Below are 69,051 nucleotides of genomic sequence, written 5' to 3'. Positions count from 1 at the left end.
CAAACAATAAATAGTTCTAGAACTAAGAGAAAATAGAATACATACTGGCTTGACAAAATGGTTGAATTTGTAAGCTGTTCATCACGAGAGTTGCTGTCAAAAGCTGGAGAATTAGCAGTCCCAGCAGCATAGCATGCATGAGATGAGGTATGAATATTGCTCAACCCAACCTGCAGAAAGCAGGTGCCCCTCGCACTCACATCATCAATTAAACTGCTCCGAGAGATTAGATAATTATTGGATGGTTGTTTCCTTCTCAAACTCACACGAGCTTTCTGGAAACTCCTATGACTTCTATAGTTGAACACTCCCACGGGTGTTGCAAGCTCTAATGCATTTCCACGGTTTGTGACTAAATCATTGACATAGACATCTCCAAAAACAGATTTAGTACCATAAGCAGCCATAGATTTTCTTTTGGAAATGAATCTTGGTGAAAAGTGCAAGGTATTTGATTTCAGAAACGTAGAATCTGGCAAGGAATGAGACAACCTGCAATCCTTAGTCAATAATTCCTCTCGTCCAAGCAGCAAATTATTTATATAGCACAGTCCACTTCGCTGTCCAGCAATTGCTTTCTGAACACCAAAGTGTATGGTAGTATTAAGCCTCAAAAATGATCCTGTTTGCATCTTAATCCCTTTTGGACAATGCGTTTGATTCTGAAACACTCTCAAACAATGTAGAACCTAGAGTACCATACAGGTTATAAAGTTTCATCACTCTCAATTCATCTACAACCAATTAAAGCTACAAACTTCTCGTCTGGAAATTTATCCGCAGAATTCAGCTCAAACAATCCTGATATGGACAGAAAAATCAATTAGCTACACCAAAGCATATCCGCTGCAGGTTAGATGGAGTGTAGTGAGCTATGCAATACGGTAAATATTTGTAGGCTGACTGTCAACGCAGCCTCAAGAATCTGTCCAAGATAAATTAATCCAATTCTAATGCAGTATCAGCATTGCCAGAAAAAGATAGTAATTGTCCCTCGGTGTCAAACTCATTGGGATGCATATTATGTTCTTTTTTCATGTTTAACGCCATAATTTTCAATTCGCTTGATTAGACAACCAATCGAAACCATCCTACTTCCGAAATACAAAGGCTAATTATAACAGTTAACATTTAAACAATAAGATATTTCAACTGTGATCATCTCCTAGGAATCTCTCGACCATAGCACACCATTTCAAGATAATGCATCAGCTGACAACATGAAACTTGGAGCGAACACAGTAAATCTACCAGTTTCCGGAAACAATCGATTCAGAAAGCGAGTTAAAGATTCGAGATAATATGATAAGCGGGGCGAAGTTGGAGGAAACTGAACCTGCTCGAGATGGGCAAAGAAGTAGCGGCTAATCAAGGAAAATCCATGGCCTGAGAAAGATGTATGCAAGTAATTGGACGAAGATAAACCCTAGGAAGTGAGACATGCGCCAAATCAGCTCCGAAATGAACGTCCAGCGCCAATTCAAAACCTCCTCCAGTTTTCTATGTAGGGTTCACAAATTTTCAAAAAATAAAAAGAAAATAATAAACTAACTAACTAACTAAAACGTGGAGCTAAAAATTGCACTCTTTGGTAAGCTACCATTTTTTATTTTTTATTTTTCATTTCAAATTTTATTAATAAAGTTAAGCTCGACAACTACTTGTATCGCTTTGTTTCTTTCTTTAGAAATACCCTCAAAATCTTATAAATAATGAAAATAATTTTTTTATTTTTTTTTGTTACCGTTTCCAATTTATTTCAAAATATAAATAAAAACATTATTTTATTATTATTGAATTTATGGGTGTTAAAGAGCATGCAATTCTATTTTTTTAAATTATTTTAAATGATAAAACAACAAAAAAAGAAACCCAAACATTATCCAATGGCTCTATAATGTTCGTCTCATTTTAAAATTAAATACAAATATAATGTTCTTTAAACAAAAATAAAATAAAATATTATTTTGGTATTCGCAATTTCAATTTTAGTTTATTTTGGCCCTAATATTTTTAAATAGTTCATTGTAGTTTATTTTCGAACCTAATATTTTTAAATAGTTCATTTTAGTTCTTGTACTCTCAAATTTTGTCTATTTTAGTCTCTGTACTTTTGAAACGTTTTGATTCATATACTTTTAAAAAATAATCATTTTGATAAATTCATTTTATTTTCTCTCTTTTTTTATCACAATTTCAATATGACACTATATTGTATAGACATTTTGAAATGTAGTAGTAACTTTATATTAAAGGGATTTTATTGTATATAGAATTAGTGTTAAATTTTTTCACACTTTTTAAAAGCCAAAACATAACATTTTAAAATTGTAGTGATTCAAATAAATCACTAAATATTATTTTAACTTACAAAAATAATTTTAATTGTAGCCTTTTTTGATTTACTAAAACATGGGGGAATTTTGAATGAATACTTCATTTCATCAAAGCGAGCGTAGCTTAGTAGTAATTGACATACCTCTCCAACCAAAAGGCTGTGAGTTCAATCCTCACCCTGTATCTTGTACTGGAAAAAAGAATACTTCATTTCCATAATTGCAAATGTACATTTTTTATATGTGTCCTTTTTTTTTCTATACATATTATTTAGTACAACATTTGGAAGTGACAAATCGAACTTATTTGACATACATGTCAATTATCATTGAACTATATAAAAATTGATTAATCCGTAATTTTTTTATCATTTGAAAAGAGATTAATTCGTAACTTTATTAATTTTTTTTTTTTTTGAAATTGCAATTGTATTAATTAAGCCACAGGGGCATTCATTTATAAAGAAGGGAGTTCCCCCTTTAGGCCTTTACACAATCCAACCACGACGATGGAAAATTAGAAAACCAAGAAACTGTATATGAAAGAAAAACCCCCCTTTTTGCCAAAACATGTGCTGGGTTGTTACAGAGACGATGAACATGCCCGAAGGAGATCCCCGCAAACGAAGAAGCAAGAGAGCGCACTTCTAACAACCAGTTTAATTCGTCGCCAAGGGTAGGGATTTCATCTTTAATCATCCGAATCGCCATAAGGGAGTCAGATTCCACAGCAATATGATTACGGTTCACGGTTCGAGCGAACTTCATACCTTCCAGAATTCCTTTAATTTCAGCGAGAATAGGAGGTAATGGGTAAGAGAGAAACATAGATTTGGCCGCCACCACAACTCCATCAAAACCACCCAGAAGAAAACCCAGACTTGTAGACGAATCGCGACATGCAGCATCCGAATTTAGCTTCAAAAAACCCTCTCTCGGGGATACCAAGACTGGTTATTGTAAGTTCGTCCACCTACTTGCACTGGGGAAGAAAGAGCAGTCCGAGCTTGCGAATAACTTTGAAAATATTCTCTAACCCAATCACATTTCATTTCAGGGGAAGAGATCTGCTTGCCGTGAACCATCGAATTCCTATCGCACCAGATGGCCATTAATTTCATTTATCAGTTCAAACCAAAATTCAAAAAAACTTAAGTTCGAATTGGCAAGGTACTTAGGTAGAGTGTGGAAGATAATTTTCCAAATCTGTTGGCCTCAACTACACTGGAATAGTGCATGGAAAACACTTTCCGGCTTGGTAGAGCAAAGAGGACAAAAGGGTATCATATCTATACCTTTAGAATGCAAATTAAAAGCTGTTGGAAGATGATTCTTTGCGGCCTTCCATAGAAATAGTTTATTTTTTAGGGAACTGCTAGCTTCCAAATCTGATTCCACTTGGTTGTTCCTGAGTTCTACTGGTTGATGCTGTATTGCATAAGATGCATATAAAGTTTGTATCCACTTTTGACGCTGTAGGATCCTCGTTTATCATAGTGTCATATCCAGGAATCATGAAGATTGCAAGGACTTATAGGCAAAGCTAGGATTAAGTCTCTGTCTTCCTCACAAAAAATATTTGAGATGATAGTTTCATCCCATCCCCCTGCTTGGTCCATTAAATCAGCAACTTTTAGGTTCTGGTGACCAATTCCACCTAAAATGGGAAGGAAATTAAGGGTCTAGGGATCCAAGGATCTGAAAACACTCCAATAGTGGAACCATTGCCTACGCGAAGGCGAAGACCTTTAGTAAGAAGATCTTTACCCCACACGAAACCTTTTCAAAAGTAGGATGACTGATTGGAAATCTCAGCATTGATCACCGATGAGTCTTGAAAGTATTTGGCCCTTAAAACTTTCGAAACTAAAAGGTTTGGGTTGTGGAGGACCCTCCAAACCTATTTCCTCCAAGTCACGAAAGTTTAAGCCTCCCAATTCTTTTGGATAGCACATTTTCTCCCATGACATCCAATGGAGTTTTCGAGTGTCATTTGTTGAGCTCCACCAAAAACGAGCAAGCATGCGAGATATATCATCACAGAAACCCTTTGGATGGTGAAACACACTCATAGCATAGGAGTCAACACTTTTAATGAGGACTTCTTTTCACCCACAGAGAAAAAAGATCTCTTCCACCCTTGCATTACTCCTCAAATCCTATCTTTTAGATAGTTCCAATCTAAGTCTTTTCTTCTAGTGAAAGTTGAAGGTAATCTGAGATAATTTCCAAAATCAGCAACCAAGTTAACATTTAGGATAGATTGGAGATAAGCCTGTCTCTCAGGGTGCACATTGGGAGAGAAAATAACCGCAGATTTCGAGAAGTTAATACACTGACCAGAAGCTCTCCCGTAAGATCCCGGGATTCTTTTAAGCGTAAGGCATTCAGATTCTGATGACTTGAGGAAAATCAAACTATCATCTACAAAAAGGAGACGGGAGATTCTAGGACCTTGAGTAGTAAAATTTAGACTAGTGAGAGAGCCCAACCTATTTGCATTATCAATAATCACTGAGAGCCCCTCTGCCCATAAAAGAAACATATATGGGGACAGTGAATCGCCTTGTCTGATGCCTCTCGATGGAGTGCTAGTGCCCCTTGGGGAGCCATTAAAAAGAATGGAAAAAGTTACAGTGGAGAGACAACGCATAATTTGAGAAATCCAGTGATCATGAAACCCCAACTTCTTCATCACACATCGTAGGTATGACCATTCGACCCGGTCAAAAGCCTTGCTAAGGTCAAGCTTTAGGGCACCCATACCATTCAAACCTGTCTTTGTGCCTCTTATAGAGTGAAGGCACTCATGGCCAATTATAATATTGTCTGTGATAGCTCGATGAGGAACAAAAGCTGACTGGACCTCAGAAACGGCATAACCAATAATTTTCTTAAGTCGATTTGCAAGGGATTTGGAGATAATTTTGTAAGACACGTTACAAAGGCTAATGAGTCTATAGTCCGACACGAACCTAGGATGCTTCACCTTTGGAATGAGAGCAATGTTGGTATGGTTCCAATTCCCGACATCAGCATTATTGTTAAGAATGTTTAGACAAGCTTCCACAGTTTTTGGCCCCACAATATACCAATAATTCTGGTAGAAAAGAGTAGGAAAGCCATCCGCGCCAGGTGACAGGGAACATTTGCCTTACCGCGGCTTCGATTTCCTCTAATCCAAAAGGAGCCAAAAGACAAGAATTCATCTCATGGGTGATTTTCGGTGGTAAAAGATTCAAAACAGCCTCCAAATCCGAAGAAGAAGGGTTGGAAGATGTGAAAATTGATTGAAAATACTGGATGAAAGTACTTTCCACATCCTCCAAATCCTCTGTCCAGCCACCATTGTCCCGATGGATGCCTCTAATGGTATTGCATGCCCTCCGTAGAGATGCCTTTTTGTGGAACCACTTGGTATTGTTGTCCCCCCATTTGAGCCAATTTTCCCGGGAGCGTTGCTTCCAGTAAATTTCTTCCAATTCAAGAAGACCAGCCAGGTCATCTTCAAGAAAGTGAATGAGTGTGAAATCCAGAGGCAAAGGTTGGTTATAAGCTTCTGCAAGAGCCGCTTTTTGAGTTATAATCTGTTTGAATAGGTTCCGAATATTCGTCCTTCCCCAATTTCGAAGGGCCAAAGCTGAGGCATGAAGACTACCTACAAAAGAGAAAGAAGAGTCAGAGGTGGACCATTGTCCATCTCGTGATATAATCTGCTCACAAACTTGATCTTGAGTCCAACATTCTTCGAAATGGAAAGGCTTTGAAGAGGTCCTTGGACGAAGAATTGTTGAAGTGTAAATGTTCAAAGCTATGGCACGGTGATCTGATTTAGACCACTAAAGATGATTAACATTGGCATCAGGTAAAAGAGAGGAGAAAGCCGCATTGCAAAGGAAACGGTCAAGGCATTTCCACAGTTGGTTTCCAGCAAAACGAGTATTGCACCACGTATATTTACTTCCAATGTACCCCACATCCGACAAAGAACAAAAATCCAACACTTGTCTCAAGTTTGAAATATGCGGTGTGTCATAATGGGACACTTGAGAGGCTTCATGGCTCCGCAGAATGGCATTGAAATATCCCCCAATTAATCAAGGGGAAGTGTCCATATTATAAAGTCTTCGGAGTAACTCCCAAGTGATATGACGCTTGCGACCAACCGGGTGACCATAGAAACCAGTACAACGTCAGGATAAGTCCTCGAAAATGATTGAACAGTCAATATGATTCGAGGAGTAAGAGCGAATAGTGACATCAATATTATTCTTCCAAAACAAACAAAGACCCCCACTGAGGCCTGTACCGCAACTGTAAAACAGCCATGAAATTTGAGCGTGAGTTTTAATTTATTGGTCATAGGCTCATTACACTTTGTTTCCATAAGAAAAAGAACATGAGGGTTTTCGTGATATAAAAAATCACAGATAACACGGAAAGTGCGAGGGTCCCCCAACTCCCGAATATTCCAACATATGATTTTCATGGCGCTCGACGAGGTTGCTTAGTAACTTTATTAAATTTGATGTGTCATGACATATTGCGCACTTGAATAATCTTTTTTTTTCCTCAAAAAAAAATTATATATATTTTGCCCATATGAACGCAAATCATGTTACGTTCAAAATATTTATTGAATTAAAGAAAACGAGATAATTTTTTCTAAACAAGGGAATGGCGAGAGAGAATGAAAAGAAAAATCAAACGGTGGACTGAGCATAATTCAATTGAACAATCGAAAAATTCTACTTTGAAACAGATCCAATTTCATAGCTTCAATTTTCTATTAATATAGAAGAGTGAAGAATTGCCGCCATTTCAACAGCCCGGCAAGATCAGCCGCCGCCGCCGCCGGCCGCGGCGCAATTACAAACTCCCCTGTTGTGCGGAAGAAGAGGAAGACGAAAGACCAAGGCCACGAAACACCGATGTGCTCGCCGCCGCAGCACCTATTTGAGCGGCCTTCTGCAGGAGCCCTGTGGCGGACATGGCCGGCTGCGGCGGCGGCGCATATGGGCGGCGCTCTTGGATTCCGGTCCCGAAAAGCGACGACCCATTGTGGGTCGATAGGCAAAGAGACAGAGGTTCAAAAACTAGCGGCGCCGCAATTTCGGCCGGACGATCGGGGCGCGTCATGGCTCGTAATAAGTCGCTAAACGCCGGCGGCTGCGGCGGCTGTAAGCTCAGCGATGCGGCGGAGGAAGCAAACAAGCTAGCCAATACTGTAGCATTGGTGCTGCCGATTGTGGTGGTACTACCGCCGGAGCTGCCAGAAAGGGCAATTCTGATCGGTGGCTCGCCTAACTGCGGCGGGCGATTTTCCGGCGAATCCATGGCTGACAAAGAAGGTAAAAGAGTTGAAACCAAACGTGAACATTAAAATTAAAATAATAAGAAGAAGAATAAATTTTAACATTTTTATCATTTTTTTAATAAGTTTTACTTTTAAATATTTATTATATAAAATCTTATTTTAGTCTTAATTATTAAATTTGTATTAACCATTTAACAAAAATTTAAAATGATTTAAAAAATTGATGGACTATTTCCTACGTATAACTTAAAGAAAAGTTTACACCAATAGCATTAAAATAAATAATAAATATTGAAAAATGTTTACAATTTTACAAAAATAACATTAAAAATCCAAATCAAAGTATAACAACTCAACAAAAATCAAACTTATACTATATTTAAAAAAAAAGTTGCAACATTTTTTAAAATTAGATTAGGAATTTATATGATGTGAAACATCTTACGAGTAAATGATATGTTAATGTCATGTTTATTTTAATAATTTATTGAAAGTCTTTTTTAGTACAAATTTATTAGAATACCTACGACTATTGGCTACAATTTATTGTATCTAAAGTTAAATGTGTTTTAACAGTACTTTATAATTGAAAAAATGCTTTATTTATAAGTTCTTTAACAAAAAGTTTATAATAATAACAAATAAAGTTTATTTATTTATTTATTTTTGTTGGTACTTTTAACTCCGAAGTACTGTTTTCTCACAAACATACCCTAAAACATGTAAGTCAGAAATACTTGAATTATGATTAATGGTCTTTAATCCAATTATTTAAACGTAATTGTGTTACCCTTCAAAAAAAGGAAAAAAAAAAAAGTAAAAGTAATTGTACTGTTTTAATAAAAGAAAAAGAAAACCTAATAGTATTTACCTTTATTCTGAATTGATGATATCGCGTCAGTTGATGGAGGAGGGACTATCGGGGCGGCGGCGGGAGGAGGAGGAGGAGCAGAAGGTGGTGGAGATGAACTACCCGGTGGCTGAACTTTGGGATCGGACTCCAAATTAGGATTCTCCGCCGCCGCCGGCGATGGACTTCCGGCGGCGGTCTCCTTCGTCAACACATCGCAGAAGGCTCTGTGAGTGATGAAGCTATCTCTTCTACAGAAGTGAAAAAATTCCAAACCAATTTCAAAACCCAATAAAAAAAAACAAAAAAATGACAACAAACAAGCAAACCCAGAAACCAATTTTGGAAATTAGACCTTGAAAACACAGTTTCGCAGTCACATTTGTACTCTCTGGTGCCACAAATCTTGAAATGGGCCTTCCAATCGGACTTGACTGCGTATTTCTTCGAACACTTGTCGCATTTCCACTTCTTCTCGCCGTGCTTCCGGCAGAAGTGCTTCTTTATTCCGGTGAGATCGCCGAGCGCCCTCGTCGGGTGGTGGTGAACGCACGACGGCTCCGGGCAGACGTACACCTTCTTCTTCACCTCCTTCCCCGTCCGCTGCCGGAGTTTCCACGGCAGATTGTGACCTCGCCGGTGGAGTTGCAGATTCTGATCCCTTTGAAACCCTTTGTTGCAAATTTCACACACAAATCGATTTGTGGCCAAAAGGGCCTTCGGAGACAGAGCAATCACCTCTGCATCCGGATCTGTTTCACAAAAAAAAATAATAATAATAATAATAATAATAATAAATGAAAAAAATTGAAAATATTTTGAAAAGTCTGCCAAAATTAATTCGGGGGAGTTTCAATTCTTACCTGGCATTCCGGGTAAATTGCGCTTCTTCTTGGCGTTGGATTTGGGCGGCGGAGGTTGGTTCCCGGAGGAGGAGATACTGGCTTCGCCGGAAGCGGTGGAGGAATTATCCAACTCCATAGGCATCTAGTGTCGGAAAATCGATTAGAGTTCTGAGAAGCCTTTCGCCGGCGTCGGCGTCGGCGGCTGGATTGTTTTTCTAGGTTTTTATTTCTTCTTTTTTCCTCATCTACCAGTCAAATCTCATTTATTTCATACCCAAAAGTTGAGAGAACAAACCCATTTAAATGAAGTGGGGGAAGGATCAAATCTAATGGAGAACCAGGAAAACGGAAGCCAGCTTTTGGGGGTCAATAAAATACAGTTTTGTGATCATATAACTTACGAAAACAGAGCAAAAAACCAGAAGATTGGAGATGGAGGACGATAAAGAAGAGAGGATGTTTTGTTGTACTGAGAATTCTGTTCGATTAAAGAAGATGAAGTCTCGAATTGAAGTTCCTTTTGTTGACTTTTCAGGAAAAAGAGATAATAATAACAAAGGACCAATTTTCGAAGAAATAAAAAAGAGGAATTTTGTAATTAATTAATGGTGATTTAAAAGGATGATGTTGGAACTTGGATTGGAACTGAATGTTAGCTATGAGAATACGACACTGAGGTTGAGGAATTACCGTATAGTTGTCGCCTTAATTTATTAGAAGTTCTTCGTTAGGCCTTTTAAAAAGAATTTGTGTATTAGTATTTAGAAAAAACACTGTCACTCAGCTTAAGAATAATTCATATCCTTGCTTACTAAAGTTAAAAGAGGTAATGAATTTCAATCTCCCACTTCAATTTATCTATTAAAAAAAATACTCTAATTTGTTAGTAAAATTTTACTTATTTTGGAGAAAGTAAATTTTACTTATTCATTAATAACTAGACTTTTTTAAATAGTATTTTCATGATTAAGGTTGAATGAACCTCATCGAACTTCTGCATTATCGTTTCCTCTCAATTTATAACGATTTTCATTGGTTAGACTTTGTGCAATTATCAAACCCCACAAGTGAGTAGTGGTACTGAGATATCCATATCCATCAGTTTGAGTTTTTTGGTTGAGTGGTAATTTATTGATTCTTAACATTCACACGTTTAAATATGAACAAATAATAATTTAATGCCATAATTTTTTTCGTACGAAATAATTGAAAATTGAAAATTTTAAAATGCAAACGACCAAATTAAATATAATTAATCATGATCATTTTATATATTTATTTAATGATATATTTATGTGGTCATGATATAGCTATCTTAAAATATTTATTGAATAAAAATTTAAAATATTTATACTCTTAATAAAGATATAGGTTACCAGAACGAGCATAGCTCAGCGATAATTGACATATACCTCCAACCAAGAGGTTGTAAGTTTGAAATCCCTCCCCAACATATTGTTCTCAAAATATATAGCTTTAAAATTGAGTATAAAATTACCAACTATATTATTTCCACTCCTCTAATAATTTTTTAAAAGGTTAAAAAGATAAATTTTTTATCTTAATTTTTTTAGTTCAATAATACAATAGAGTGATAGGTTGACAAAAATATATTTAATTACTTTTGTCGTTTAGTGCCTTGTCGGGATTTGGTTTTGGAATTGCCAAACGGACAGCTCACCGGTTTGGGGGCTTGGAGTTCGGACCGGAAGCTACTTTAAAAGTCAAACAACTTTTGTATTGACTTGAGGACTTTCCCATTCCCTACCCCACCATTTTTCCCCCTTAATTTTTTAACCCTTGTTTATTTCTTCCCTTTTAACTCAAAAGTCCGCTCTTTACCATTATAATAATTAGTCTAATTCAAACATATGTTACACGTATGATATATTTGGTCACATCTTCGATCTTATGTTATGAATTATGTACTCAAAATCTTATAATAATACAACAGTTTTCATCGAGACGATACCACGATACTAAATCTTCAGTGTCACTTGTATTATGTGACTTTCAATATTCTAAAGAGGTTTTGAAGATTTAAATAGATTAAGGAAGATAGATTAAAGGTGAAAACTTTTTCCGTTTTCTTACAGTATTTGGTCTGTGTGGTTAAAAGTGCATTTAAAAATTCTAAAAACAATTAGAAGTTAGAACGGTGGTATTATTACTTTATATAATCATAAACAATACTGGCATGGACTAAAAATACTATTTAGGACTTTTTATAGTGTTATTGGTTTTAAGAACTTATTAAAAATCAGTTATAAATATAATTTTAGAATGAAACTCAAAACTGGTTGCAGAAAAAAAAAATTACTTCAAAGTGCTTGTAACGTAGAGGAAATGTGTGTAGACAAAATTTAGTGAGAGAGTATGTAAAGAAAAGCTAGCAATATAAAATATATGTAGAAAGTAGTTAGGTGATTAAAATTGTGGAAATATATTAGGAGAATGGAATTTCTAAAATAATAAATATAAATATTTAATTCAATTAAATAACAACAAAATATAAAGATAAGAAAAGTCTGGAAATTTTTAGATTGTAAATCCTGTTTATAGGAAGATGTACCCACTGCACTGAGTTATTTGGTATTCTACTCCATAATCATTTAAAAGACCTTGTGTAACAGCTAAAGGAGGGAATGGAATGATCCGAGGATAGGTAGACCCCCCGAGGGGATTGAGGGAGACGGATACAGAAAGGAAGTAGCAATGGTGAGAGATCGGATCGTGAAACCTCGCCTTTGGGCTCCTCTGAAATCCTATGTTCATGTCTTTATCCTAAGGGCTATAGAACTATCTCTGGCAAGCATTAAGCCGTTCAATATCTCAGCTGCTCAAGAAGTTGGAGGCAGAGACCCAACCATACGAAGTTTAAACACGTAAACCATGGGTCCCCCGAATATCCATCATGAGCCGGATATGTGTACTAAAAAGTTTCAAACTTCTTAATGCTATGATTCAATTTTTTCTATGAAGATACGAAAGGGCGAACAAGGGTCCCGTCGGGATTTCCCTTTTTTTTTCTGATTGCAGCAAATATTGAAAAGCTTTCGCTCTACCTGCGCTATCGAGTCACGTTCCTAACTTCCAAAGAATGATTCTATGAATATGGTAGAGGAGCGAAAGTGGCCGGCGGCGGTGTAGAGCTAGTTGGAGCGAAGCTCACACACACCGGCTGATGGAGGGCGGGATCACATTCACTTGCTTGTCGCCCGGCTCCATAGTAACAAAGTGGAAAGTAGGCCCGCCCCCATAACCACACGAGAGGGTAACGAGATTCAACTGGATGGTCACACTTCTTCGATAACGGTTTTTCCCTCAATTTGAAAGCAGGTTCCGTCAGTCCAAAGACGCCTAAGGCAAGCCCAAAATAAGATTTTCCTCTTCCTCACATCGATGTTCTGTTGGACATGGGATGCTGTCCAGTCACATGCAGTGCCTCGGAAAGCACGGACGAGTCACATGCAGGGAAACTTGCACGTGTGGTTATGGTCGGGGACCCCGGTATACTGTACGAATATGTGTAGGTCCCCGTAATTTGAGTGAGATTGTCATGTGGCACATTTTTTTCAATACCTCGTTGAGGAGGGTAAGAAAAAACGTCGATGGGAATTCAGGAGCGGTAAAATGCGTAGAGATCGAAAAGAACACCAACAGCAAAAGCACTCTGCTGGGCTGACACTAACACTAAGACCCTCTTGGCTGCGCTGTGCTTGGATGCACTTGTATTCCACACGCCAGCGATGACATGAAAATAGCCGGAGAAAGCCAGGTGCCGGAGGTAAGCTCTATTCGGCCCGGAGCATTGATTCCATCTTACGAATACCAAATTGCTTGTATGTTCACAATCATAAAATTCAAAACTAAACTCTTTGTTTTTAATGAAAAACTATTTGTGATAAATTCTACTAGAACACACTTTGAGAAGACTGTCATATGCTACCTAAACACCTCCTATTGTTATACCGTCTAAGTTTAACAAGTTCTAGTCATTTCCTCTTGTTTATTATTAAGAATGATTGGTCAAGTTAAAGGAGTAAAATAACATCATAAAATAAAATAGTAAATGTAAAATCTTTAAAAATTCCAACAAAAAAATTACTTTCTTCTGAAAGGATGATGAGTTGGCAAATTGATATAATTGATCTTGGAAAAATTAAAAACCATTTAAAAATTATTTTGAAAGTCCTGATTTCGGGGTAATTTTGATAGGGTGATTAACCGGCGACACATAGGATAAAAATGATAGTGATATGACTCGTGAACTTGCTGGTTAAAAGAAACAGACTTCCAAATTAAAATTAATTGTATTAATTTATTTATAAAAAAACTAATTGTATTAATTAAAATAATACTAGAATTGTTCATATGTTTAATGGCCTTCAAACAAAATTCATATGTTTCTTCAGTTTCCTCTTATGCTCCACCCAGATAAATAGCATGGGAAAAGAATATAAAAAACTTTGGGAAGATAAAAATGTGTAATCAAATTTTTTAAAAATTAATAAAAATAATTTTGTTAGTAAAAAATATATTTTATTCGATAGAATTCATAAACCATATGTCTGAAGAGAAGAAGTTTCAATTACCGCTTAACTATATTTATGTTAGCCTAGGTTCTTTTTTAATACGCATAAGATATTCGTTATTTTGCTTCTGATTTATAAGCAATTATTTATTTATCATGATATTTATTATTTTTTCAAATTCAATGTATCTTTTATGATTTAATATTTAAGCATGATATTTATTTTTGTTTTAGTTCGTATTAATATTTTGAATTATTATATATTTTTTAAATAACATTTCAAATTCTTTTTTTGCGTTGTTTTTAAATTTAAATGGTTTATAAATCAAGGCATTACGTTGCATGGTTCATTTTTATCCATATATGTCCTATCTTTTTAATTATATTCGTCTAATGAACAGTGTTAACTAATTTTTCAAATACAACTCCAATTTTACTAATTTATTGATCCTAATATCACTTTAAAATCAAACATTAATCATTCATAATCACATTTAATTAAAAATCACTCTCACAAAATCACTTATAATTAAATATCTTTTTTTAAAACCACTTATTTTACAATCATTCTCAAACATGTTTGAAGTATATCGATCAATACAACTCATTTGAAAATCACTTTTTAACTTTTTTTTTTTTTGAGAAAGTACTTGTTTACGATACTCCCAACCATAACTTCAATGAATCTAATGAACAAAAGTATTCCTAAAGGAAAATTCAAATCTCTCATGCTAAAAATTATAAAGTAAATCCTTCTAATTGTAGATAAGTATCTCCTTGTTGGACTCTTTGGCCCCTATCCCTATCAGATGGTCTTTTCACCTAAAGAGGGCAAGAATCAATAGACTTTTTGTTGAGTGAAGTACAGCTACATTCATCTTAAGCCCTACTTTGCAAAGATGGGATAAGGATAAGAAAGTCCAAAGGCAAAGATGTTCCTTAAAATCAAATAAATTGCATTGAATTTTGAAAATGACACAAGAAGAAGAGGAAAGTACCCTTTCATTTGGGTCTTCCACTTCCCTTCAATAATTTAAACAACAAGAATCTTCGTACTTATCATCGCCAAAAATCTAACAACTATTTATTTTTTAGAAAAAATGAAAAAATACTATATTTTGTCTTATTTTGTGTTTGTCAAAAAATTAATAGTGATCAACAATTATTCTTTACCGATTAGTAACTAAGAATTGTTCTAATCTAAAATTAAGATAAATAAGTGTTCGATCATAGTTCTAAATATCCGTCGACATTTTCATTGACATGTCCATGTTTCCATGGGTTCGACATCGACATGAGGAGTAAATCGATATTTCCATTATAGTACAAAAAATTCGACAAAATATGAAAAATATCAACAAAATGTCACTAATATATGCATAATATTAATATTAATTATTTTTTAACTTATTTAGAAATATGAAAATGTTTAGTTGTTAATTTAGATATTTTTTACGATTTTTTAATTTCTATAACTTTTACAAAAATATCCATTGACATCAACATTTTATCGATATTTCCATGAAATTGAGACTTCGACATTTTCCTCGACATCGACATTTAAAACCTTATGTTCAACGCAAGATTCGACACTTTTTTGGTGTTTATTTAGTCAATCAATAGATGTCTTCATAGATAGGTGTTTTTTTTTTAGTTCAAATTTTAATTCATAGATTAGTGTTTGGGGGCTAAAAACAAAACATTTGAAAGTTAAACAGACGTATATATATTTTTCCGTAGGGTACTAAATGAAACAAGTATGGACCATTTGCTAACAATTTCATTTTTGTTTTTTATTTTTAGAAAAATATGTTTGTTTTTTTCACATTTTTTAGAAATACGTTTGATTTATTAGTCAAATTAAAAAATATATATATAAAAACAAGTTTTCAAACAAAAATTTTATCTAGTTTCCAAAATTTAGCTTATACTGCGTAAACGTTTTTAAAAAGTAGATAAAATAAATACGAGTGCACCTAGAAGCTGTATTTATAAGCTCAAATTTTAAAAACATAATAAAATGATGAAATAGTTATTGAAGGGAGCCATAGAGATGAATATACAATTTTCAATTTAATTATATTCCTTATAGTTTGTTTCACAAGAGTGAAAATTCTAAAAGAATATATAGTTTTATGTTTTAAGTGTTTTTTAGATTTTAAATTCGAAATTTTAAAATGTAAAATCACATAAGAAAAAATATATAAAAACTTTGATAGATATGTTTATTTCATTTTACAAACTCATTTATTTATTTTTTGTTAGAATTAAAACCTATCAAATATAATATATTATAAATTATATAATATTGTAAAATAATATTTCTTGAAAATTTATAACAAAAATGCTAATATATTAATTAATGTTATTATAGATTGAACTAAATATTTAATTGTAACTACCACTAGTTTACAAATATATTATTAAACGCATAAAAAACTTTTAAATTTATATTTAATTTATAAAGGTCTGTTTCTGAATGATTTTAGAATAAGTGATTTTAACAAAAGAGATTAATGATAATTGATTTTATAAAAAATATTTTTATATAATTATTTTAATGTTTGGTTGCACACTTTTTTTAAACGATTTTTATAGCGTGTTGGAATGATTAAAATATGGAATCTAGAGAGACAATTTGCCAAAAGTGTTAGATAGAGAAAAGTTAGTGAGGACCAAAAAAATTTAGAGAGAAAACAAAAATTCTAGAGAAACAATTGGGAAGAATAAACAGAATTAGGGAGTGATTTTATAAATGAAAAAAAAATTTCAAATTTTAAAGTGAAAATAAGTTGAACTTGAGGTGAAATTTGAAATTTAAAATAATAACTATTTAGAAAACTAATTTCTTATTTTTTATCGAATACTAAAAATCACTTGGGAATCACCTCCTAAGTGATTGACGAGAATCACTTAGAGTGATTTTAAATTTTTCTAAAATAATTTGAGAATGATTGCGAAACATGTCATTTTTAAATAATAGTGATTTTGACATTAGTTAAGTGATTCTAACGCTGCTATAATCATTCACAAACGTGCCCAACATCTGGTACAAAACACATCCAAAAGAGATGAAACGACAAATAAGTATCAAGATTCATGAGGTTCCATCTCATCAATCTTAGCTCGAATTTTATTTATGGATGAATGCTAGTTTGAATTTGTTTGACTCTAATATCATATTAAGATTCATGGGGTTCATCTCAAAACAAGTAACATACGCATGTTATAAAACTTTGTTTGGTCTTTTCTCTTTTCAATTGTGGGATTCTTAGCAATATGAAAACCTTACCAAATGGGTCATTCGATGTATTATTCAACTTTTTTTTTTAATGCAACACCATCACGTGGAGGTGAAGAATCAAATTCGATCTTTTAATCAAAGACATGTGTCTTAACCGACTTGAGCAGACTCTTACTCAGCTTTTATATTTACACATGCTAAACTTTTTATTTATATATATTTTTTATCAAGAATAATTTAGCAAACAAACTAAAAACTTCTTCATACCTTTATAAGTATAAATTACACCCAATTTATATCCTGAAAAAACAAATTTAAATAAACCGATTCAGACATATATTACTTAGGGTCGAATCTCTAAGTACTTAATGTTGAAAAAAAATTTATTTAAAACGAAACCATTACTTTTTACATAAAATTAAACTAATTTATGCATTGAAAAAAGGCATGCAATAATTAAAATAGCAAAAGGATAGGAAAAGTCTAAGGTATCGTACCAAAATATTAAAAGTAGCAAGATATTGGACCACTATAATTTAACATAATGAACTTGAATTCAAATTTTTTAAAAAATATATTTAAAACTAATTTTTTTTAAAGGTTAATACTTAGAAATTTGACATTTTGTTTGTTTGTTTTTTTTAATGATATCTGGGACATAGGGTAGACTGTAGAGCCAGGACCTAGGACTAGGAGCACGGGGTGACTTGAAAACAAAGGTGCATTTTTGTCATTTAAGGCAAATGTCTATTTAGTCTATTAGAAGATTATCGTTAACTAACTAATAATAAGATGATGTGGCAGTTAAAACGACGATTGTATTTTTACTTATTTAACAAAATATATTAATTTATATACATGATTGAATTGATCTCATTATTTATTTATTGAATCCATCAGGAAGTTCACCCCCTCCTGCTATCGCCTACCTCTGATAATCTTCATTGGCCATGATGAGAAAACAAAGGAGAGATGGAGAGCTCCCTAACTCTTCCAATCCATATATGGAATGAGGGAGGAGCTCGAACGAGTATTTCATGCCACATATGTGTTTAGAGTGTTTGCCGCATATGTGTTTAGAGTGTTTTAAATCGATTGTCGAATAAAAGAGCTTCTTCCTTCACTTGAAATCACAAATTGAGAGTTAAAAGTTAATTAAGTAGCGTTGTGATTTTAAAATTTTCAGCATACTAACCTTATCATATATAAAATAATACTAATTCTCATTAAATAAACTAAAAGAAAAGAAAACGAAAATGAAGACTATAGTTTAAAAAACGTATGGATTAAAAAAAATAAAACATTTTAAGAGTCGAAGCACCAAATGAAATAAACATAAAATGTAGGGACTAAAATGAAATTAAAATGAAAGTTATTGGGGCGGCAGAAGAACTAGTTATTCTTCTACGCCGGAGGCAGTTGCTACGAGTTAAGTTAACCTGGTTAAATTCACATTAGAAGATAAAACCTTACTTCTTGATCGGCTCTTTGGAGTCAGAGAACTTCGCCGGTTGCAGAAGCTGGTCACCGGTCATTCACCAACACAGCACGCCCTAAACCCTTCAGGATGGACCTGGACGACCTAGACGAACCGAGCCAGGTACCATCACGAACCTCCAGATTCGCACCGAAGACCTCTAAATTCAAGCCGAAGCCGAAATCGGAAGTAGTTCCGAAGCCGGAGCCCCAACAGCCGCCGACGAAACCGGAACCTGAACCTCCCGCTTCGAAGCCGGAACCAGAACTTGTGGAGCCGGATGCTGCAACTGGGGAGAAAAAGGAAGAAGGAGAAGAAGTTGAAGTGAAACCAAAAGTTGAATCCTCGCTTCCTAATGGCGTTGATAAAATGGACGTTGAAACTAAGTCTGAAGCTGAAGAGGAGACAATGGTGGATGATCCGATGGAAGAAGATGTTTCTGAAGATATGGTGGTTCGCGAAATCGACGTTCTGTTCACTCCTTCAGCTGACATCAATTCGAAGGTTAGTATTCCTTGTATTTGTACTGTAATCTCTGTACCTTTCGTTTCGTTCTTTGCATTTTGTCCGTTTTGAAATTTGAACGTGATTTTCATCTGTTTTCAGTTGTATGTATTGCAATATCCGCTGAGACCATGCTGGAGGCCCTATGAATTTGAGGGGCGATGTGAGGAGGTGAGTATTTTCTTAATTTCATTTTTTTCTGGAAGAATGTGAACTATACTCTTCTAGCTTTAACAGGTGAGAGTTAAACCTAGCAGTGGAGAAGTGGAAGTTGATCTGAATGTTGATATTGAATCCAATAACTATGACAGTAAAGCTGAGGGCAGTTTGCAAATGAAGAAGCAGGTATCTTCTCTTATGGTTCTATTGGTCGAGAGTCTTTAAATTGCCGTTTAAGTTTACGTGGTATGGGCGGAACAGGAAAACAATCAGAATTTTGGTATTTGGGAATTTATTAGTTTACTGGTAGTTCATTTGTATGATTAACCTTGCAGATTGCATTGGATTTAACTTGAAAAACGCGTTGCATTCGTTACGATTTTTCCAAAGATAAAAAAGGTGCTAGTTTTATTAGAGACTGAATTCGTTAAAGCTTCTAGTTGTGTGCACCTAAATATCCTTCTTTTTTCCCGTCGCATTAGTCTTGAATTTTTTCTCGCTTGGTGAACTATATTTCATCTGGTAAAGAGTAATTTATTTCATGTACTTCAAGTGAGGATTGAGTTATTGGTGCTTTATTTTAGTGGATACCAACAACAGCTTGTTTTTGGTTCAGACTTTGACATCTTCGTGGCAACCACCTCTAGCAACTACCTATGCTGTTGGGCTGCTTATGGGTAATAAGGTTGCTTATATATTTCACATCTTCTGAACTTCACTCTTCACTATCTTTTTGACATTGAATCTACTGTAGTTGATTGACTCTTTGTTTGTTTGTTGTTCTAGTACTTGGTCTATTCTCATTGACACAGTTCAATTATCTCTTTATCTATTCCATTATCCATGACATCAGGAGAAATGTATCATTTGTTTTGTTTGTTTATGTTTTTGAGTTTACACTCTTACAGAGAAACACAATTTTTCATTGATATTTGAAAAGTTTCAAAGCGTTAACTCCATCTTGGTTGCAAACTAAAGCCCCCAAAACAAGAAAATTAATTACAAACACCATACTCCCCACGCTGAAGCCAAACCCTACAAAAATGCTTTCCTATAAGAATTAATATCAAAAGAGGAACAATTACAAAACACATCAAACATTGCATAACACACCAAGAAACCACATTTAGCTTAACAGTATCGCATCTATCCACCTAAGGACTAAGGAGCTTGTTTGCCTTCAAATAAATGTTGATTCCTTTCCAATTAAATACCCCTACAAAATTGACTTGGCTATATATATCCATGGAATTTTTGCGTTCTTCTAAAGCTCTGACTGCAACGAAGTTGGAAAATATTTTTTTCAACCTTCCAATCGAACACCCACAAACATCCAAAGACTTGCAGCAACCATTCCAAAATATTCCTACAATAGGAGCAATGAGAAAACAAATTCTGAAGATCCTCCCCCGCATTTAGGCACAACATGCAGCAGCTCGGATCTAAAGACCAAAATGGACATCTTATAATTTTATCTACCATATTTAGAATTTCCAAGAAGACCAACTAAGATAGATATTTACCTTTCTTGGACTCTTTGATTTTCATGAAGCGTAGGAAGGGAAGGTGCCTGCTACTAACTAGCTGTCTGACAAGTGATTTTATTGAGAATATTCCCGACTTACCCAATTTCTAGCTTCTCTTTAGCTTTAATGCTGCACTTCACATGTTAGGTAATTTACACTTCAATTGTAGATGGAGATTGCAAGGTGCCTAAAAGAAATGCTTTCATTTGGAGGAATTAATTTAAGCTCATTTAGATTCAACCACTGTTTAAATAACTATTAGGGACCTCAGGAAGATATTAACAGAATCTCATTTGTGCATTTGGAACGTAGAATGAGGTTAGTTAATTTTGTAATTTGAAGTCTTCTGTAGTTTATCATTGATACTTCAAGGTACCTAAGCTCTCAGATAAGCCCTTGTCTGACATTAATCTTTGTATCACCTGCCAGATTTGTGACAAATTTTGGAGAGAATATTTAGGATGACACCGTGGTAACCTAATTACTTCGTGGCTTCTTCCATTGTTGTTTTTTGATGAACATCTCTTCTTCTCTTTGAGTCAAATGTTGTGTTCAAGAATGAAAAGTTATGTTTGCATGTGACTTGGCTCTATTTATGTAAAAGTATACTTTTGGTAGAGTACACAAAATAAATTTGTATTTTGTATGGTTGAATTAAGAATATTGAATCTGTTAGGCCTCATATAGTGATGACCTACAGTAGGAAGGGGAAGGGTAAAAAGGGACATTAGGACCGTAACGGTCAGGAGAGAGAAGAATAATAATACCTAGCCATGTGGTTAAATAGGGAGGAGGATTGGTTAGGAGGGGTGTCTAGAATTCAGTGCATTGTGCATAGAAGGAGGATAGGAGAGATTCCCCACCCTCTCGAATAGGTGGGTTAGTGCTGTACTAGCCTACGGGCTTTCTTATTTTCAATCGCACAGTAGAATTCCAAAGTGAGGGATACCTCACAGCATCCTACACGATCTTATACTATTGCACCTGTAATTGATTGCATGGGAAACCTTGATTTTGTACTTTGTGAAGTTGGTTTTTTCTTCTTACTAGTTAGAATGAGAACGTAAGAAGATTTAAGTTCATATGTATTCCTCTGATTTATATCTTAAATGCCAAAATATTTGCCTGATTCTGGTATAAAGACCTGTTTGGTTCAATCTTTTTTAGAAAAATGAATAACTATTGCTAGTGTGTCTATGGGTTATATCGCAGTTACACCTGAATCCCATACATGCAGTTGTGCAACTTCGACCATCAATTGAACACCTTAATTCTGGTGGCCCGAAAAGGAAAAATATTGTTAGAGGTGATCCAGATGTTAAACCAGAAGAGTCTATAGATGTTAACTCTGCAGTTGCATCAAGGAAGCAGGTTATTTTCATTATATCTTTCTATTATATAATAAAACACTCCTGAAACATACTGAAAACCATTTTCGGAAGTCTGCTGGTTCTGATTATTTGGAGACTGTCAAGTGATCAAAATTATCATTAATTCACAATATATCTTTATTTGGCTTTAGACATTTTTTTTTGGGATAGGAAACAGAAACCAAAGTGCTATTAGGGGTGTCAGTTATGGTTATGGTTACAGAGGATATTGAAGCGTGTTAAAATTTGCTAAAACCGATGCTCAACATAGCTGAGAGAAAATAACAAGAAATGCATTCAGTCAAGGTCTATGCTAGCTCAATATTTGAAAGGAAGGTCCAAAGTATGGTTGATTTTTATTTTTTCCGGGGGGGGGGGGGGGGGGGGGGGGGATGACGAAGGAGATTGTAGGGTAGGAAGTAGGTAGAATTTGGGAGAGAGATAACCATATTGGAAGACTATTTATTTGTATAAGCAACTTTACATCTTTCCTTTCAATATTTTGTTTCTTATTTTTCTCTGCTACCTGGCGGATCCTATCATTATGTCTTGTTGGTTCACGTTTACATCTGGGATTGCTATTTTGTTCTGAGTTTTTGTACTTTTGTACCGTTTTATTGGAACAGAAAAAGCAAACTGGTTCTTCAACAGAGCTTAAAACTGGAGATGATGAGGTAATGTCATTGACCTTGCATAATGAACCGATACTACCAGACACCATGTGTTAGGTTAATAATTTTTATTTTTTAACTTTTTAATTGAACATACAGCTTCTTTTGTTTCCAAGGGGTCTTTCTTTGAAGTACTCAATTAGTAGAGATCGCTTTTGAGAAAAGTGTTTTCAAGTGAAAAGAATTCTTCTATTAGCACTTCTATTAGCATTTTTGGAAGAATGACAGATTAAGTTCTTCCACAAGAATCACTTTGAATGCTTTTAGGATTTTCAAAATCGCTTTTGACTATGTAACCAAATGCCATTAACATTTCAAAAAGTGCTTATTTATTGATTTTCCTTTTAATTTTTAATTATTGTTATTTATTCATTTATCTAATGATACGAAAAAGAGTACCAAACATGGGTTTAGCTTGCCTAAGCCTATTCCCACCCAACAAAACCTCCAAACAAATGGCCCCTTGGGGATTTCTTATAGGAAAAAGGGGGGTTACATCTTGGTCAGATGGGAGATTGTTTTGAAACTGATCTCAGTGGGAGGGCCAAGTATTGATAACTTGTTGCTCCATAATGAGGCCTTGCTCACTAAATGGATTTGGCGCTTTTCCATGGAAGATATTGCTCTATGGTGTAGGATCATTGTGAACAAGTATTTGTCTATCCCTTCGGGGTGAGTTTCCAACCGTAGGGTCAAAGGTGTAGAGATCTATTGCCCTGGGGTATCTGAATATCTCTAGATTTGTCAGGTTCATTGTCGAGACTCGAGGATGGGGCATCAACTGGGAGGATGGTTGGATGGGGATAGTCGCCTTTGCCATCTCTTTCCTAGTCTATACCATTTGTACTCGCTTATGTTTGTGTCCATTGCGACTATTCTTGTTTTCACTGCGGACTCTTTATTGTTCAATTTTGGTTTCATCAGTAAGTTGTCAGATTGTGAGTCTTCAGACATTTCTTTGCTTCTGTACTTGCTAGCCAATTTCTCTCCTCGGATCAGAGTTAGGGATATTTGTTTTTGTTCTCCTAGCCCATCAAGGATTTGTCTTGCAACTCCTACTTTTCTGTTATTTGTGGTTCCACCCTTCCCACAAGTTCTTTGTTCTCTTCACTGGAGAAGGTTCGAATTTCCAAGAAGGTCAATTGTTTGCCTGGGAAATCACCCATGGGATGTTTAACACCATAGAGTCTCATTCGAAGATCGTTTTCTATTGTGCTAGGGTCTTAGTGGTGCAAAGTGTGTAAGAAGGCCACAGAAAGTCTGGATCATATTATTTGAGATTGTCAGTTTACTTCAGCTATTTGAGATAGATTCTTGGGGACTTTCAGTATACAGTTGACTTGTAATCGGCTTATGATGGAGGAGGTGCTTTTCCAACTCCTTTTCATGATAAATGGGTGTTTCTGTGGCAAGCAGCTTTTCTCGCAAGTTTGTGAAATGTTTGGCTAAAGCAAAATAGGAGAGTTTTTAGTGATAAGGAAAGTTCTTGGGAGGAGGTTGGAGACTTGGCTAAGTTCAATGCCTCCCTTTAAGCTCCTATCACCAAGGACTTTAGTGTTTATGCTTTATCTCTCATTTTGTTGAATGGAAGCCCCTTTTTGTAATTTTTTTTTTGCTTTTCTTTCTTTTGTTTTGGGTGCTTTGATTCCTGCTGGCTTGAGCTTTTCTTTTTTTGTATTGCCCTTATGTATTCTTTCTTTTGTTCTAAGTTGTCTTTGAAAAAATTAGATCTATTTTTTTTCGGCATCCAGATTCTTATATGGCTTTCTAGGACTATTGGGGGATTGTAATAAGGACTTGTTGATAATGTTTATGGTGTTCCATAAGAAATTGATGCTAGATGCCTTGCCTCTACGAATAATACTTACATTTGCCTACCCAGTGAAAAAATTTGAACCCATAAGCTAGTTACAAGTGTGTATAAGATTATCTCTAAGGTTTTCAATTGATAATTATAGGAATGTTGTTTCTCTCAGTGTCTGTGTCTCGTCTGCAAATGGCTTTTCTGAAGGGTAGAGAAATCCTTGATGGAGTTCTAATTCCTGATGAGACTATTAAGGATTTTACATCAGAGGAGTAGTATAACTGAAACCTCAGCATGGGTATTGAGAGAAAGAGAGACGAGAGAGAGAAATTTAGAGATTGAGAGATAAGAGAGAGAGAGAGAGAGAGAGAGAGAGTGGGAGATTTTTGGGTAGCCCTTGTATTTTGTTCAAGAAAGTAGAGTTTCTCGCTAGAAAGAAAGTGCTATACTCTAATGGAACCATTCTTTTACAGTTTTCTAATGTTGTTTGGTTCACTCTTTCTCTAGTGTTGGATTCCACTCAAGTACTATGGCCTAGAGAGTGATCTGTCAACCAGATATCAGCGAAGCATGGTGGCACAAAAAAGTTCCCCTATACAATTTTCAATGAGCCCGTATGTATTTTTTGCTTCTTGATGCATATAATCTTCAATGAAAGTGAATTTCATCTATTTGTTAATAATATTTATTTTGAGTATTTGATTTGGTTGCCCTTTTTGTAGGGATGACTATATGAACTCCTTGTGTCCTGGTGCGTGCACAAGCAGCATTAAGCCCAGGGGTCCATCTAAAAGGTGTATGAATTTACATATTAGGCTGTTCAATTTTGTGTTACTGAGCATTTAAGTGGTCAGGAAACTGCTTGCTTGTAGAAGTAAACATGGAAAATTCAAGTATTTACTAATGTTTTAATCCTACATGTGGCCATATCAGGTATTTGCTTTCATTGTCTTTGGACGAACGGATTAAGAAATTGCTCAGCGAGGTTTGTAAGATGATTACTTATCAAAGTTTAATTCCTGATTGCCCTATCAAGATATTGGTGTCTTGTCTACTCTAACGTCTAACCTTTATGCATTATAAGTTGGCTACATATTCTGTCTGTTTGTGCGTTCATCAAACATTTTCAATTATCATGAGATCTTGCTTTAAAATTTTACTCTCTCAACTTAACCAAGGAATTTTTGTTGCATTTATGCTTATTTGATTTTTTTTGTTGGTGTACTACATTAGCCATTGGTAGATAAAAATTTCTTTTGAAATTGTTAGTGTCGTCATTATTTAACAATAGAAAATATTACTTTTATTGAGTGGCATGCACATGGTTTAGAAACACAATCACAAAATAGGATAGCGGTAAGCAAAAAATATTTGCCTTAGATGAGCTTGACCAATCAATCAATTTCCAATTGATGTCTAAAGCGTAAGGTTAAAATTTACACTCAGACATCTCAAAAGCATCACATGCGTAATATATAGAGCAATACCATAATTTGATTGGAATTGTGATATTAAGACCTAATTATTGTACCTTTATGGGAATATTTTTTGTGATGTCATTGGGGTGTTTGAATTTGTATTCAGAAAAAGATTTTCATTTTTGTTTGATGGGGACTAGTTCTGAAAATATTTTTAATTTTTCATAAGAAAGATTGCTTCTTATTGACAGAACTTTAACCTCTTTTTTCCCCTTGATTGAAATTTATTTTGGAATTGAAAGGGGGAAGTGGGAGGAGATGCCGATAGCTTCATAAGAAAGTGTATTATCTTTTTACCTTTTAGCTTTTATATACTTGCTGAGTCATTGTTGATGACCTATCCTGTGTTTGTATTTCGAATAATTTCTTTCTCCTTTTCAATAGGGACCTCCAGTTCAAAGATTCAGTGCACTTAAGCATTATGCCCCTGATTATGAAGCGGAAGAATTTATCGAAGCTCTTCAGCAGTATGCTCAGTTAGTGCAGGGTCTCTGGGTTGCAAAAAGTTCATTTCTACTTCCCCAAGATGGTGGCGGACGTTGTGCTAGAGATTTTGTTCTTTGTCTGTTTAGCAAGAATCCTCTTATCAGCTCATCACAGATAAATGTTCCAAAGTCTCTTCGGGACAAAGCGAAACATTTTCTGAATTTGTTCGCTGTCGAAAGACCTGCCTTTAAGGACTGGAAATTTAGGGAGAAAACAGATCGTTCATTTTTAAATAACTACCTGGATATTGTTCAGAAGCAAGAAAAGATATGGAGATCTGTAGAAGAAGGGATCACTAATTCCTTCCGGGGATCTGTCAAAAGTGGGTCCCATGCAAATGCTGCTACAGGAAAGCCTGACATAGTTCCTAAAACTGAAAAACAAGTCAGTTTTGACAAAGCTACGACAAAAAGTAGTAGTGCACCTCTCAACCGAAAAAGTACCATGTCAGATGAAACTCGAGAAGCTTTACCAAAAGCCCTTCAAAAGCTTTTTCAAAATCACAAGGTTTGCAGGTAGGGGCTGGCACTCTTTCTTGCTTGTGCTTATCCTTGTGAGATTTTTTTCTTGGTTGGAAAGGAATGCTAGTTTCAATACTACAGAGAGGAACTTTGATGAGATTTAGGATAGCATTGCTTTTAACCTCTCTTTTAAGTCTTCACGTTTTGTAATACTCCAACTCCAACAGTTATCAATCATGGGTCACTGTCATAATCTATTCTTCCCTTGTGCAAGATAAAGCTTCTTGTAGTAAGCTAATGTCGCTTGCCTTGTTATTGCAGCTTTCAGTTGATATGTCAAGGTTTACGTGATTTGGCTGTGTCCCAGTCTACTCTTCCAAAAGCTGATGCCAGAATGGCGGTGGCTGCTGCATATGGTGTTGATGCTCCTCCGGATGAATTAAAAAAAATCATAGGCCAAGTTGCAACTGAGATTCATGGTCTCTATGTCATGACGTCATCTCCAGAGCATCCAGAATATGATCCATTAAGGTTGCTGGTGAATTTTATTCATGGTCAAAGTGTCTTGTACGAAACATCTTCGTTTGTGTTATTTTCCCATCCTTGGAGCTCTAAGAAAGGGTGTCGGAAGATTAAAAAAAAGTACTAGTAATTTGAGCTGGGGGCACATTGGTTGGTTGGCGTAGTTTTGGGCTCCAACCACTGGCAAATAATATAAAAAATTAAAATAAAATTTTTTTAAAAATTTAATGTACCGCCTTGAAATCCACTGGTTTTCTCAAAGCAGTTTTGCAGTTTGCGACCTTTTTGTTTTTTGAAATAAGTTTACGGTTGGTCGTAAAGCACTTTATAGACCAGATGGCCAACCAACTCCTCGATTTTCAATTTTGGTAACCGATGCCGACCAAACTATTCATCAGACCGACTGACCGACATGTTGTCGGGTGAACTTTTTCTAGAATTTTTTTCTTCACCCCTAATTTGAGCTGATGGAAAAACACTAGAAATGGGCATCTTGGTTTTTACTTTTTCTTAAGTGGTGTGCTGCACCATGCAGGAAAGTTATAATTCAACTTTTGCGTGGACGTGGACCTAAAGCAGTGCTCAAAAAAGCTGATGTGTTGGAAGCTTCCAAGCGTGAACTTGGGAGGGCTATCAATAGCAATGAATATACCAAGGTTAGCCACCATATTATTAAATTCACTCATTTGACTTTCTTTTCGCAAGAAGGAAAATTTTGAATAGATTTTAATCCTTATGCTACTGTAACATTGTGCGAGGATCTTTATTGTTCAGTGATTACGATGCTATCCTGTAACTAATCTCAGGACCAGTTTAACTCGTATGTTACTGTGGGTTGCAGATTTAAATGTTTTTCCTTAGAACTAAATTCTATTGATGACGTGGCATCCTCAAATAATAACGTTTGACAGAAATTTCACATTTGCTATACAAACTAGCAGAAGAAGATATTCAATCTACTGATTTATCAGTTTTGCTATACAAACTTCTCTCATTGTTTGACTTTTTCCCAAAAGAACTGAAATCTGAAAATTCTTCACCTAGTTATAATGCCAAAGTATCGAGTTGGCTCATTTGTATTTATATCGGTCAGGCCTCTTGATTCTTACTCCAATTATCATTATTAAAGCAGTATCATAGAGAATCTTTTCTTTCGTCGTTCTGGCAAGGGGTTGAAGAAGGGCTTGGTCATTTATCTAGTAAGTACTAGTACTATGTTCTCCAAGCTTGCTTGACTAATTATATAGCGGGGTTTTTGGGGGGCATAGAATTCAGGGATGTCTCTGACTAACTGGAAGGAAAAAGAAAAGTAACCCCGCCATGGTGAACCATTCCTTGTATGGGGATGAGATAACTTTTTACTTAAGCTAGTGCGAGCACCCAACAATATCTTTAATTCTGGCAGACATCTGGTGAATCATTGAATTTGTTTTTCCTCTCAACAAGAGCGAAGGGGACTGTACCAGATTTTGAGAGGTCTTACTAGCTTGATGTATCCTGGATTTCTGCTTTTAGAACATTGAAATCCTTGATGATTCATCTTTTCCTTCTCTGTAAACTCGATGAAGCCCTCTCATCTGGTGTCTCTGGAAGTTTTCTAGAGATCTAGTCACAACCTTTATTTTTTTTTTTTTCAATTCATTAGATCTGCCCGCCCTGCATGTAGTTTTTCAGTTGTTGCACAGGATAGCAATTACAATTGGATCTCCTGCCTACCATATACCGGGGATAACTTTTGTCTCCACTGATAGCACCGTCAATCAGTGTTTTGATTTTATGCACTTACTGATAGACGATATTCTATCACGGGATTGGCTGATACAGTCATTATTTCCATAAATGTTTTCGACCACCTTCACCTGGTGTTACGGTATCCGGTTCTGGTTTTAACTACAATTGCTTTTTGAGCAGGTTATGAATGAAATTTGCGTGTCCCACGGTTCGTCTTGGGTCTTGAAGAGTGGCGATGGAAATTCAAGATGACTAGGTTCTTCTTGGGACATTCCAAGCACAATTAAAGAGGTTCAAAGCAAAGAAAGCAACCAGATAATTCTCACTCTGCTGTACAAGTTTCTATACTATACTCTACTAGAAAGCATATAAAATCATGGAAGAAGCATTTCTTCGTCTCAAAAGAAAAAAGACTCTTATTTATTTGCTTATTTTTTGCTCTGATTGAAGAAATATGCATTTTGCAGATAAAATTTGAATGCCATTATCCAGTGGTCTACATCATTTGAGCCACATCCAAATTTTGACTCCATGTATTTTCTCCAACATTTTTTTCAAAATATTTCACTGAGTATAAGGGAGGGAGGGGGAGTTTGTTGAGGATTAAGCTATCCACCTCAGTATTAGAAATATGATATGTGGACTAAAACAAATGAAAATGGACAATACAAAAAATAATTTAGATTTGATAAATGCTGGTACATATATTCTATCTTTATGGTTATTTCTAGTTCACTATAACCCTCAATTTATTATTTACCAAATTGATTGTTGTAGTTGTAATCATATTTTATAAGATGCATTAGGCCATTTGAGCTAATAAGATTTTAAATACAGCAACTTCTAGAAAGAGTTAGCAGGTGATGAAACTGATGCTAATTTACTGTCTTTTTCATCAGGTACCATATTCCAGCGCAGCTTAACTAGTGGAAAATGCTTTGGCAAACTGAATGCTTTTCAATGTCATTGCAACACAAAAATTTTGAATTGTACAGAAAAGGTAAATTCTAGACCAATTATAGCAGGCATTCTGACCTTTCCTTTATGCATCAGTAAGATACAGCCAGTAACCGCTAATGTAATGCGAACTTTAACAAGAAGCAGTGCATAATATAATGATATTAGGTGAACCTTGAATGTTTGCTAATACAAGGGAAAAAAAAAACTTGGGGCTGTTTTGTTTTGGTGTGTTTTATAAACAATATTTTGAGATGCTATCTTTTAGGTTGAATAACTACTTCCAAACATTTGTTCATCTGGTTTTTAAACTGTGGACAATGATCAGTTTGTAGTCCTTGTTTTTACATCCATTCTACTTCAGCGATCATTGATTCAATCCCTGGATTACGTATCACTTTGCGTGATGTTTGGGGCATGTCCTTCCAAGGATGTGCTTAACCAAGGTGAAAACGTGTTTGAAGATGTAAAAAATATAAAAACTATTTAACCACTATGGGTCGACATAACAGTATGCCATATCTAAGGTGGGACAAGACAGTTTCTCTCATGTTGTTGAGGCAGTAAGATCACTTCATAATAGGCAACCCCCTCCCTATGATGTAACATCTATCAACTTTGCTATATATATATATATATATATATATATATATATAATTGTTAAAAATACTACATATCTTTCATTTTTTATTCTCTTTTTATATTAATTAATAGAATAATACATATGGATTAATTTTTCATAAATTAATACAATGGAAACATTACTTAAATTTAAATTTAAGTTTTAAAGTTTCATAAATTAATTCATGTGGGGAAAAATTCAAATGTTTAACTATATATAGTGTTTGTACATGTATTGATGATATATAATGATTAATTATAAGAGAACTTTAGATAATTTAAGGTTTGTTCGGTTGGCCATTCAGATTCTGTTTATTGTTTTTAAATTTAAGATGTTTGACAAATTTGCTTCTAAATTTCTGAAAAACAATATTTTTATGTTTCAATGTTTTGAATTTGAAGTTTTGAAATGCATAATTATATTTGAGAAAAAGATAAAATTTTTGATAAATCTATTATTTCATGCTATAAACTTATTTTATTTTTTTTTTAAATTAAAACATGTAAAATATAATATACTATAAAATTATATAATATGGTAAAATAATAATTATACAAAATTTATAAAAAAAATGTTAGTAAATTAATTAATATTATTTTATATTGTACTAAATATTTAATTGGTAACTACACTAGTTTACAAATATATTACTAAACACACCTTTAGTTAAACTAATAAACAAAAAACTACATATTAACAAATAATTTCATAATGGTATTTAGTTACCAAAATATGCTTAGTGTTGTAATAACGATTTAAATCTTGTAGTTTAAAGTTTGTAACAATTTAATTATAGTAGCTTTTTAATGTTTTTTTTAAAACATTAATGATTAAGTTATTACTAATTTTAAACTAGAAGAATTAATTTTTTTTTTAGTTCATAGGAGCTCATTCAAATGCTAGATTATTATGTATTAGAAAAAATGTTAGAGGATTACTTTGAAATCAAATCTTTTTTTAACCAATGTTTAGACGTAAGTTATTTATGCAAAAATTGAGAGAGAGAGAGAGATTAAACATTTGGATTAAAATATGCCAGAAATCATCTTTGTTTTTTCAATTATTTTTTAGGGGGGAAATTTATAAATTATTCTGAAAAAAAAAAATTCTAAATCCCAACTTTTCTCGTTGGAAACATCTAAAACCATGCTCTGCTGCTGGGCTGAGACTTCCACACACAGACTTTAAACCCTAGAAATGTCGTTCTCTATCTCCGCCCGCCACATCCGTCGCCTATCTACGTCAGCCGCCGCCGCTGCCGCCGAATCCTCCTCTACCGCCACAGTACCGGCGACTTCTTCCATATCCATTTCAAAAGCTAAATCCAAACTCAGAACCGAGTATGATCCCGATAAAGCTTTGGACATTTACTCTTCTGTTTCCAATCACTACACCTCCCCTGTCTCTTCTCGCTACGCTCAGGAACTCACCATTCGGCGCCTTGCTAAGGCCCGTCGATTCGACGATGTCGAATCCCTAATCGAGTCCCATAAAAATGACCCCAAGATCACTCAGGAGCCCTTTTTGTCCACCTTGATTCGATCTTATGGTCGAGCCGGCATGTTCGAGCACGCTATGAGGACGTATAATCAGATGGAGGATTTAGGAACTCCTCGATCGGCGATTTCCTTCAATGCTCTGTTATCCGCCTGTAACCATTCGAAGCTATTCGACAAGGTTCCTCAATTGTTCGATGAAATTCCCAAGAGATTCAAAATTTCTCCTGATAAGATCTCGTACGGGATCCTGGTTAAATCCCATTGCGAAGCGGGTTCCCCTCAGAAGGCCATACAGATTGTAAGAGAGATGGAGAAGAATGGCGTGGAGATAACTGCAGTGACATTCACAACCATATTGGATTCTCTATACAGGAAGGGCGAGAGCGAGGAGGCCGAGAAAATCTGGAACATGATGATCTCAAAAGGGTGCGAGATTGATGTGGGGGCCTATAACGTTAGACTGATGCATGAACATGGCGGCAAACCAGAACAGGTACAATCTCTGATCGAGGAAATGGCTAATTCAGGTTTGAAACCCGATACCATTAGTTATAATTACTTGATGACTTGTTACTGCAAAAATGGGATGATTGATGAGGCAAGGAAGGTCTATGAGGACATGGAGGGAAATGGGTGTAATAAGAATGCTGCAACTTTTAGAACATTGATATATTATCTCTGTAGAAATGGGGAGTTTGAGAAAGGGTATAGGGTTTTCAAGGAGAGTGTGAAGATGCATAAGATTCCTGATTTTAACACGATGAAAATTTTGGTGGAGGGGTTAGTGGAGAAGAAGAAGATGAAAGAAGCAAAGGGATTAATCAGGACAGTGAGGAAGAAGTTCCCTCCTAATTCTTTGAATGCTTGGATAAGAGTTGAGGAGAGTCTTGGTTTGGCTTCTGTTGCTGATGATGAAGCTAAAGCATGAGTGTTAATTGGATTTTGTTGATTTTGAGTTGAAGGGTTTCTTCTCTGTGTCTGTATTGGCTGATTCTTTTTGTGCCTAAATTGAATTGGTTTTGTTCTGGAAGTTGCAGATTGCTGCAAACAATTGGTGTTATGCCTTTGGCACTGGAGGAAGCCTAATTGAGAGAGCAGTCATATGGGAATCTGGAGTTGTAAAAGCTCCAATCTCTTTTTATGACAGATTCAGAGCCGATTCCAATTTATTGCTTAATTTACAAAACTGCATTACAATGGGCTGGTTTGTGGATGGTTAGATTTTGGAGAGGGATGAGTTGGAACTTGGAAGTTAGGAGAACAAAAAAAAAATGAAAAAAAATGAAAAAATGATCGACGGAAGGAACAATATTTTATCCTAACCTCCAAATTGACACTTCTATTTTACAACTCATCATCCAATTCTCTACCACGGCACATTTCAATTTTCTCTTTAATGGAAATGTATTTTTTTAAAACAAATTGAAAGGTTGATGGTAGAATTGAAATTTTTGTATTATTTATTATAGTTTGTAAATTTATAATAATTTTTTTTAGTACAACATGTGGGGTGGGGATTTCGAACTCGTGATCTCTAGGTAAGAGATAAATGTCAATAACCACTGAATTATGTTTGTTTGTCTTTAGAGTTGGATTTTAGAAGTATGAATTTATATGGTACACAATTAGTAAACTTGGTAACTAGGAAAGAGACTTCATGCAACATTCAAACGACAGGCATGACAACAATTTGCCTACAAGTTCAATTCTCTAGTTTGCAGCAGAGTAATAAAATGACAATATCTTCATTGATAGTTTATTCAATTTTATATTGACATCTCCATAAGAATAGAGATTTTGATATTTCTTGCAATGTGGCCATCATCATGAGGTGAGATACTGTTGAAATTGAGGGTTCTTTCTCGCTCTGTATAGAAATACTATTCTCATTAAAAAGGAGAAAATCTCAAGTTTGTGTGCAAACGTTTTAATGTGCAAGAGTATTACAATTTTTTTAAAAAGGCCTCAGAGAACAAAATTGAATATAAGAGAAATAACACATAAATTGCCAGAGTAGCATGGCATTTTCTCAAGCTTTCTTTTTTCTGCTCATGGAGGGTGTAATGCCGCCCGTGGTGGTAATGTTGCCGGAGTGCAGCGGCAGCAGCCCGCGTGGGGTGGCTAAAAGTCCCAAACGCAAGAAAGGGAGATATATGTGTATCAGATGCTCGCTTTGACCCTATCAATTCAGCTGTTATAGCACTCTGAAAACAAAAAACTAAATGAGAAACCGAAACATTAAAGACATGTTTGGTATTCAATTCAGATTCACTGAATTGAAAACTGTTATCGGATCATGTGATTTAAACAGTAGAAATTTTGAAAACAAATTTTTATGCATTTTAATTTTGAAATTTTAAAATGTAGAATTACATGAACTTTAATAAATATATTATATCATGTTATTAACTCTTCATTTTTGTTAAACTATAAAATGTAAAATATAATAATATGATGGGTTAATGAATCAATTAAAATACAATTAATATTATTTTAGATATAATTAAATGTTTAGTTTGTGTTTTTCATGCTTAGTTACCAACCAAAACAAAACAAAACGCATCCAAAAACTTATTTTTGTTTTAGAAATTTACCTTGAACCCGCAATTAAACTCAAAGATCTATTAGATCAACTTCGATCTTCAAAGGCCTAGAGTCAGAACACAGTGCCAAGACGACATGAGCAGAAGAGTAAGAATAGAATACCATAGCAGAGAAGAGGGAGACGCCATAGATCAAACAAGTGGTGTGCATACACAGCTTCGGCTTCGCAGCGGAGATGGCGTAGAGAATGTACTGCTTCTTCAGATCAATCACAAAATCGGGGAATACGGCTCGCGGGACCAATATCTGGGCACCAATGAGAGGCGGCGCCAAGGCGTGTACGAGGAAGGACACAAATAAAACTGAGTTCCATGGTTCGTGATTTTGAGATGTTGACTTCTACTCGTATTGCTATATTATTTATTTGGGCGTTGCTAAGAAATAATCAATTTTGTCTCACCATTATCATTATTATTTTTAAATAATGGATTGTCAGTTTTTGAAAGATGACCAAGACTTATGTCTCTCTCGTGTCTAAACTAGGTGATTTTTTGGTCCTTACTGTTTAAGAAACCAAAAATTTTTCAAGCCTTTTGAGGCTAATGGTCACAGAAAAATGTTAAATTAAAAAGTACATAAATAAATAATTGATCTTTGCTTTTATTTCGAAAATACTTCTATCTTTTTAAAATTTTCAATACTATAGTTGACCTTTAACATAGAGAAAATGTGAAAGAAGTCATCATTTTTAGGATAAATTTGAGACATTAATTATCACGTCAATTTAGATTTTAAATTTTAGATTAGAACATGATAAAGTATTTGGCATCTGAGTAAACAGTAAGAATAATTTATCCTAAGAAAGAATTGGATCAAGATGCCAACGTTGAAGTCAAAAATTCAATCTTGAAATCTAAAACTGGACTAGGAAACAGGAAAATACGAGTCAACTTGGAAACAGAAAAAAAGGGTGGACATTATACCCCAGTCAATTTTGAAACTAAAAAAAGATGGGTGCTACTACTCTAACATAGTGTCTGAACCAGCTTACGCTCGACAACGCTCGACTAATCAGACGACGTTTCTACTCATAATGACAAATCAAAATTCTGAGCGAGAGAGAGCTCCGCTCATTACCAATCGGAGGCTGGAGGTGCACCGGCTTCAACTGGAGGTGCTGGTGGTCGTGCTACTGCAGCATCCCATCCGTCTGCTGCTCCTAAAGCCACTGAAAAAGGCAAAAAAAAAAAAAAAAAAAAAAAAACCAGTAAGTACTACAAAGATCTTAACCTTTGTTCCGTTGGCCTAAAACAGACAAACAATATAACTGGTTGCATCTAACAACTTCCTGAACAATCATGTCTGAAATACAAAAATTATGCAATGGCAGACTACAAGGTCATTGGAAGTAAGAGGTACTACTTTTTTTTTTTTTATAACAGGGAGTCAGGAGTTTGCTCCCTTATATTCAAAGGCATCCGTGCCCACCCCAAGATCCGGAGCCGAGAGACATCAAGGATTTTTGGTATTAAACTCATTGGACAATTCGAACTTCAGACCTCTAAGCCAGTATGACTAAGAGACTCCAAGTCCTTGTAAACTGGACTGCCCCTCCGGAGGAGTTTGGGGTGGAAAAACACACCAATAGGCACATAAACATTCAAATAAATCATAAAAGAAAAGGCTTGGATTCAACCTGGCTCTTGGGCCCATTCAACATTAGAAGCTGGAGCAGCAGCAGCAGCTGGAACCACATCAGAGGCACCCCATTGAGCATCAGGAGCCCATTGATCTACAGCAAGCGGAGCAGCACCAAAATCTGCAATACCATAATCAGGGGGTGCAACAGCCTCTTCTTCTTCCTCCTTAGCCTCCTCAGGCTCCCGATAGAAAAACAAATCAACCTACACAACACACACGTGCATTCATTCATTCAGTCCAAGCCTTTGATTTTAAGTTCAAACAATCAACTGTTCATTTCAAATTTCAGGTTTCTCAAGTTCAGATATTAAATAAAATTCTGAAGTTACCATCACATCCCATTTGTGCCCAGCACGGATTGTTCCACGCATCTGCAAAACCATCCTCGCCAAAAGCCAGAATAGACATCCTATGCTATGTTTCCCTTTGTTATTAGCGGGAATCCCAATATCAACATACCGCATTGGCGAATCAGTGTCGCAAAAAGCAATTGTAGGAATGTTTCCAAGAGCACCTTCCTTGATGGGCTGCAAAAAGCAAGAAACCAACCAAGCAACATAAATAGCAGCAATAAGTGAAGTCAGCTATAACTAAAACTAAGAGAACATACAAGACTAAATCTATAACTGGCAACAGAATACTGCCCTCTTGAAGATAAACTTATAACCCTGCAGACTATTATCGACTTTTAAAAATGTTTAACCACCTGATGGTCAGTTCTAGGATCAGTAAGTATCAAAAGACGTGGCTCATTGAATGAGGTCTGAAGCTGGTTGGTGAACGTTCCAGGGGTGTGCCTCCCAGCTATAGCATGAGCACCAGTGTATTGTGCAAACTTCAAAACAGCTCTCTGACCATAAGGCCTGGCAGACTGAACAATAATGTCCTGAGGATTCTCAATTGCCACAATAACTCTGGCAGCCATCTGAAGTTTATCCCATGTTTTACCAAGGTTAATAATGTATATTCCTACATACAGAGAATTAAAAAGAATCATTCATGATTATTGATGAAGTTATGATCACATTCTGGTCTAGAGAGAATCATAGCACTTAACGTTTCAGTCCAAGCGAAACCACCGCCAATAACAGAGAGAAAAAGGAATAACGAATTTGAACTAATCAATCTATAGGAAGTCCTGTACTAATTCGAACGACTGTGAATGAAGTATATCCGCAACATACCATCGTTCCGGCGCTTGAAAACGTATCGTTCCATTTGGAAATTGCAATTTTTGGTTCCTAGATGAACCTCGGCGGCTAACATCATCTGAATGTCAGCCTCCTTCTGCGAGAGTTGACGCTGCGCTGTTCCAGTCGCCATTGTCGAATCTCTGTGAATCAAGATTTGCTAGAATATCAATACTTATACTGAACTATCATAAAAGAGACGAACAAAAATCTGGAAGGAAAAAAAAATAACAAAAACTGAAGGGGAAAACACGGGGGAAAATAAAGCAAACTCACCGGAGAGATGGCCGACAGAGTGCAAATTACCGCCGCCGGCGAGATAGAGCAGAAACAGTGAGATCGGGCGGGCGGCTTCAGATGAATGAAGATGCCAAGTAGTAGGTTAGGTTTTATTGAAACTTTTGAGGTAATTTCAAGAACGCCACTAGCCTAAAGGGTTTCTTTTTTATATAATTAAGTATAATTTCTGGATAAATGATACTATTGAAATAATTAAATTTTATTTAAATAATCAACCATATTATTTCATTGGTTCGATTCGGTTTAATTTGGTTTAATCCAAAGTATGTTGGACCATCGACAAATCACTTATTATTATTCGGTTTGGTAAGAACGAATTAGCTAAAAAAATTAATTGAAGAATTCGATTTGATTCGACTGGTTGGTTTAGTTCATTTGTTTTACCCTTCTAGATTAAGATCCTTTCGAGGAAAAAAAATCATGATTTAAGATATCTTTATTCGTTGTCAGCAAGAGTTTTTTATTGGTTCATTTTTTTTTTATCTTAAACTTGTTTAAGTCAGATTCTTCTTGTTGGAGGAGGAGGTTCTTATAAGTTAGTCAAGTGCTGACGTAAGTAGTAATTCTTACTGTTGCTAAAGTTTACTTTACCCCTAAACTCGAATTTTTTGGAAATCCTACGGAACACTCAATTAAGGGGTGGAAGACTTCAAAATCATCAGTTGAGGATTAAAAAGGCAAGATCAGCATAATTTAATGAACAATTATTTTTAAAAAATTATAAAGATTCAAATAAATATTTTAAAATTTTAGTTATAAAAATAAAATATTATAAAATCTCAATAATGGAAATAAAATAAATTTTAGAGACAAAGCAACCACCCAATTGCAACAAACGTAAAGAAGGTTTCATGATGCAATGTGGGGATCCAAGGAAACAAAATCATCATTTTTTCATGCAATTTGTCTTTCAACTTTTGACCTTTTTCTTTTATTTTATTTTTTTCATTTTGTCCTTTTCAAAATGGTTTTTTTTTCACCAAATTGGTGTGCTTTACACTCGAATGTCTCTCTATTCATATTTAACCAAAAAAAAAATGTTATTCTCAAATAAATTATATCCCTACAACTTACACTAAGTCATTCAATAGGAATATTTGGCCACATGCCATACCATCTTTATATACTTGTTAGGTAGTATTTACAATATAAATCTTAAATAACACCATATTCGTCTATGGTACAACATTGCTAGATGCACATTAGATTTAAAATACTTTAACTTTGAATATTTACAATGTACTGAAGGGAATGCAATTCGTTTAGACAAGAATAAATTTATATATGTTTATGCATTTAAGTGATTATGTCAAAATTCTAAACCTTCGTGACTCAACAAAAAGAAAATTATACCGCACAAATTTCTTTTAGAGAAGAAGGATAGTACTTCTGAGTTTTACTCTTGAAAATATTAAAATTTACCGACATGATCAACAGCAAGGTTAAAATATCTACTCATTTCTTTAAGATCGAAGAATCCGAACCACTAATTAAGAAGACCTTGAGAGCTGATGAGAAGGTTCTGATTTTACGTGGAAAAAAAGAGGGTGCGAATGCGAGTGCGACATGTAGAATTTGGCTTTTGTAGTTTTGTCAGAAGCTTGAACGACTCGTCGATCTTCTACAGAACAGCGACTGCCAAATCTCAGAGAAAGCTTCGACGATGATCCCATGGTGTTCCCTGTCGTTCAGCGACAGCAGGCAGTGAAGAAGCTGCTCCAAATCCTTCTCATCGAACATCTCCTTCTCCATTATCATCTCCATCATCGATCTCTTGAAATCTTCGAACGGATCTTCCGATTTCTTCACCACCGCGAAGCTTTCTCTAACCTTCCCCTCCACCGTGCACGGAATCAGCCTCTGGAACACCGACAGCCTCGCCGGTGACTCAATTTCCGGCGATGGCGATGGCGACGGCGATTCCTTCGTCTTCGTCTTCCTCTGCTGCTTCCCGCCACGACGTCGTTTCTTCCTCTGTTTCTTCTTGTTGGCCTTGATTTTGTACGGATTCTCGCGTATGGTTTCCAATTGAGTGTTGAATTCCGAGGATGAGTCGTCGTCGGTGGTGGAGATGGTTTTGGATGAAGAAATTAGGGTTTCGGTTTCTTCTAATTCGTCCAGTTCGTCGAACGATTCACTGCTGAATAGTCCGCTCTCCGCCGACGAGGTGCTGAATCGGAGTCTTAGCGGCGTTGATTTCTTCTTCTTGCGCCGTCGATGCTTCGGCGGAGCCGAAACGTCGTCGTGCCGTCCAGGGAGGGGCGTGGCTGGCACGTGCGGAGGGAGTCTCGGGGATGATTTGGTAATTTGGTCTTCGTCGGAGTTGGTGGACGTTGATCTGCAGCCGCACGCGGCGGTTCTGAAGGCGGAGGACACGTGGCGCCTGAGGGAGGAGTGGTGGGGTTTTGACGGCGGTGGGTCAGTGGGGACGACGGAAATGTCGTTGGAGCGGCAGCATTGGAATTGGAAGGAAGGGATTCTGAATTTGAACTGGTTTCCCATTATCTCCTACTCTTTCGCTCCCCACTTTGTCCTCTTTTGTGTTGTTCATCAGCTGAATATATATATATATATATATATATATATGAAAAATATTCTATTAAAATTATGTTATTTTGGTAAAATTGCAATTTTTTTCAAGTACAGTACGTTGGAGCGAGGATTTGAACCCACAACCTTTCGATTAAACATAAGTATCTTACTCCGACAAATTATCTTATTTTATGCTGCATATAAACTTTTTAATTTAAGATTAAATTATAAACTTTGTTGAGTTGAGTTTAGTTCCAATTTGGTCTTTATGATCTCAAGAGTCCATTGTAGTTTGATTTCATTAAACTTCACAATTTGTGTCTAAACTATCTTTTACTTACTCAACAACTCATATATTTTATCGTAAATATTGACTCATTGTCACGTAAATAATATCTGTTGTGTATTTAATATGGTAATAAATAAGATCGGAAGGATTAATTTTACTTAATCATATACAATTGGATTTAGCTAACCTGAACATAGCTCAACTAGTCAAAACATATATTTCGACCAAAAGATATCAGGTTCGAATCTCCACCTCACATATTGTTGTACTTATAGAAAATATGGATTAATTTAAATCTATAAAGACGTGCTCAAACAATTAAGACCAATTTTATAATTTAACTGAGCTACCCTTGTTTGTTAGTTTCTATTTTATCTCCAACCTTTTTAAAAGTTGATCTCCCAAATTTTCAATTTATTTAAACAAAACTCCTCCCCTATAAATTGTCTAATTCAAAATGTAAGGGGATTAAAAGATTGAGGTGAAATTGAAAATTTCAAAACATAAAGGGACAAGTTTGAAACTAACTAAATGTCAATTTTTCAATGGTGGTAAATGTCAATGATAACAGTACCCCTAATATGATATTATTCGTTTTGGACATAACCCTCACGACTTTATTTTTTATTTTACCCAAAATGCTTCATACGAGTGGAGATAATTGTCCCCTATCTTATATACCTATGATCACCTCATTTCCTAGTCAATGTGAGACTTTGTTACTTTGTTTGCACTCACCATACAAACTCAGTCAATAAGAACAAAATTTGGTCTTTGCTAATAAGAAATCAAGTATTTTCCAAATAGTAATTAGGTGCTAACGGGTTAGTTGTATCTTCCTACTCATCACAATTAAGAAATGGATAGTTTTTTTTTTTTAAATATATCTCTCTTATGTTATTTATACATTCATCTCTCTTAGTGGTCAAATTTTGTACGGTGGTTAGTAGATCAAAACCTAAAATATAAATGACAAAATTGAAACCAAGTTCGGTTGGGGCAAAAAAGTTTGAAAAACACAATGTTAAAGAACCATAATCTAAGAAAACTAATTGTAAACAAACAATTAGCAAAGAAAAAAGAAAAGTTTGCTACTCACTAGTAGCTTTGTAGGTGGTGCTTTTTACTAGCAAATAGGCAATTTTTTCCAATTCTAATATTGTATCAGAGGTGCATGAAAAGACATTTATTTTCAAAAAAGTCAATCCAAAGAAGCTCTTCTCATAATCTAAAGTGGGGATCCAATGAAACAAAATCATCATTTTTGCTTGCAATTTGTGTCGTCTTTTCACTTTTTGACCATTCTTTTTTTCCATATCTTCTCTTTTGTCCCTTTTTCTACGAGTCCTTCACGGTTTCACCAAATCTTTTGCCTTGTTTACACTCAAATGTCTCTCCTCCATCGTATGAAGCATCAACATCATATATTATATTTACAGCACTTGTTTATATCCCATGTATATTCGTATGAAGCATCTACATCATATATTTTGGAAGGAGCATTTGCATGGAAAAATAACGTAGTCCCGCGCCCGTTGGAACTCAGGAATATCCATGTTCGATGTTATAAGGTCTTATATGTGAAATTACGTAATATCATTTAGAAGTACAAGAGGTCTATTGTCCTAATAGACTTTCCTACTAACTCGTCTCCTACTATCCACCATTAAATTTTTTACATGTGTTTATTTCTTGAATAAAGTTTAAAAAAAAAAGTCATCTTCTTGCTCTCTCGTCCCTCTGCTACTGGTTAAAAACTTAATGGTGGACAGCATAAAATTCTTACTATCCACCCAACAAAAAATAATGTCCGGTGTTTGTATACCAAATATACTTTGATATTGTTTGTAAAGCAAAATCACGATCGAGAGATAATTTAAACTTGACCTTAATATAGCTCAACTTATTAAGATATACTGTAATTGCACGTTATTAATAATAACACATATGAAAGTTGGAGGCGTTTGAATTGTAATGCTTAAAGAAAATAACTTAAAAGTTATGTTCGATAATTATTTCTATCTTATATTTTCGATTTTTGAAAATTAAGTTGGTAAATATTATTTTTTCCTCTGTATTTCTTTGTTTTAATATCTATTTGCTAAACCAAATTTTGAAAAGAAAAAAATTTTAAAACTTGTTTTTAATTTCAAAATATAGCTAGGAATTCAAATGGGTAAAGAAAGTAAAAACATATTAATTAAAGAAATTATGAATAAACATAATTTCAAGTACTACAAATTAAAAACGAAATAATTATCAAACAGCGTCTTAAATTTTATCTTTGGAATATAAATATGAAATATATTGTACTAAATGGTTTTTTACCCTTCAACTTTTTCTTAATTCAACATCTTATCACATGGAGATTCGAATATTTAATGTTTCCAATATAAAAATTAACGTGGGATAAAAGAGTAAAAAGTGAAATGGGCTTGACTGAAACATTTATCTTTTTCTAATGAAATTAATAAATTGCTTCAATCCTAATTTTAACTTTTTACTATTTACTCACACCGTTAATTGTGAGGTAAAAAACTTGGAAAAGTGAGTACGGAGGTTTTGGTTTGATCCTCAAAGAAGAACATATAATCGCATCCACAGGTTTGTTGTCTGCTCCGCTCTTAGGCGACTTTCAAGGTCTCCGGATTTTCCTACTTCCTTTATTATATTTTCCACAACCAAAGAAATAGAATTTCGGTGTTTTAATTTTTTTTTCCTTTCTAATATTTTTATTTGGAATAAAGTTTATTCTTCCAACTTTTAAATTTATATTATATGTTTAATTTTAAAAATTTTCAACTTTATGTCTAATAAATTTTTTAATTTCAAATTTTGTATATGATATGTGATTGACTTATTAGAGATTTTTTTTTAATTTACAGATTTATTAAACACAAATTTGAAAGTTTATAATTCTATTGGACAGGAAATTGAATTTTATGCTTAATAAATCCGGTATTTTAAAAAAAATGTTGAATGGCCGATAGATTTATTAAGTACAAAATTAAAAGTTTGAGATCTATTACATACTTTTAAAATTTATGGACCTATGAGGCACAAAATTGAAAGTTTAAGAACTTATTAGACACTTTTTACGTTAAGGAATATATTATAGACAACGAATTTGAAAGTTCATGAACTAAACTTGTAATTTAACATTTTTATCATATAGGTTAAAAATCATTTAGATCTCATTTAGCATTGAATTCTATTTTAGTCTCTATGCAACAAATATTTGACTTTCGCCGATGAGACTATAGCTCCGCCTGTTGAGTTACATGTATCTAGGGAAAAAAAAACAAATATTTGACTTTCCAACTTGAACATATTCAATTAATTGTGTTTTGAATGAAATAAATTTTGATCATTAAAATTTGATGTTTATGGAAATGAAAAGAAAGTATAATATTTTATTATTATTTCCTTGTAATTTAACATGATATTATATTAATAATAATATAATATTTTTAACAAATAGTAATGCCAAATACATGTAAGAATAAAATCATTTATTTAAATCAAATAAACTTAATAGATTAAAATTTGCAAAGTAAATAAAAAAATTTGGAAAGATATCCATTCAAAAATATTAAAAAAAAACAAATTATTTCAAATCTAAACTAAAACAAATATGTTTATTATAACTAAAAAGAACTTAAATTCTGAAACAAATTTCCCTGATCATTTGTCCACTTTTTTTTTCTCTCTTTTTATGCCGCAACCTCCTACCTCATTTTTTTTCCGAAAAAGCAAAGTCTCCTCAGGGAAGAAAACACCTCCATTAAAGTAAACAAATATAATACTAAATCACAAGAACTAAAGGGAACTTACAAAAAGAAATACAAAATGCATTCATGAAAAAATTTTAAATTTATTAAACTACCGATCTCTTACTTTAAATAAAAGAAAAAGAAAACTAATTAGCAAGACAAGAAAATCAATTGTATGACAAGTAATTTACTTGAAACCTATTTGTTTTTTCAGTATAACATGTGAGAATGAGATCGTATGTCCATTATGGTGGCTTTGAAGTTGAGTGGAAGATTATACTGAGTACAAGGTGGAATACCTATCCTTTTTTAAATTTGGTTAACTCACTCATCATCACTAATTTTAATATTTATCGACATAAATGGTATAATTAAAAACCGTTAAAAAACATAACCAACGAGTTAAAACTTCCCAAACACAATATGAATCAAATTAAAAATAAAGAAAAAAGAACGCCTCAAACAATAGGGAGTAAAACACATGTAATAAAATAATTTATAACTTGAGTTCGGAGAGCAGAAGAATTAAAAGAAAATAATTTATAACTTGAGTTCGGAGAGCAGAAGAATTAAAAGAAAATATTTTAAAACTCGTAATTAAGATAGGTTTATTGAAAAATGAAATTGAATGGTCTAAAATTTAAAGATGATTTGTGGGAAATTTGAGTAGAAGTCCACGGACAAGCACCGTTTTCTTGGCAGGTTCGCCCGCGAGGAAAAAGTCACACTACGCGTAGACTTTGACGAAATCGCAGAGAAATCGACCATGCGAAGGCGAAGGCGACGATATTTCTTATTACTTTCATCAATTTCCGATTAATCGCCTCGCTCTTTCGCTCCAATCTCCGTCGCCTGATCGCCGATCATTTCGGAAACTAGGACGTATCCGTCGACGCTGCGATTCGAATTCTCTCGTCGTTGATTTTATTCTCCGGCGGTTCAGTTTGGTCAACAGAGCAGAAGGAACAGAGCGATTTTCTGGTCAGGTTTGGATTTCGTTTCTGTTCTTGACTCGATGCCTTAATTGTTAATCCTTTTTTTTTAATTAGGTTAAAATTAGTCTCACAGTGATTGATTGGACTGAAGTTCATTATCTGTTGAAACTGAAACCGTTTTCAAATTTTGGTTTTAGATTTAGTATTTCCTTTTTCTTTTGGAACAAAATGAACAAAGTTTCCAACTTTAATCTTAATGATCCAGAAATAATTTTATTTTTTTATCTCATCATCTAAAATAATAAAACTGATTTGAAATAAACACAATTAATTTTTTTATTTTTTGTTGGGAAAAGAAAATATAGACCTTTTAATCTATATTTATTAGCTACAAATTAAAGATATGAGAATTTTAAATAACTTATTTTGAAACTCTCTGAAATTTTGTAGAATTTGCTCGTTTTCGTCAGGAAAAGTAAGCTCGATTTGAAATTGTAATCATGTAATATTTAAAATTATTATATTTCATACCACAATGAACAACTTTAAGCTATAAAAGAGACTAGGAGAAAATAAGTAAGATATATTGACCGTTAAAGCACTAATCTTAATCAAAGCGGCCAATATGAGTTTAATTAAGCAATAATCTCTAATCAAGACGTCATGAGTTCGATTCCTTCACCGGTTGTATATAAAAAAAATCTCATCTATGTTTAAAGTAAAGAATTTAAAAACATTTTCATATTTTAAAATTCTAGAATCTAAAATCATTTCCTTTCCACCATTGAAAAGCGTAAACCATTAAAATTGTAATTTTATTTTTTAAATGATGTGAGACTTTTTTTTAGTACACATGTGGGGGAAGGGATTCGAGTGTGTATTGGAGGTATATGTCAATTATCGTTGAGTTATGCTCGGTTTGACAATGGGGTGAGACTTTTAAACTATCAAAAGAAACTAAAAAGAAAAAAGGTTCACATAAAACTAATTTTTTTATAAATTAAAAAAAAATCATCATGCAACTGAACCCTAAGCTTAATAATCTTATAATTGATCAAATATAGGACAAGAAAAGCATTCATTTGCCTCTATAAAGCATTCATTTGCCTCTATCTTGATGGAGAAATTATTTAGTATAGTTATTTATTTATTTATTTTACAATTATGTAATATAGTTAGAGAGTTATGCAGCCTACAATTTTTCCCCATCCAAGGTATGAGAGAGAAATTAAAATATTTTGAACCTTCTTAAAATTAGTTATTGAAAAAGAAAAAATCAATACAATTCACTCTATCTATTAATTATTAGACAAAATACGGTTTTTAATTTCTCTTTATCCATACGAAGGTATAAAAACCATCTGCCATCTAATTATAATTTTCCATTGTTAAGGTGATACTTAGAAAAAATTATTGGAGAAACTAGAACAACAAAAATGAGAAATTATAAATGTATTTCGAATCTTATAATAAAAATACAAATTTCAACATATTTAATAATTTTTTGCTTCTAATTTCATTCGATTTTAATTCTCTTTTGATTAATGATACCTTTCATTTTAGTTCTTTTGTTTATTTTAATTTTTCTACTTCATTGTGTTATGATCATGTAGTTTGCTAGAGATGGAAGAGATGATCAAGAACCATGTCCTACGTTTCCTCCCCGCCAAATCTCTCTATAGATTCAAATCCGTCTCCAAATCCTGGAACCGTTGGATCTCATCGCCCTTCCTCGCCCACCAACAATCCACCCACTTCACCAAGACCTCCGGCTTCTTCTTCTCCGACGATCGTCACTATCACTACCCCTTCTTCATTCCCCTCCACCCGCCCTCGAACGGCGTCCCGGTCCCCTCACTCTCCTTTCTACCCGTCCCCGTCACCATCCGCGCCACCTCCCACGGCCTCCTCTGCTGCCAAACCATTTTCCCGGACATCACTTACTTCCTATGCAACCCCGCCACCGAAGAATGGACCAAACTCCCCGACCCCATGTTATTCCACTCCCCAGACTCCTCTGCTATCGCTCTTCATTTCAGCCCCTCTACTTACAACTTCCAATCCCACTTCCAAATTGTGTGTGCTGTCCCCTCTGATTCTCTCAAAGCTGTCTTCTTTGAGATCTACTCCTCCAGGACCAACTCTTGGAGAGTGGCTGACTCCGAATACTTCTACGATGACGATCAGGAATTGGCGTTTAGAGGGGATGGGTTTTGCGTGGACGGGTTCGCGTATTGGGAGGCTTCGAACGGCATTGCTCTCGGGTTCGATTTGAAGTATGAACAACATGGGGAGATCCGGCTGCCTCCTGGGCATGGCGAGGAGGGTGCTTTGGTGGAGATGGATGGAGAGTTGTGCTACATTATGCCACAAAAGGAAGAGAACGGCTGTTATAATTTGGGTGTCTATGGGGGGCTTAACATGGTTTTGAAGCGTCAAATTCCACTTGATTTTGGGGATTTGAGGATTATTGATGGCGATGATGATGGGGAGGTGATGATGATCAGAGTTCTATCTTGTGTGAATGATGGCCGTGTGGTGGTGATTCTTGTGGGGGCCAATAATGTGGTCTTGTATGATGTGGGGGAAGGGAAGGGAATAAGCCTGGTGAAACGGGTCGTCGGATGCGGCCCGACGGGTCGGGGCGACTCCAGGCGGTGTCTGCCTTATATCAATAGCCTTGCGGGGGTGTGTCCGGTGGAGAAGATGCCGGCGGAGGATCATCATGTTATTGCTGAAGTTTTGGAAAACATGAGCTTTGATTAGGGATTGATTTATGATCATTATTATTCTATGGAGGATCGAACTCTCTTCATGATTGGAGGTGTCAATCACCACTTGCTTTAGCATCATATGGTTATGGTTGTAAAGAGGGTAATAAGATCCTCTGTGGTATATTGAGAAATTTATCCTTGCATTGGATTCATTGTGTGGGCAGATTTCCCCAATGTGTTGTAAAATTGTAATGATGTTGTTGCAAAAACATATTGAATATAAGTAATTTAAATTTATTATTTCCCTTTTAAGTATGTATATGCACATATAAATTATCTTCGTCACGTCAAAGCGAGTATATCTAAACGGTAATTGGCATATACCTCAAATCAAGAGGTTATATGAGTTCGAATTCCCTTCCCAACATGTTGTACTAAAAAAAATTATTTTCATTTTAATTTACAACTTTATTAACTTTATTACCGTTAATTTTATTACTGCATATAACACGATGTACTTTATTTAAAGGATATAGATTATTACTGAATTGAAGTATATTTTCTAGAAACAATATTTATTTTGGTTTTCTTTGTAACTACGACACTATTATACGAGTTATACTAACATCCTTTAGTTTATATAGGTTGAGCTTCTCGTTATAAAAAAATATCCTTATTTGTTATAAGGTTTAGTGGTATACGAGAATACAAATTTTCACGATGGTATGATATATATTCTCTACTTTGGTGGTTTTATGTCTTTGATTTCATTAAAAATATTCCGTAACAATTGAGATGTTGTCGTAAAAGTGAGCATAGCTTAGCGATAAAAAATGAAGATTTTATCTTCCACTTATTTATATATTTATGATCATCTTCTCCTTTATCTATCAAAAACTCTTCTATAACCACCGCATATATATGTTCTCCCTTAAGGAAAAATGCGTTAATTAGGCCGAAATGAAAGTGAATGGTGCATGTTGAAATGAAAAGGGATGTGTCGGGGAAGTAAAAGGGAAGTAAAAATGATTCAAAATTGGCTATTTTGTGGATGGGATTTAGAGGCTGTGTTTGGCGCAAAGTGTAAAGAGAAGCTGGAAAAGAGGAGAGGGAATTAGTTAATAATAGAGGGCAAAAAGAAAGGGAAGAATTTGAGGTCAAACCAATAAATAATTAAATTAAAAACTCCGCCCTGTAAATGGTTAATATTAATAACAAACTCCAACTAAACTTGGGCTTAGGAAAAAAACATTACCCTAATTAATCCTAATCCCACCACCTTGTATGTAGGAGACCATTTGGATTGGAGAACGCAAAAGCCTCTCCTTTCTCTTATGGGATTCTCACTCTGAAACTCATTTTTCTTCATCCCTTCTCAAAGAAAGGTAACTAATTTTATTTTTTATTTTCATTTTATTTTCATTCATTTTTGTTTATCCAATATCTTTCAGGGTTTTGCAGGAAATTAAGCTGGTGAAATTCCCGGCGACTATATATTTTTTCGCCGTTAAATCTTGGCCGGAATTTCACTGCTTGATAATTATAAGAGAGAAAGAGAGAGATGAGTGAAACATTTGATAATACTAATTATGAGGGTGCTCAATTTCTCCGCGACGGCTCTCTAATATCTTCAACCGACGCTCCGCCGCCAGATTCGTCGGCTTCGTCGTCACCGTCGCCGCCGTCTCCCGATGCCAATTCTGATTACTCGCCACCGCCACCACCTACAAATGATGACTCCTCCTCCTCCTCCTCCTCCTCACCGGCCCCATCGTCAGATTCTGGTAAGTTACCAAAATTTTAACAGTTCTTTATTTTTTGAAATTAAAAAATAAAATCATATTAATTGACATATTTAGAAAAATATTATTACTTTTTGTTCTTTTTTTATATGCCACAAAATTTTGTTTTAATCGTCTCATGTGATAATTATATAATTTTGTAATTTATGATATTTTTTAAAATTTCAAACCTAATTGTTATATATATATATATATATATATAATTTTTTAATTGAATGTTATATGTTATATATAGTTACATATTCCCATTTTTATAATTCTCTCCATAAAAAATGTAATTTTCGAAAACTTGTTTTTTTTTAAAAAAATTTGCATAAGAGTTCAAAACTATTTGAAAGAAATCTAGGTGAGTTACCAAAAATTTTGGGGCATATTTGATAATTATTTTGTTTTCATTTCATAATCATTTTATTTTTTGTTTTTGTTTTAAATGGAAAGAAAAATGTAGTATTTAAAATTTTGTTTTTATTTTTTAAATTTACATGAGAATTCAGACCTATTTTGAAAGGATAATACAAAATAAACCCAACATAATTTTAAAAAACATAAATGTTTTTTAAGCAAAATGATTATCCATTTATTTTGAAAAAGTAAGGTTATAAACACGAGAAAATTTTGGCTTACCACGGGAGACATGGAAATATTTTTCCTATTTGACATCTCATCAACATAAACACTTTTTCCTCAATTTCAAAGATTCCATGAGAGGGAATTTGAAAACTAAAAAAAACAAACAAACAAAACAAACAAGTTTTAAAAATTTGTTTCTATATTTTTGAAAGAAATACGAAAAACACACTTAAAAAAAATGGGAGGAAGCAAAGATAGAAAAGGAAAATATTTGAGACTTTTCCGGTAATAAACTACTTTGGCCACTATGTTTGACAACTTATTAATTTTTTTAAAAATTTCGTTTTTTTTACATTTTTTCTCTTAGTTATCAAACATTCAATAGTAGTCACCACAGGATAGGATCAAACAGAGTCTAAGTTAACGATATATTCTAAATAGGTTCCCAACCACCAAAATCATCATCGGATGGTGGCTCATCAGATGGTGGCTCTTCAAATGGCGGTTCTTCAGATCGTGGCTCTTCAAATAACGACTCTTCAAATCGCGGCTCTTCAAATGGTGGCTCTTCAGACGGCGGCTCTAATAGATCTTCTGGCAACGACTCAAATGGTAGCTCTTCAGACGGTGGCTCTGATAGATCTTCCGGCAATGGCAAGAACGATTCCCCCTCAAGTTCAAAAGATGGTAGCTCGAGATCGTCACCATTTGTTCCCGATCAATCTTCTCCGTCCCGTTCTTCACCTCAGTCGGGAGCCTTGTCACCTCCCATAGAAGGAAAATCATCTTCAAGATCATCGGGAGACAAACATGGAACCTCAGAACCATCGTTGGACGTCAATCCCGGAATTATAATTGGGGTGGCGGTCGGGGTGGGAGTATTCATAATTCTTCTAATAGCAATAGTTGCAGTGTGTTCCAAGAAGAAGAAGAGGAAGGGAGATCCCATGCAATATTATGATCATGGTCATGGACCTAAAGGTAAATTTCTTTTGCATCATTTTGTTTTTCATCAGAGACAGAGAACATATGGATAACTAAATATTATCTGCATCGAAAATTTGACAACTCATCATCATTATTATTTACATTTCTCTCACCTAATTATCAAATGGTAAAGACAAGATTGGTCTTCACGGATAAATTCCAAACATGTTTTTTATTTTCAAAGTTTCAAGCTACCCCTTCCATACTGTAATCTTTTATTACAAGAAGTGTTGATTTTTAAAATTTTTTAAAAGAATTGAAATGATGTTCAATTTGTTGATATAGCTGGACTTAACTCAACTATCAAAATATTAATGTAACTTACGTAACATAACCAAAGAAAAAGAAGCAAAATTATTATAATTTCATGAGTCATGACATTAACATGCAGGTGGTGACTATTACAACAGTTCACAGCAACCTACAAACTGGCAAAACGGCATGCACGGTCCTGGCACGGACCAATTCGGCAGGCCGCCGCCGTCGGGCTCAGCAGGCAGCGGCTGGCCTTCACCGCCCCCGATGAGCGGCGACATGACGATGAGCGGCAACTACACCGGCGGCCCTCCTCTTCCTCCACCGTCGCCCTCGATCGCATTTGCATTCAGCAAGAGCACGTTCACATACGACGAGCTTGCAGCTGCCACGGGCGGGTTCGCGCATGGGAACCTGCTCGGGCAGGGCGGGTTCGGGTACGTGCACAAGGGGGTGCTGCCGAACGGGAAGGAGGTGGCGGTGAAGAGCCTGAAGGTGGGCAGTGGGCAGGGGGAGAGAGAGTTCATGGCGGAGGTTGAGATTATTAGCAGAGTTCACCACCGGCATTTGGTGTCGCTGGTTGGCTTTTGCATTGCCGGTGGACAGAGAATGTTGGTCTACGAGTTTGTTCCTAACAACACCTTGGAGCATCATCTTCATGGTACCTTTTTTTTATTTTCAATTTTCGATTCGGTTCTCCTCGATTTTGATTTATCCAAAAGTTTTAAGTTGATGAGTTGGATCTAATGAGAAAATTATTATAAAATAGGAAGGAAATAGATGGAATTCTATCTAAAAATCAATTGGGGATGAGAGGATCAGTAATTTATGTCTATTATAAGATCTTTTTTTTTTCTTCAATGGGGGATCTTTTAACACATGCCCCTCAAGATTGTGACTCTTTTACCTAATCGATCTTGGTCGGATCTCATTTTTTGACTCAATGCTCATTTGAGCTTTTCTGAACTCTAATACCACGTCAAGGATGAATTAACTACCGCTTAAGTTAATGGATTGGATAAATTTGGTTCATATATGAATATCTCAACATACATGTATCATAATTTATTAGCATGTTGAATATATGACATGATCCATTTCTTTTCTTGAAGTTGCATGTTAAAATCTTCCTATTTTACCGAAATAATTATACAAACCAAACTAAAACTTTTAAAATCATAGGTATTAAATTGAAATTAGGATCTAAACTAAAGGGGTGGTTTAACATTCAATTTAAATTCATATAGGATTTCGTGTTAGTTTGTTGCTTAGCATTCCATTTAAATCATATGGGATTTCATGTTTGTTTGTTAACATGTTTTTAAAATTTTAATACAAAATTGAAATATGTAGAAAAATAATAGTTTTTTCATTTCTAGACTAATTATCTTTATTTGGATGGAATAGATTAATTAAGTATTCTGTGAATTGGTTTTGTAGGCAAAGGTCTTCCAGTGATGGATTGGCCAGCCAGACTTCGCATTGGTATAGGTTCTGCAAAGGGTCTTGCTTACCTTCACGAAGACTGTAAGAAAAGCCCTCCTTTTATATTATTATTTGATTATGCAATATGTTTCGAGAACGTTTTTAGTCATGACAAAAGTAATTTTAAATGCTATCTTAATCCTTTGTTAGGCTATAGTTTAAAAGTTTATTACTTTTTAAGTACGTCAAAATAATTTAAAAGTAAAACAAATAATTAATCAATCATTAGTATTCTAACAACTACTTTTAGCATGATGTTAAAATTCATTTCCTCTCAGGTCATCCAAAGATCATTCATCGAGATATTAAGTCAGCAAACATTTTGATTGACGCAAACTTTGAAGCCATGGTATGTGTATAACGAAAAAATATATATCTTGAGGGAGAAATTATCCAATATGGTTAATACATAATGCATGTTTGTCTATGCACACATACACCTAACGTTTATGAAAGTAACACTACTGATCGAGATATTGACCAATATAGAAAATTCAAACTAATTATTATTACGTGACATTTAAATCGTGATGATTTCAGGTGGCTGATTTTGGATTGGCTAAATTGTCTTCTGATAATCACACCCATGTGTCCACTAGAGTCATGGGTACATTTGGGTAAGCAATTCTAATCTCAAACAAATATCTCTTAAAACAAAAAACAAAAAATATGGTAATGCAAAATCTGGTTGAAGATCATAAAAATACATTTCGACATGTCGGTTTCAGGTATTTGGCGCCTGAATATGCATCAAGCGGGAAGTTGACAGAGAAATCTGATGTGTTTTCATTTGGGGTAATGCTATTGGAACTCATCACCGGAAAACGACCTGTCGATCCCACTCATGCCATGGAGGATAGCTTAGTTGACTGGGTTTGTGCACCTTCCATCCAATTAATTATATATCTACTCATTAATTCATTCCAACTTTCATAAATCTAAATTAATTATGACAAAATCATAAGAAAAATACTTGGGCCAGAAGATATATTTCTGTTTATTTTTCAAAACCCATCGCTGAGTAAGAACCTAAGTATTGTTTTCAAAATAATATTTGTGACACACATGCAGGCTCGACCACTAATGAATCGGGCATTGGGAGAAGGCATCTACGATGATTTAGTAGATATGCGGTTAGAAAATGAGTTCAACACTCAGGAAATGGCTCGTATGGTAGCTTGTGCGGCCGCTGCCATTCGTCATTCTGCCAGAAAACGCCCCAAAATGAGCCAGGTAAGTAACCTTCACATCCACCATGTAGTCTATATACTTTCAAAACGTTCTTTCTAATCGTTGTACTTTTAACTTTTGTTGATTTGAATTCTTCTACTAACATCAGTACTTTTAAAATGATTAATTTAATCTCTATTTACTAAATTTTAACACATATTTTTTAATAGAACCCCTTTGATACAAAATACAACTACATTTTAAATAAAAATTACGTGAGTGAAGTGTCCGGCTAAGATTATAAGATAAAAATAAACCATAGGAAAAGACCAAAATAAAGCAAATCGAGAATACGTAGACTAAAATAGCATTTAAACGTAATAATTTTGTAAAAATATATTATTGAAATTTAACAGATTGTGCGAGCACTAGAAGGAGATGTGTCGTTGGATGATCTAAACGAGGGGATAAGACCAGGACAGAGCTCCATTTACAGTGGAACCAGTTCCGAGTATGACTCCAGTGCTTACCAGGCCGACATGTCGAGATTCAGGAAGTTAGCTTTGTCGAACCCAGACGATAGCGGCGAACTCGCGACTTCTAGTAACGATTCTAGGGAGATGAACCATCCTGGGAACCAAAGGCAGCAACAACAATTCTTTTGAGCCAAATTTACTTTCCTCCACAAAGACACCTCTGCCCCCCTCCCCCCAGTTTATTTTTCCTTGAGAAAAAGAAAAAAAAATTATATGATTGAGTTGAGATTTTATTTTGTTTTTTTTTATAAAAGAAAAAAAGAAAAAAAAGGAAGAAGAGAGAAGAAAAAAAAAGTGTTTGGGATTGTTTGAATTTCTGAGCTTCATTGTGTTGTTGATTAAAATGTGATCGATCATGTGGTCATAATCATGGCCTTAACCAAAATAACTTTGGTTTTTTATTAAAATTTATTTATTTTATTTAGGTTGGTTGATGATATTTGTAAATAGCCTTTGATTCCGAGGAGGATTGAATGTTGTTTCAACCATACTATTAGATTTTCAACTGAGGTACTCGTTTTTTGAATTCAGACTCATTAATGATATGTTTTTTTCCTTCTTTCTTAATTTAAGTAGGGCAATTTAGCACACAACCATTTCATTTTAACTAACTAATGTTATCCACACGGATTAATTCTGCATGAGATTTGCATTTTTTCGAGTGGCAACTACTATTAAGTTAAAAGCTCATATTGACCTATGAGATTTGCATTTAAATAGTTAAATCCTCACACATAATGTACATTCCCAAAGATAAAATTATTAAATTTCATTTCTTAAAAAAAAATTAATTTCACCATTCAAATAAACCCCAAAATATAAACATCACCACAATGTTTTGTAAACCAACAATACCTTATAAAATTCACATTCACACACCCACACATAATATATATATATATATATCGTCTATCCCGTCCCCGTCCCATTTAGGTCATGGAGAAAAATTCCCCCCACTCCTATCTCGTAGGGTACTTAAATATAATTTATTATTATGCTAGGTAGTCCCCATCGAAGAAAAGTAACACCTCCACTAATTGACCGTATTCGATTTAGTTTTTTTTGTCCTTTTTTAATAGCCACACTTGATTTAGTTGCTCGTTGAATAAATATTATGTTGAACTGAAATAATATAATCATTTATGTTAATCTTAATTACATAACATTAATTGGGGAGACATTTTTATGTTGTTTCTAAAACCAAAACATTCTACTAGCTAAAAATGACCATTTTGGTTAGTGTAGCATGTAGCTTATATTTTCATACCTATGAATTTTTAAAACTAAACAAGTTTAAATATCTATCAGATACCTTTTAGATCATAAATATGTAATTTAATCTAAAATTTGAATTTGACAACAGGAACAGCACTGGAAGGTTTGTTTGTAATTAATTGCATTTTCAGGGCCAAAATGTCTCTTCTTTTCCCGCCCAAATCCCGAACCAGGAAAGGAAAAAAAGAAAATGAAAAAAGAATTATTTTTAGAACAAATATTACAAATTGCGCAGCTTCCCTTCGAAACTTCCCGACGATCCGTCTTCCCTGGTCGTTTCCCAGTAAAGTTCTTCACTTCTTGGGGAATCTCAACTAGAAAACTCAAGTTTTTTTCGGTTTCCCATTGCGCATTTGGTTTGTTCTGCTTTCGGAATTTCTTGTTAATATTTTTTGAACGGTAAGAATTTCAGTACCTAAACATTAATCAACTCTGCGCACGGTATACTACTTCTTCGGGAAATCACTCGGTTGTTAATTTTCTAAAGTGATTTTGCACAGTTTTTAGGTTTAATCCAATATTTCATCGCTTTTTGTTCCTTATTTTAGGGCTGGAAAGTGAAAATGGCTGTCGAGGAGAAACCAAGAGCTGATAATTCCGCAGAGTCCCCTACTTCGGTTCTGGAAGATGAGGTTCTTTCGATATCTTAATTTTAGCTTTGGGTTTTGACTCATTTTGGTGCCTCTTGATTCTTTTGATACTGCGAAATGAAGTGCTGGAAAGCAAGAAAAAGAAAAAAAAAGTTTTTGTTTTTAAAAACTGCTCTGGAGAAGAACTTTTAAATGGTTTGTAATAATAAAGATTATTCTGCCCTTGAAATAACAATTTATTATTCTAAAAATAGGTTATTCATGAAAATAAATGAGAAAAAAGAGCTTTGTAGAAACAATTATCTAAGTGTGTTAAATTTTAGTTTAGTAAATCGTTTTTCAAAACGCTACCAGACAGCCCCATGGAGTAAGTTAAGTTTCGTTACTCTTTTTTTTTTTTTTTTTTTGGTTCACTTCTTATAGTTATTTTCAGTTACAGCGCTTAAACAGAGTATTTATCTTGTTTTCCTGGAAGAAGGCTTTCCCTGGGTCTCACTCTGATTAACAAGTTTGTCTATTATCACTGTCTGATTTACATTAACATTTGCTGTGAAATTCTTTGTAAAAGGGGCAAAATACACTTCTGACTTCTTGAAAATGCTGGAGGAAACAGATGGGAACATTGTAGTCTCTTTGAGATTCGTATATAGTTTTCACATTTTCGTATTCGTTTTCTTATGCATTCTTTTACATCGTGTTCACATGAGCTGTGTTTGCATGTTATGCATGTCAGTAGTGAATATTTCAAGTTGTCTGCTTCCTATTCTTATTGAATTGGTATCTCTTTTTTAATGCTGGGTCAAATTATTGCATGACCTTTTTTTTTTTTTACTTTTTTGCATGAAGGATTTATGTAATGGGGAAAATGAGATCAAGGTGGAGGAACAGGTAATTCTGGAAGCAAAAAATGGGGATTCCAGTCTTATATCAAAAGAAATGGCAGAGGAGGAACAGAAATTGCTGGAAGCCCGGGTTAAGGAAGAGGAGGCCAAGAAACTTGAGGATTCAACAGAATCTCCAAAGCTTAATGACACTCAGTTTACCAAATTGGATGAACTTCTCACTCAAACACAATTGTACTCCGAGTTTTTGCTGGAGAAAATGGATGACATCACCTTTGTATGCGTATATGCTGTATATTTTATGCATTTTGAAGTTAGAACGTGCCTTTTCTTCCCTAATTGAGATTTTTATTTCAACCATTTGCTAGAATGGAGTGGAGGAAGAGAAGAAACCTGTTGAGAGAAGTAGTGGACGTGGTTCGAAGAGGAAAGCTGCTGCACGTTATAATAATGTGACCATTTTGTGCTTTTCATGTCCTAACATTTTGAGGGAAAAATTCTTTTTATGTTGGAAATTTAAAACCTGATGTGATGTGTTTTAGTGGATTATAATCTTAGATATTATTTTGTTAAAGAAATTCTAACCTGGAATGAAAATGTTTCTAGAGGAAGGCAAAAAGGGCTGTTGCAGCTATGCTGACTAGATCAAAAGAAGGCAAGCAAGATGAAGATGTAAATTTGACTGAAGAAGAAAGAATCGAAAAGGAGCAGAGAGAACTTGTACCTCTATTGACTGGTGGCAAATTGAAGTCCTACCAACTCAAAGGTGTCAAATGGTTGATCTCATTATGGCAGAATGGGCTGAATGGAATCCTTGCAGATCAAATGGGGCTTGGAAAGACAATTCAAACCATTGGCTTCCTTGCACATCTAAAAGGGAAGGGGCTGGATGGACCTTACTTAGTAATTGCTCCCCTTTCCACACTTTCAAATTGGATTAATGAAATATCGAGGTACTTTCCTGTGTTCATTTTTTCATAAATGTGGTCTGAATGGAATCTTCTGGGACTATTCAGTGCTTTTTTAAAATTTTTGTAAGACGCCTTATCTTTCTCCATTTTTGTTTGTATGTCTCTGTATATAGATTTGTGCCCACAGTGAGTGGTATTATTTATCATGGTGACAAAAAACAAAGGGAAGAGATACGAAGAAAGTGCATGCCAAGAACAATTGGGCCTAAGTTCCCCATAGTGGTTACTTCTTATGAGATTGCAATGAGTGATGCAAGAAAATTTTTGAGGCATTACAACTGGAAATATCTTGTAGTTGATGAGGTCAGCCAAATTTCAAACCGTACACTTAATTTTCTCTTATAAAATTCAGTTCATGAATTTTGTGAAACTTCATGTTCCTGAAAACATATTTTTCTTGAAGGGGCATAGGTTAAAAAACTCAAAATGCAAACTGCTGAAGGAGTTGAAGCACATAACTGTCGAAAATAAACTGCTTCTAACTGGGACACCACTGCAGAATAATTTGGCAGAGCTTTGGTCATTGTTGAATTTTATTTTACCAGATATTTTCTCATCCAATGAAGAATTTGAGTCATGGTGAGTGTCCTTTTTTTTTTTTTTTCCTTTAGATGGATGCTTATAATCTTCAGAGTTGTTTTTCATCTGTGAACATGGAGGTGAGTTTATATTATTCTGCATGGGGACCTCCTGTTAGTTTCAGAGTTTTGATATCATCTTATCTTGGCCACTGAAGTACTGAAATTTGTTAAATAAGCAACATCACTTAAGTCAAGTAGTAGCATAAATTCAGTATAGAGATTGCAGTTGCAGGGGTCAAATAATTATTGTTACCATATTCAAAATTGATTTGCTCCTGATTATTTGTTTTCAGGTTCGATCTTTCAGGAAAGTGTCATGCCGAAGAAAAAGAGGAAACACAAGAGAATAGAAAGGCCCAGGTTTTTAATTCTTTTGGTAGTTTATTTTCCTAACACTGTATGTTGCATAAGTTTGCCATGTTCAGACACTTGAATCTTGCAGGTGGTAGCAAAACTGCATGCAATCCTGCGGCCATTTCTACTTCGGAGAATGAAATCTGATGTTGAGATAATGCTCCCTCGGAAAAAGGAAATCATAATTTATGCAAGCTTGACTGAGTATCAGAAGAACTTTCAGGACCATTTAGTAAACAAGACATTGGAAACTCATCTCTTAGAGAAGGGATCAGGTGGTTAAGCATTGGTTTTTAATATATGGATGCCATGTTCTTGTTGTTAGAAGTACCAATTATGTTGTATATTTTCTTGGTCTCTCTGTTATCATTTTGTATGTGGCCGGTGGGAGGATGGTTTAATTTTTGGTTGGCAGTTGCATTGAAGTTGCTAAATTACAGGGAATTCACGGCAGGTTTCCTATAGGTGAATGGGTTCTCTAATATATCATAGGTTAAGGATGGGAGCACTTGAACTTATACTAGTGTCGATGTCTTTTTCCCCCTTGGGATTATTTTCTCCATATACAGTATTCATGGTGCGTTGAAATTTGGGGTGTTGGTTGGTCTTGTTTGGTTCGGTTTCTAAGAATTTCATGGAACCAATCGGGTTTATGTTTTGGAAAACAAGAACCAAACCTCTTGTCAAAAAATAAAAACTGAAACAAACTGTTCAACATTAGAGAACCAAACCAATGGTTTGGTAAATTGTAGATGTTAAGAAATACACTTCATAAAGTTCTTAAACTTCACTTAAGATCAATGTTATTGAGGTGCACCCGGGCGCTCGCCTCGGTGTGCCTTTGCGTGCCTCTCGCCCGAGGCCAGGCCAGGCGATCTGCCTTTTTTTTTATTAATTTTTAATGTGTGTGTGTGTGTTTTTTTTTAAAGAACCTTTCTCCCTTGCGAAATACATCAGTCCACAAACCCTAACCATTTTCTCTGCCTCTCGACATTCACCTTCACCACCCTCAATCTCCGGCCATCGCCCACTCTCGTCTCCGACCATCGCCGTCGTGGTTCCTATCTCCGACAAAACTTATTGAATTTGGTTGTTTTATGTATCTTGTTGACATTTACTATGGCACTATTGGTATTTATTTTTTAAACTATGTTTACTATATAAATTTATGCACTATATATATAATTTTTATTTATTTATTAAGGTACGCCTCGCTTCACTCGGGCGTTGTCTTTGTATCGCCTTTTGCCTAAAGGTGCTCAAAGGACTTGTTGCCTTGAGGTGCACCTTGCGCCTCGAAAACACTGCTTAAGATTTGATGAAAATTTATTATACAATATTTTAGGAGTTTTCTTTATTATTTTATATTTCTTGTAAGATTTTACATATTGTATGTTTTTACATATAGGTAACTGGTTTAGTTCAGTTTGGACCTTAACGAAAGAAAAACCCAAATCAAACTGGCTTGGTTTGGTGTGAATGGTCACTTTGGTTTGGTTTTGTACACCCATAGTTGAAATAAATACAAGTGCTCAAACATCCATGGTAAATTATGAGAAGAAAGCCTTGGGTTCAGGTCTCAGGTGCATGCTTGTTCTTGTATCTTATTTAGGCTTTTGCAAAATATGCGTTAAATATTTCTAGTTTAGACTCCTTGTGCATGCTATTGGATCATCCTTTGCTTGCTTTGTCTAGGCTGCTTATGTGATGATTGACTTCATTTAATTCAAGTTACAGACTCCATTTCATTTTGTGTTCTGATTGTGGTAATTCTTTGGGAAAATACAGGACACGGTTTTAAAGGAAAGCTTAATAATTTGATGATCCAGCTTCGGAAAAATTGCAACCATCCTGACCTCTTGGAGTCGGCCTTTGATGATTCTTGTATCTTTCTGTCCTTTAATCTTTCATGGTAAAAGTGTTATAAAATTTCACTCAATCCCCTGTTTTCTCCTGACAGGCATGTATCCTCCTCTAGAACAGATAGTTGAGCAGTGTGGCAAATTTCGATTACTGGATAGATTGTTGACACGGTTATTTGCACGCAAGCATAAAGTACATTGAACTGTAAATCTTGTTCCGTTATTTTTTTCAGTTTGCATAGTTAGCTTAATTGGCTACTTTGCGTTTGTATTAGGTCCTTATCTTCTCGCAATGGACTAAGGTTTTGGATATCATGGAGTACTATTTTAGTGAGAAGGGATTTGAAGTTTGTAGAATAGATGGTGGCGTGAAACTAGATGAAAGAAGAAGACAGGTATGAGCTTGCGCATGAAAATATCACAACAGTTTAAAGCCAGTTGTGCTGTTTGTTGTTGGTCTTGTTTTTCCTTGCTTCCCCGCACCCTCCCTGCATTTTTCACATTAAGGTCCAATATATATGCCCGAACTTTTCAGTATAATGTTAATTTCAGAAATTGTTATACTAAAGAACTATGTTCCATTTATCTATTATTGTGTATAGTTACGTCTACGTGCATATGCACATTTCTTTGGCAAAAATCCTTTGAGAGGTATATCAATAGAAATGAGAATACAAGAGGAGTCGTGAAGAAATTTGATAAAGGGCATGTTTGGGATGATTTTTGAAAGTTTATGTATTTAAGTGAAATAGTATTCCTATAAGTACACTCAGAGTGTCTTCTAGAGTGGTTTTTGTTGAAGTACTGTGATAAGAGCTGTGGCAAGGCAAGCCACAAGTGCACTTCTTATACAGAGTCTCTTCTTGACTATGTGCATGCGCAGGCATTCCACCCGGCTCATGTCCAACTCCAAAAGTCTCATTACTGTCTTGCATTTACTTTCTGCAGTAGGTTCTGTTTTGGGATCTTGAGAAATTTTGAGTTGAGAGTAAATAATTACTTGAATATTACAAAATGGTAGTCTATTTGGTTATTTGTAATCATTAATTGACACAGGCCGTGGTGATATATTACCTTAATTGAATGGATGGTCTGGTTTGATTTCTTGTTTTGAGCTGTATTTCCTTGTTCAGCTAGACCAGAAACTTCTTAGATAATTTCATTGTGAAAGCATCGTGAAGGTGCATCAAGGATCGTGTAATTAACCAATTTAGTTTCTTTGTAGATCGAGGAGTTCAACAATGTTAACAGCAACTACAGGATATTTATTCTAAGCACCCGTGCTGGTGGTCTGGGTATTAACCTTACTTCTGCAGATACTTGTATACTCTATGATAGCGATTGGGTATTTCTCTTCACACAAATTTTTTTTTCCCTCATTTTCTGAATGAAAGTGACTTACTATGTGGCATACTTACTATGTGGCATACGTACACCAGAACCCACAAATGGATTTGCAGGCCATGGATAGGTGTCACAGGATAGGTCAAACAAAGCCTGTGCACGTTTACAGACTTGCGACTGCCCAGTCTGTAGAGGTAGCTAATTTTGTGGTGTGTCCATAGTCATGATGCTATTCATCAGTATTCTATAATCTCGAGGAATTGTCTCAACAGGGCCGCATTCTGAAGAGGGCCTTTAGTAAGTTGAAGCTCGAGCATGTGGTCATTGAGAAGGGACAATTTCACCAGGAACGATCAAAACCCAACTCTGGAGCTGTTGTGGAGGTTAGATAAATGCACTTCAATACATTTTCATTCATTCTGATTCTTATTGCCTACATTTAACTTTCGAATTGTTAAGTCGAGTTTGATGTTTAGATCTGTTGGTTGGTTTTCGCCTTTTCGGGCTATGGTTAACCCAATTAGTTTTCCGAATTCTTGCATTCTCAATACATGCGTTATCTTATAAACTGCTGTCATTATGAACTTCTCCTCTCCTTTTGGCGCTTCCAAGAATCTTCTCTACGAAATTCATTCTTGTGGCTGCAATGAAAACTTCCCATGTCTCTTACCTCATCACGTTCCTTGTCCATATGCCCATTACCCGGGTTTCGTGTAAAAATTTCAGGAAGAGGATCTACTGGCACTACTAAAGGAGGAAGATTCTGCTGAAGATAAGTTGATACAAACGGAAATTAGCGATGCTGATCTAGAGCGTATTTTAGACCGCTCTGATCTGATTATCCCGTCTGCTTCAGACGTTGAGAAATCTAAAATTTCTGATGACTTATACCCGCTTAAAGGGCCTGGTTGGGAGGTGGTGATACCAACTTCAACAGGAGGAGTGCTCTCTACACTCAACTCTTAACTGTTAACAGTAGTTCTCTAGGTGGTGTTGCTGTTTGGGACTCGGGAAAATGTATGTATTTTGGGCTTCTCGTTTGCATGCAAATTTTGGTCTTTTTTGTTCTTGAGCATGCAAAACTAATTAGGGGTAGCATTTTTTTTTTGGGAGATGGGAAGATGCTATTTGTAAAGGCTGTCTTCTGAATCTGATAGTGTAATCCCTCAGAGCACAGTTTCTATGGCGTTTGGCTACAGAAACTTGGATGATCTCTGAATCTTTTGGGACTTGAATTTGAAATGTCGATTCCCTTTTTAGGCCATTTTGTTGTAGTTCTAAGAACACTTGTGCGATGTTAATACTAAGAATTTCTAACACGGAAAATATTTAGAAAATTTGAAAATTTGATTATTGTATTTTTAGTTTTTATCTATTTTGGTTCTTATAATTTTAAATTAGAACATAAATATTTGTATCGAAGTGTTTTGTTATGCATAAATTATTTTGTTAAAATTTTTTTAAATAGGGATTAAGATGGTCATTTTTCTAAACTTTCGAGAACCAAGATAATTTCAAAGTATAGAAACTAGAGTAAATAATAGTTGAAAGTATAGAAAACTAAATAAACAAAAGTAAAATGTAAGAATCAAAATAGTATTAGGTAAAATACATTTTTCAGTCTTTGAGTTTTGAGTTAAATGTTTATTTGGTCCTTTAAATTCAAAAAGTGACACTTTAATCCCTCACGTTTGAGAAATGATTCTAAATGGTCCATAAATCTATTTACAGTTAGTTGACTAACGGAGAAATGACGTGGTATAATTGAGGTGTCCATTTTTATTAGTTTTATATTATTTTGCGTTTAGTTGGCTTTTTTATTATTATTATTTTTATCAGATTCAGAATGTGGTTTCCATCGGAGTGCATTAGGGGTCGATTTGGGAGATGAGTTTTTTTCGGGGTATTTTGTTGGATCTTGATCAAATCGCCCGGGGGTTGGTCAGAAGATAGAGGGCCTTTTGGCGAGAGAGAAGAGGAGGAGGTAATGAAGAAGGCGGTGGAGTTGCCGAGATGGGCGAAAGAGAGGCGGAGGAGGTAGAAGAAAATAATAATAATAATAATAAAAGAAGCCAAACGTATCTTAACCAATTGAGTTAATATTTGTTTAATTACTACTTTCATGTATCATGCTTTTTCAATAAACATTATGATTTATTAACCGATGTGTCAAGTCGTTAGAATACATATATTTTCAAAATATTTAATATTTTAATTTAATGAGTTAGATTATTTATTCATTTAATTAAAAATCTACTCACTTTACAAGTTTACATAATAATTTATTCAAATTTAAAATAGGTCGTTAATTATTAAAAAAATTACTTAAAAGTACATTTTGTTTTGAAAAATACTTAGCTCCTTCATCGTAGGATCAATCTTATCCTTATCACCAATAAATATTTGACAACTAAGAGAGAAATGTAAAAACAAAGATTTTTTATAAAAAATTAATGAATTGTCAATTTTTAATAGTGGCGACTCACCATTAACATTTTCTAAGTTTTATCTTTTCTTTTACCGAATACAAATCAGATCATCCTCAATATTTGTTCCACTCTTCTTTACACCTTCCAAAAACCTCCTCCACTCCTCAAGAAGCATCTACGAAAAGGTTACTTTATGGAGAGGTAAAATTTTATATTCTAATTTTTTGTATGTTTGAAGATTTAGAGATAAATTGTGGAGAAAACTTTAAAATCTTTACTACTTTTATACATTTTGCCCTTTGTAGCTTTCTTCCAATCTTACCTCATTTGTTCTTATTCCCATCAAGTGTTGCTTGCAAATTAAACCATCCTCATGTTGTTATTGTCTACAAAGGACAAAAAATGAAAAAAAAAACTTATTAGAAGCCGTCATGCATATCCAACGAGTTAAAAGTATCAATCACATTGTGGTAGCCTCCTCTAATAATTTTTTCCGGAAGAGGAGTGAGCCGTTTATTATATAATAATAACTTTCTAAAACTTTACGTGAGAAATATTGTAGCTTATATTTTTTATTTTTTAATTTTATTAATCACAAAAGTAGATAATATATGAATTTTATCATATTACTTTTGTAAAAGTCCCCCTTCATAGAATTGACCATTCGGCATAAAAAACAATAACCAAAATAATGGTGGTAGAAATAAAGTAGAAAATGAAACGAAACCTAACAGTAACAGAACAGAACTAATGTTTTTGGGACACACTACAACCACACCAAGAATAAACATAGACCCGTCACCGAACCGACCACCTCATTTATTCTCGAACAAGTTCAATAGATTGCAAATATAGTAGTAAAAGAAAAAATAAATCCAACCTAAACCTACTTACGAAAAAAAAGCTTTAAAATGTCTATCAGCTGTCTCAACAGATCAATGATACAGTCTAATCTATCAGTGATATATGATCTATCACTCTTGATATAGTCTATCAGTATTAATGATAGACGTTCTGTATGATAGAGTAATAGACTATATCAAGAATGATAAACTATATCATTGATTTATATATATATTTATAACTAATACCGTTTATTGATAGATGATATCACTTGATATTAGTCTATCATTATAGATTAATAGATTTATATAGAGTAATAAATATCTATCATCGATAGACTGATAGATATCAATGAGTGATATGCAAGAGTAAAAAGGGAATTACGTAAAAATGTCTAAATAGATGTGCGTTATATTTATAATAAATGCTTTATTTGATGGTAACAAATGATCCTCCATTGAAAATTTTCTGCCGCCAATATTTGTAGCCAATAAATCAACGGTTAAAATTCAAAATTAATATGAATTTGGATAGTTTTTTTTAGTACAACAACGTAGCAATGACAATTAAACCCACGACCTTTTGGTTGAACCTATAATATGTCTTAACGAATTGACATATGCGTAAGTTGGCATGAATTTGTATAGTTTTATTAAATAAGATTTAAAGAGAAATAACTTAATGAAAATCCACCTGTGTAAGCTTTCAATTTTCCCTTATTAACTCACCTACTTGCATTTAATTTATTTGGTATGTTTTAGTTATCACGTTGCACATCATATAGTACGTACAATTACTTACTGTAATCAACATGCCACATAATTAAATACTAATCAAGTTTATTAATGATAGACTATATTACAAATAAACGTTTATCACTGATATAGTATGACATGATCTATTAATAATAGATTATATCCATTTATTAATGACATCGTTGAAAGTTTCTACGAATTATTTTTTATTTAGTTTTCTCACCATAAAAGCTACATTTTCTCGAGATTCATTAAGATTTGCATTGTTACGTTGAAATCTAACGAAATCTTATGAGAAAACGACCAGACAAAATATTACTTTTTATAAATAGGTCAAAGATGCCCACAAAAAAAAAAAAAAAAATCTGTTATTTCTAAGACTGTAGCTGCTGATTGTGCTGCTTTAAATCTTACTTTTATCTCTAAATTCTGATACTTTATCAATTTTCATTTCAAAACTTTTAAATATTTTGTTTGAGTACTTATAGTTTTGGTTTTTTAAAGAGAAAAAGAGAAAAAAAAAAACTACTACGATCTTAATCATTATTGTTAAAAAAAAAAAAGAACTAGAATAGTTAAAGTAACGTATAAAATTAGAAGACTAACAACTCAGAGAAATTGCGAAAGTAAAATTAAAACATAAGTAATAACAATAGAAATGAACCCAAATGAGGAACAAACAATAACAAATAAAGATCCACAAATTGTTGTCAATTTGAGCATAATTTAACTTGATATATTATCGACTAAAATATTATAAATACGAAATCGTATCCCCTAAAATGAAGATGTTGTTGGAAAAAAAAAAAAAACTGTAAACTGTTTGATAAAATTTGGAGAAGACTTGGCATGGGCCCCCTCTCCATAACTGACGAAAAGGCCTTTATGCCGCCCGGCTCATCCTCTCTACACACACACACATTCACGTTTCAGTACCGGCGCTTTCTCCTTTTTCACAATTATACTTTGTTTTTTTTTTTTTAGGGTTTTGTGAATTTATCAATTTAATTTTGTAATTTCGAAAGTAGTTTCGGGTTAGGATTGTGGATCTTGGAACCGCCTAAAGTTCAATAGATAGCTTGACTAGACTCAGGGTTTAACTTTTTCACTTGTCTAGTTTAGTTAAATTGACCGAACATAATTGCTAATCTTTTAATTGAACCCGTCAATCAAAAGAATAAGAAGGTTTAAGGATTAATAAACCATCACTCAACTCAAAAGCTTCAGTTGATATGTCTGGTAAATTTAATCATATCTAACACTCCCCTCACTTGTGGGTTTGGATAATTATACAAAACCCAACAAGTGGAAATCATAATAAATGGGGAGTAAATGACAATGCAGGGGTTCGAAGACAGTATCTACCGCTCTGATACCATAAGAAGGTTTAAGAAATTGAATAAATACTCATGATTTGTTGATTCATCTTAGGAGTATATATATATAGTACAGGGAATACAACTGTTTTACATGATCTTAGAATATACAGGTAAGGGTTATATGATTTGAGGGATACACTCTTGAAAAGTTGTTGAGATACATTTAACAAAGAAGAGTGGGGTGTGAAGGCTACAAATTTTAATTTTTCTCTCATACACTTAATCATGTAAAGTTTTCCAACCACATTGTTCTAGCATTTTTGAACAATTTTAGTGTAGTTACCTATCATTCATTTGATCACAATATATGGCACAGTTGGAGCTCATCATTCATCAAATTATATATTGGACTCATGAGATGGTGTAGGGTACATACATCGCTAGCATAGTGTTACATTTTGTGTCATATTAACACGTTTCGCACAATCTTCGATCAATTGTGATTATTGAACATCTCTCTTGGTAGATCTCACATGGTGTATATAGACATCAAATTCAATGTTTTGTACGTCTTCTCTCGTCAAAGTATTTTCTAGGTAGAGTACACCCTCCTACTTCAACGATTGTCATTGGTGCTAACGTGATTCAAGTCAACCTAGTAAGTGTTATCATTAAAGGGTGTGTTTGGCATATGTCTATTAATATTTGAT

At 34.5% G+C, this 69,051-nt stretch overlaps 9 protein-coding genes and 1 long non-coding RNA gene across 23 annotated transcripts in view; 6 read left to right on the top strand and 4 right to left on the bottom strand.

Moving 5' to 3' along the window:
• Positions 1–1,528, bottom strand: part of LOC111008386 (Protein phosphatase 2C family protein) — a 4,474-nt gene extending 2,946 nt beyond the window's left edge. Inside the window, exons 1-2 of one of the 2 annotated variants that reach the window (XM_022281070.2) lie at positions 1,337–1,528; positions 46–801 (exon numbers count right to left, since the gene is read on the bottom strand). In XM_022281070.2, the coding sequence (XP_022136762.1) occupies positions 46–632 (587 nt within the window). In that variant the 5' untranslated portion in view covers positions 633–801; positions 1,337–1,528. The remainder of the gene's footprint in view (positions 1–45; positions 802–1,336) is intronic. The other variant, XM_022281069.2, reaches the window with a different exon arrangement.
• A 1,297-nt stretch (positions 1,529–2,825) lies between these two features.
• LOC148208429 (uncharacterized) lies at positions 2,826–6,872 on the top strand. Its single transcript, XR_015788449.1, has 2 exons — positions 2,826–3,295; positions 3,394–6,872. It is a non-coding gene; the product is annotated as an uncharacterized LOC148208429 (long non-coding RNA).
• Positions 6,873–7,027: 155 nt separating this feature from the next.
• LOC111008153 (zinc finger protein ENHYDROUS) lies at positions 7,028–9,930 on the bottom strand. Its single transcript, XM_022280751.2, has 4 exons — positions 9,367–9,930; positions 8,859–9,255; positions 8,525–8,754; positions 7,028–7,675 (listed from the first exon to the last, which is right to left on the bottom strand). The coding sequence occupies exons 1-4, from the start codon at positions 9,488–9,490 to the stop codon at positions 7,206–7,208; spliced, it is 1,221 nt and encodes a 406-aa protein (XP_022136443.1). The 5' UTR covers positions 9,491–9,930; the 3' UTR covers positions 7,028–7,205.
• Positions 9,931–18,537: 8,607 nt separating this feature from the next.
• Positions 18,538–30,493, top strand: LOC111008259 (SIN-like family protein). Of its 6 annotated transcripts, none has more exons than XR_002601088.2 (15): positions 18,538–19,107; positions 19,210–19,278; positions 19,345–19,452; positions 19,883–19,943; positions 22,030–22,163; positions 22,789–22,836; positions 25,145–25,251; positions 25,360–25,431; positions 25,571–25,622; positions 26,500–27,116; positions 27,384–27,593; positions 28,120–28,240; positions 29,496–29,647; positions 29,783–29,848; positions 30,215–30,493. XR_002601088.2 is itself a non-coding variant. In XM_022280898.2 (14 exons), the coding sequence occupies exons 1-13, from the start codon at positions 18,694–18,696 to the stop codon at positions 29,565–29,567; spliced, it is 2,118 nt and encodes a 705-aa protein (XP_022136590.1). In that variant the 5' UTR covers positions 18,539–18,693; the 3' UTR covers positions 29,568–29,606; positions 30,215–30,493. The 6 variants fall into 6 exon arrangements, 1 of the variants encoding a protein (XP_022136590.1); XR_002601086.2 differs by having other exon boundaries at positions 18,539–19,107; positions 19,883–19,951; positions 22,005–22,163; positions 29,496–29,606; XR_002601085.2 differs by having other exon boundaries at positions 18,539–19,107; positions 19,883–19,951; positions 22,005–22,163.
• A 1,290-nt stretch (positions 30,494–31,783) lies between these two features.
• LOC111008507 (Tetratricopeptide repeat (TPR)-like superfamily protein) lies at positions 31,784–33,895 on the top strand. 5 transcript variants are annotated; one of them, XM_088117148.1, is made up of 2 exons: positions 31,784–32,920; positions 33,425–33,895. In XM_088117148.1, the coding sequence occupies exons 1-2, from the start codon at positions 32,092–32,094 to the stop codon at positions 33,481–33,483; spliced, it is 888 nt and encodes a 295-aa protein (XP_087973274.1). In that variant the 5' UTR covers positions 31,784–32,091; the 3' UTR covers positions 33,484–33,895. The 5 variants fall into 5 exon arrangements, with proteins under 5 accessions (XP_087973274.1, XP_087973276.1, XP_087973267.1 ...); XM_088117150.1 differs by having other exon boundaries at positions 31,786–32,920; positions 33,431–33,895; XM_088117141.1 differs by having other exon boundaries at positions 31,787–32,886.
• A 1,928-nt stretch (positions 33,896–35,823) lies between these two features.
• Positions 35,824–38,262, bottom strand: LOC111008481 (small ribosomal subunit protein uS2). The gene is made up of 6 exons (XM_022281211.2): positions 38,105–38,262; positions 37,823–37,971; positions 37,345–37,607; positions 36,968–37,165; positions 36,634–36,841; positions 35,824–36,165 (listed from the first exon to the last, which is right to left on the bottom strand). Exons 2-6 carry the CDS (start codon positions 37,959–37,961, stop codon positions 36,071–36,073), a joined length of 903 nt encoding a protein of 300 aa, XP_022136903.1. The 5' UTR covers positions 37,962–37,971; positions 38,105–38,262; the 3' UTR covers positions 35,824–36,070.
• Positions 38,263–39,489: 1,227 nt separating this feature from the next.
• Positions 39,490–40,701, bottom strand: LOC111008379 (uncharacterized). Its single transcript, XM_022281057.2, has one exon. The coding sequence runs from the start codon at positions 40,628–40,630 to the stop codon at positions 39,722–39,724; it is 909 nt and encodes a 302-aa protein (XP_022136749.1). The 5' UTR covers positions 40,631–40,701; the 3' UTR covers positions 39,490–39,721.
• A 4,705-nt stretch (positions 40,702–45,406) lies between these two features.
• Positions 45,407–48,686, top strand: LOC111008120 (F-box protein At5g49610). 2 transcript variants are annotated; one of them, XM_022280708.2, is made up of 2 exons: positions 45,407–45,703; positions 47,271–48,686. In XM_022280708.2, the coding sequence occupies exon 2, from the start codon at positions 47,281–47,283 to the stop codon at positions 48,421–48,423; it is 1,143 nt and encodes a 380-aa protein (XP_022136400.1). In that variant the 5' UTR covers positions 45,407–45,703; positions 47,271–47,280; the 3' UTR covers positions 48,424–48,686. The 2 variants fall into 2 exon arrangements, with proteins under 2 accessions (XP_022136400.1, XP_022136399.1); XM_022280707.2 differs by having other exon boundaries at positions 45,407–45,708.
• A 934-nt stretch (positions 48,687–49,620) lies between these two features.
• On the top strand, positions 49,621–55,623 carry LOC111008118 (proline-rich receptor-like protein kinase PERK4). Of its 2 annotated transcripts, none has more exons than XM_022280706.2 (10): positions 49,621–49,756; positions 49,833–50,155; positions 51,185–51,724; positions 52,122–52,646; positions 53,426–53,512; positions 53,749–53,819; positions 54,011–54,087; positions 54,199–54,343; positions 54,542–54,703; positions 55,057–55,623. In XM_022280706.2, exons 2-10 carry the CDS (start codon positions 49,933–49,935, stop codon positions 55,303–55,305), a joined length of 2,079 nt encoding a protein of 692 aa, XP_022136398.2. In that variant the 5' UTR covers positions 49,621–49,756; positions 49,833–49,932; the 3' UTR covers positions 55,306–55,623. The 2 variants fall into 2 exon arrangements, with proteins under 2 accessions (XP_022136398.2, XP_022136397.2); XM_022280705.2 differs by having other exon boundaries at positions 49,823–50,155.
• A 1,038-nt stretch (positions 55,624–56,661) lies between these two features.
• Positions 56,662–64,259, top strand: CHR1 (chromatin remodeling 1). Of its 2 annotated transcripts, none has more exons than XM_022281160.2 (16): positions 56,662–56,850; positions 57,000–57,083; positions 57,888–58,160; positions 58,252–58,335; positions 58,490–58,836; positions 58,968–59,157; positions 59,258–59,433; positions 59,729–59,795; positions 59,878–60,064; positions 61,578–61,673; positions 61,750–61,844; positions 61,927–62,046; positions 62,877–62,996; positions 63,091–63,189; positions 63,268–63,378; positions 63,722–64,259. In XM_022281160.2, exons 2-16 carry the CDS (start codon positions 57,015–57,017, stop codon positions 63,959–63,961), a joined length of 2,274 nt encoding a protein of 757 aa, XP_022136852.1. In that variant the 5' UTR covers positions 56,662–56,850; positions 57,000–57,014; the 3' UTR covers positions 63,962–64,259. The 2 variants fall into 2 exon arrangements, with proteins under 2 accessions (XP_022136852.1, XP_022136853.1); XM_022281161.2 differs by having other exon boundaries at positions 56,662–56,892.
• The last annotated feature ends 4,792 nt before the right edge of the window (positions 64,260–69,051 follow it).

This window comes from Momordica charantia (assembly GCF_013281855.1).
Source record: "Momordica charantia cultivar OHB3-1 chromosome 10 unlocalized genomic scaffold, Mcharantia_2.0 BLBB01000010.1, whole genome shotgun sequence".
NCBI lineage: Eukaryota > Viridiplantae > Streptophyta > Magnoliopsida > Cucurbitales > Cucurbitaceae > Momordica > Momordica charantia.
This window is presented reverse-complemented; position numbering and strand designations above follow the sequence as displayed.

Coding starts and splice junctions, on each gene's coding strand:
- LOC111008153 (XM_022280751.2), bottom strand. CDS start 9,490: ATGCCTATGGAGTTGGATAATTCCTCCACCGCTTCCGGCGAAGCCAGT. Junction 8,755..8,858: donor TGCGAAACTGTGTTTTCAAG/GTCTAATTTCCA, acceptor TCACTTCTGTAG/AAGAGATAGCTTCATCACTC. Junction 7,676..8,524: donor ATCATCAATTCAGAATAAAG/GTAAATACTATT, acceptor CTTCTTTGTCAG/CCATGGATTCGCCGGAAAAT.
- LOC111008259 (XM_022280898.2), top strand. CDS start 18,694: ATGGACCTGGACGACCTAGACGAACCGAGCCAGGTACCATCACGAACC. Junction 19,453..19,882: donor GTTTGCAAATGAAGAAGCAG/GTATCTTCTCTT, acceptor TTTTTGGTTCAG/ACTTTGACATCTTCGTGGCA. Junction 25,432..25,570: donor CCCAGGGGTCCATCTAAAAG/GTGTATGAATTT, acceptor TGGCCATATCAG/GTATTTGCTTTCATTGTCTT.
- LOC111008507 (XM_022281243.2), top strand. CDS start 32,092: ATGTCGTTCTCTATCTCCGCCCGCCACATCCGTCGCCTATCTACGTCA.
- LOC111008481 (XM_022281211.2), bottom strand. CDS start 37,961: ATGGCGACTGGAACAGCGCAGCGTCAACTCTCGCAGAAGGAGGCTGAC. Junction 37,166..37,344: donor ATCCTAGAACTGACCATCAG/GTGGTTAAACAT, acceptor TGCTTTTTGCAG/CCCATCAAGGAAGGTGCTCT. Junction 36,842..36,967: donor GGCACAAATGGGATGTGATG/GTAACTTCAGAA, acceptor TGTGTTGTGTAG/GTTGATTTGTTTTTCTATCG.
- LOC111008379 (XM_022281057.2), bottom strand. CDS start 40,630: ATGGGAAACCAGTTCAAATTCAGAATCCCTTCCTTCCAATTCCAATGC.
- LOC111008120 (XM_022280708.2), top strand. CDS start 47,281: ATGGAAGAGATGATCAAGAACCATGTCCTACGTTTCCTCCCCGCCAAA.
- LOC111008118 (XM_022280706.2), top strand. CDS start 49,933: ATGAGTGAAACATTTGATAATACTAATTATGAGGGTGCTCAATTTCTC. Junction 52,647..53,425: donor CTTGGAGCATCATCTTCATG/GTACCTTTTTTT, acceptor TTGGTTTTGTAG/GCAAAGGTCTTCCAGTGATG. Junction 54,088..54,198: donor AGAGTCATGGGTACATTTGG/GTAAGCAATTCT, acceptor TGTCGGTTTCAG/GTATTTGGCGCCTGAATATG.
- CHR1 (XM_022281160.2), top strand. CDS start 57,015: ATGGCTGTCGAGGAGAAACCAAGAGCTGATAATTCCGCAGAGTCCCCT. Junction 61,674..61,749: donor GTCGGCCTTTGATGATTCTT/GTATCTTTCTGT, acceptor TTCTCCTGACAG/GCATGTATCCTCCTCTAGAA. Junction 63,190..63,267: donor CGACTGCCCAGTCTGTAGAG/GTAGCTAATTTT, acceptor TTGTCTCAACAG/GGCCGCATTCTGAAGAGGGC.